This window comes from Perognathus longimembris, chromosome 21 (assembly GCF_023159225.1).
Source record: "Perognathus longimembris pacificus isolate PPM17 chromosome 21, ASM2315922v1, whole genome shotgun sequence".
Classification (NCBI taxonomy): Eukaryota; Metazoa; Chordata; class Mammalia; order Rodentia; family Heteromyidae; genus Perognathus; species Perognathus longimembris.
The window spans coordinates 7,807,276-7,866,592 of NC_063181.1; the positions used below are offsets into that span (position 1 = coordinate 7,807,276).

At 48.4% G+C, this 59,317-nt stretch overlaps 1 protein-coding gene across 4 annotated transcripts; it reads left to right on the forward strand.

Moving 5' to 3' along the window:
- The first annotated feature begins 29,904 nt into the window (after positions 1 to 29,904).
- On the forward strand, positions 29,905 to 59,090 carry Entpd4 (ectonucleoside triphosphate diphosphohydrolase 4). 4 transcript variants are annotated; one of them, XM_048330884.1, is made up of 14 exons: positions 29,910 to 30,058; positions 35,912 to 36,072; positions 36,439 to 36,539; positions 37,641 to 37,838; positions 38,404 to 38,609; positions 41,646 to 41,796; positions 42,191 to 42,294; positions 42,803 to 42,862; positions 43,118 to 43,272; positions 45,124 to 45,290; positions 52,035 to 52,359; positions 53,967 to 54,052; positions 55,623 to 55,784; positions 57,647 to 59,090. In XM_048330884.1, exons 3-14 carry the CDS (start codon positions 36,532 to 36,534, stop codon positions 57,870 to 57,872), a joined length of 1,848 nt encoding a protein of 615 aa, XP_048186841.1. In that variant the 5' UTR covers positions 29,910 to 30,058; positions 35,912 to 36,072; positions 36,439 to 36,531; the 3' UTR covers positions 57,873 to 59,090. The 4 variants fall into 4 exon arrangements, with proteins under 4 accessions (XP_048186839.1, XP_048186842.1, XP_048186841.1 ...); XM_048330882.1 differs by lacking the exon at positions 35,912 to 36,072 and having other exon boundaries at positions 29,905 to 30,058; XM_048330885.1 differs by lacking the exon at positions 35,912 to 36,072 and having other exon boundaries at positions 29,905 to 30,058; positions 43,118 to 43,248.
- The last annotated feature ends 227 nt before the right edge of the window (positions 59,091 to 59,317 follow it).

Genomic DNA, 59,317 nt, shown 5'->3' on the forward strand with positions numbered 1-59,317 from the left:
GGGGCGGGGAGCAGGCGTCCCCAGAGCCCGTGATCCAGCAGCTTGCTTGGTGGTCCCGAGGCAGAGGGGCGACTGGAGACGTCAGCCCGGGAAGCCGTCGGGGGGTCGTGGCGCCCCCAGGACACACCTGGCTACCTGGGTGCCCGCGCCACGCCACGGAGGAGGCGCTTCAGACTCGGGGGTTCCGCTCTGGGAGGCCTTGCTGGGGAGGACCCCACTTATTCACAGGCGTTGCTGGCGCCCCAAACGTACAAGTGCCTCTCCTTGTTTTCCCTAAGAGGTCAAATCTACCCTTCCCCGGTGTGCCCAGGGCACACTAGAAACCAGGATACAGCAACTGGACGGGCACCCCCGTCCCTGGCTCGTTTCCTGTGGGTTTGAACGGTCTCCGGAGACCTGCCGTCCCCGTGGTGCCAAGTGACTGTAAAAACCTTGCAACCTACATCTGCCTGTCTTTGAAAAACGCTGCCCCCCCCCCCCACAACTGGCTACCTGAATTCTACCCCAGATTGCTTTCATATTGGGGGGGAAAGGAAGAGATCAACAGTAAGAGAAGCATCTGTCTGCTTGTGGAATCTCCTTGTCATGTTCCAGGGCTGAGTGGGGAGAGGTTGATCTTCAGCTGGGAGCCTCCCTGCCTTATCTGGAGGAGGCTTCTGGGCAGGAGGGCTGCACAGGGAGATACGCAAGGGTGGAGGAAGACCCGGAGGTCGCTGTGCCTGCCAACGTCCCTTCACGGGATCCTAGGTTGGTCCCAGGGACGTGAGACACAGTGATGAGCTCATCAACAGAGGTCCACAGAGACGACAAGGCTCACGGTACCCCCCGAGGTTTATTGACGGCTAGGGAGCTAGTCCTCTACTTGTGTCCAAAGTGATATTTAAGAAATGTTGGTCAGAAGCCATTGATGCTCATTGTAAAATATAAGCCCCCATCCCGCTTCTGAGGACAAGATACTAAGAGTCTGAGTGATGCTTTGGAGGCTCTTTGCCAGAGTTTTATTCATAGTCATAAATAATGAGAAGCAAGACCAGTGTTCAATCAAAGGAGAATAGCTAAATTATGGCATGAGAATTAGTGAAGCATACGCAGCCATTAAAGACTGTGGTCCTATTACACAATCACATAGGAAGTGATTTGTGTAATGTCAGGTACGAAAGCAAAACAAAGTATACTGTACCCGTTGCCTTTGCAAAAATGTAAATACACACAAGAAAACATGAAATGTGTTTTTTTGCGATGGTGTTAGACATTTGCAGACAACTATTTTGAATTCATACTTTACTACTTATATTAAAAGAATGTTCTGAACTCAGTACCTTGTGCTTGCTGGCCTTCACCATTTGAGCCATGCCCTCAGCCCCTTTTTGCTTCACTTACTTTTCCAATAGGTCTCATTCTTCTTGCCCAGCTAGCCAGGACTGAAATTATCCCAATCACATCTCCCACGTAGCTGTGGTCACAGTCACGAGTCGCCACCTCCAGCTTGCTTGCTGAGATGAGGATCTCAATTACTTTTGGCCTGGGCTGGCCTCAAACATGATCCACCTGACCTCTGCCTCTTAGGTAGCTGAGATTACAGGCAGAAGCTCCTTGCCCAGCCTTAAGTATCCAGTATTTTCCTCCTAGTTCTCTGTAAAGGATAGGTTGGATTGTACTGAAGAACATTTACAGCCACATTTCCCATCTTTCTCACTTCCAAGAGCCTGCCTTTGAATGACACTCTGCCCACAGGGGATGCGTGAGATCTGAAGGCTACCTACCTGCTGCTTTGATGGATCCTGCCTCCTGGGAAGGCCGTAGGCCCTTGGGGCGGAAGCAGTTGGTTAAGACAGTGGCTTCCTTGCTGTGGCGACACTGCAGTCTCGGGGCACTAATTTCAAGGCTATTGAGAGGCTTCCAGGGCGGTGGTGTGGCAGCACTGAGGGTGGGAACCTCCTGAACCCTGTGCTACAGCTTAGTTGCTGATTTGATTTCTCACTTTGGAGGATGTAGCAGAGCTATCTCGTCCCTTCAGAAGCCAAAGGAGTGACCGTGCATGTGAGAGGTATCCTTGGTGGCTCTGCCTGGAGTCTGACCCTTCCGAAAACGTAGTGCTTAGCAGTAGAAGGGCTTGTTGATGAGGATGAGGGGAATGATGACGACAATGACGGCAATAATGATGCAGGAGTCACTCCTGGACATGGAAACCCAGCAACCGTCCCATCTTCCCCCTGTGGGGAAGGCCTGTTGAGGGCAAGGCAGCAGCACCACAGACACCATAGCCCAGTGGTCTAGCCCTACCCAGCACCAAGGGAACAGCTCATTTTTGAAAGTCAGCTCAGGGACCCAGGAGCAGAGGAGAGGCTGCTACGTGGATTCTCTCCCCTGGGGCAGACCGGGAGACCCAGGATGACGAGCTGCTTCTGCCAGAGTCGGACGTAACATTCCTGAGCACTCAAGTCCCCGTGGTATGGCCGGGCCGCTCTGGGCACATGGGAAACCTAACTTGTCGTGGCAGGAGGAAGCTGCAGAGCATGTAGGGTAAAAATAGGTGGCTTTGCCATGGGGCGCCCCTTGTGTTGGCATGCTTCCTTTTCTGTAGACCATGGTCACGGGTACTTAACCACACACAGAGCAAAACATAGGGGGACATCAGTTAAAATAGAACCTCATGGCAAAGTCCTGTTAGGGGAAAAAAAAAGAAAACAAAGTATGGGTGCAGAGGAAAGAGAGCTAAGCTTTATCCACATTTTTAATATCTTCACAACCACTATTTTAAACTTGATATCTGCCCTCCTACCCAGGCAACACAGCCATGCCTAGCCTTCTTCTCCAGAATTTAGCCAGTACTGGATCTCAGCCATGACCCTGCACTCTTCTACCATATGCCAAACGGAGAACCACAGACACGCAGAATAACCACAGCTGGCTTTGTGTATCCTAGGGCACAGGACAGCGTGGGCCCACCATGGTGGGCCGTGCTTGTGTCTTCATTGTTGGGAAGACCCTTAGGGCTTGCTCTAGCACACATCTGGCCCTTTAATTCCAGAGTCCCTTGTTTTACCAAGAACAGTACTATTTCTAAAACCTTATCTGAAACTCATACTCAAGAGACAGAAGAAAATAATGGAAGCAAAAATTAGCCCCAACACTAAGATTTAAACAAAAAGCAAAAAAAGAGAGGAGGAGACCAAATGCTAATGGCTCACACCTGTAATCCTAGCTATTCAGAAGGCTGAGATCTGAGACTGTAGTTCGAAGCCAGACTAGGCAGGGAAGGCTGTGAGACTCTTATCTCCAATTAACCACCAGAAAATGTACATTGCACTGTGGTTCAAAGTGGTAAAGTACTAGCCTTGAGTGAAAAAGCTCAGGGACAACGTCCATACCATGAGTTCAAGTCCTGTGGAAAAAGAAGAAGAAGAAGAAGAAGAAGAAGAAGAAGAAGAAGAAGAAGAGGAGGAGGAGGAGGAGGAGGAGGAGGAGGAGGAGGAGGAGGAGGAGGAGGAGGAGGAGGGGGGGGAGGAGGGAGGAGGGAGGAGGGAGGAGGGAGGAGGGGGGAGGGGGAGGGAGGAGGGAGGAGGGAGGAGGGAGGAGGGACGAGAGCAGGAGAGACAAAGTGGGCAGAAGTGGGCACTTCCCGGGATTCCTTTTGTAGAAGATAGTCCCAGCTACCATCCGCAGGATTGAAGAGAAGCATTGTCCTACTCTACCTCCAAAAACCTTGTCCCTGTTCATGACCCCATTGGTCCAGTCCACTGATAACCGTGCCATGTGACATCAGCCTGCCCTTCTGCTGTGAGGCAGTCCCCTGGCCTCTCCTGGAGATGCCTGCCTCATCTTCTATGACCCGAGGATCCCAATTCCTCTGTCCGCATGGGTGGGTGGGAGACATCTCCCACTGCCCTTGCTGTGGAGCGCCCAGCCCCTGGTAGATGGCCCTGAGCCCAGAGGTGGCCAGAGGAGCTAGTAAGGAGCCCAAGGGCTCAGGACAGGCAGAGCATTGAGTCAGTTCCAGCTGAAGCTTGACTTCCAATGGGCCATCTGTGGACCACCCACCACCTCCACTGACCTCCGTTTCTTTTCCTCCTCACCTACTCCACAAATACCTTTGGTGCCTCTTTCACCTAATAAAAACCTCTCTCCCCTGCCCCACACACCCTGCACTGTTCACTGATTTCTCTCTATCCCGAGGTCCTTGAAAGAATCATTTCCCCTACCTCTCCCCTTCCTCATTTCTTAAATCCTTGAGGGGTGGCTTGTAACTCCTGCCATTGCTCTACAGACACTTTCCCCAGGGTCTCCAAGGACCTCGGTGCCCAGTCAGCCTGTACCGGTCCCTCTGCAATTCCCCCCTCACTTCTGATCCTTCATCCTGCTGGGCTGCTGTCTGCGTGCCTCCTTCCCCTCCACTCTGCAGGAAGTTCCTTTCTTCTCTTCCCTGAGGTCTCTCTTCCACGCCCACATCACAGTCGCAGTTTTGTAGATGGACTGTCCAGTCCTTGGAGATTCCCCCCCCCCCAAATATTCTGCCTTACACGGAACTCAGAGAGCCTGGGCCCCTGTCCTGGAACTACCACAACACACACACACACACACACACACACACACACACACAATCACACACACACGATCACACATAAACTCATATTTAGAGGCCTGCTGCCCACAATTGGGGAGAAACAAGAACAAAAATGACATAAGACTCTTTGCTTTATCATAAATGTTAGCTGGGCATGGTAGCACAAAGCTTTCATTGCAATCCCAAGAGAGGTTGTGGTAGAAAGATTGTGAGTTTAAGTCCAGCTTTAAGACAATCCTTGGAAAGGGAAGGGAAGAGAAAGGAAGGGAAGGGAAGGGAAGGGAAGGGAAAAGAGAGGGAGGGAAGGAAGGAAGGAAGGAAGGAAGGAAGGAAGGAAGGAAGGAAGGAAGGAAGGAAGGAATCGAGAAAGAGAAAACAAGAGAGAGAAAGAAAGATAGGATGTTACTTTTCTTGGAATAATGAAGGGCTACAAAACTGGGAACTTGAATGAGACTCAGAATATGACATCCTTGGAAGTCCAATCTTACAGGCCAGCAAGAAATCTTAAGTAAAACAATTTGCCTAAGGACACAAATGACTGATAGCAAAGGAAGGATTAAAACTTCAGCTGTGTCACTCAAACTCTGTTGCTCTCTCAACATTGGCATAAACTCTGAGGCTGATAAGAGTCCTTTACTGTTGCTATTACTAATATCTTGGATGCCTGCTCGGTAAAAATCAATAGCCATCATTTCCCCACTCTAGCCAAGTTCACCTGACACAGCACATGATGTACATGGCCACATGGGCCGAGTTCCCCGAGGGGTTTCTTGTATGGCATACACATTATTCATCCCAGGGCTGCTGTTCATCTCAGTCCTCAGGCACCCTGGGACTCTATATCCAGTGTCTCAGGTAGACCCCTGAGCTGACATCAGTTTCTGTTTAGGAGAATGGAGATTATGTGGTACAAAAGTCAAAAGCACACACTTTGGAAACAAACCAGGATTGAGCAAATAAATGCTCTCTGCGGAGGAGCGGCCTTGGTGTGAGACTCAGCTCATGGGCGGTTTAAAACACCAACCTTTGTGGTTTTCTGCGTGGGTTTTGTGTGCATTGTGCATGGCATGTCTCCCATCTTTCAGGCAACTCTGGACCTCCACCTCAGCCCCGGCTGGAGGGCAAGTGCAGAGCAGTTGCGCACTCCCAAGTTCAAAGCCGTGCCTGGTGTCACCTCCTGATCTAGCAGGTCTGAGTTATTATGGAGAATGTCTCCATTGAAGGAGAATGGTTACACAAGATAACAAGCACTCCCTTCAGAAGTGGGATGTTTGATTGGGGGGGGGGGTGAAATCCTGTGAGAAATCTCAGAGAATAGCCCTCCCCCTCCCCTTGAGACCCCAGCTGGATCTTGAGGCCACTGTGTTGGTTCTCTGAAGCCCCCAGTTGGAGTCTGCTGGAATGGGCTTAGTGGTACCATTCTCTAAATGAAAGTTCAAGTCACACAGAAAACTGAAGTTGTTTTCTTGTGGTGCTAGGGACTGAACTCAGGACTTCACACTTGCTAGGCGAGTGCTTTACCACTTGAGCTACTCCCCCTATAAACTGTGATGTCCTACTTTTGCTTTATCAAACACAAGAGTCCCTCCTAATAACTATAGATGAATCCCCTTCAATTTAGCCAAAATACAGTTCTTCACAGTGTTTGTCTAAGCAGCAGAATTAAGGGACGTAGTTGCTTATCCCAAGAACTTGGCCTATCCAGGAGTGTTTACCAAAACAGGCAGGGTATTTGGTGAACATAATCAGCATTGCTGGTTTGGTTTTGAAAACTGATCTACCCACTTGCAAAAGAATCTGCCAGCATCTATGGAAGCTGAGCACCATCCAGCAAAAATGACAACTTGGCGCATCAGGAGATGAAAAAAAATGCTCATGGCAGCACAGTAGACCCAAACTTGAAACAATTGAAACATTTATCAGTTGTAAAGTGGATCCATGGTAGGATGTTTTGGCCGTGCAGTTTTCTGCGGTAACAAGATGGCACCCATCTATAGACAACAATAGGGATGCTTGAATGCCAAAAACACCATAAGCAAAGGACACCAAATGCAAAATGGCACACAGCTCATGATTCTTTTAAAATACAGTTCAGAACAGAGCAACTCAACTTGCTAGTGTTCGAATTCTCTACAGAAACATGCTTCCATTGGGTTAGCAGGAAAGCAGAGGGGACCTGTGAGGGTCCCATTGATTTCTGTACTTACTGTAACATACATGAGTCAGCAGAGAACTATGGACATAGAACCATTTGGATGTTTTGGAGGAGAAATAGAATTGACATTTGTTGAATCAACGCAGAGGAAGCTAGGCATGATAGAAAAAGGTGAGCTTTGAAGTCAGACATCCTGATTTGCTGTGGAGAGATGGGGGTGGGAATCATCATCTAAGCCTAGTTCCTCAATTATGAATTAGGCACAGGAATTCTCGAATGCAAGAATTAAAAGAAGTTATAGAAGGTAAGACACCTGATATATGTTAGTGCTGTTATACACATTTTACATATATATATATATATATATGAGCTATAGTGAGCTATACATCATACATACATGTATATGTGAATACATGCCTGTATGTTGAATGCCAATTTCCCCTTCAGCGTTAGGCAAATATCAATCATCACACATACCACCAGCATGGATTGTTCCTGTTGTAGCATGCTTAGGGTCACCTAAAATCTTTCTTGTAATTGGTATTTACTGCTTGGGTTTTTGGAGGGTGTCATTGTTTCTTTTCCTAAGCTGAAAATATTCTCTCTCTCTCTCTCTCTCTCTCTCTCTCTCTCTCTCTCTCTCTCTCTCTTTGCCAGTCCTGGGGCTTGGACTAAGGGCCTGAGCACTGCCCCTGGCTTCTTTTTGTGCTCAAGGCTAGCACTCTACCACTTGAGCTACAGCGCCACTTCTGGCTTTTTCTATATATGTGGTGCTGAGGAATCAAAACCCAGGGCTTCATGCATGCTAGGCAAGCACCCTACCTCTGAGCCACATTCCCAGCCCTGAAAATATTTTTGATGACTAGAAGTACATAAAATCAGGGCATGAGTACGCCTTGCTAGCTAGAATAGACTTCGTGTCAATATGTAAAGCAGCTGTTGGGCCACAGCTATTGTAAGAGTACCAGCAGTCTCTGGCACCAGTAAGCATGGTTTGCTGGAGAAGCTGAGCTGTCCCAGCCTGGGAGTGAGAATATTACAGTGTAGCAAACGGGAAGTGGGGGCGCTTGTCGGGCTTCCCTCTGTCTTTTAATCAGACATCTGTTTCAATGCAGCAGCCCACCCCCTTAGTCCCTGCCTGTCTCCCACACATGGGTAGCTGGGCTCATGCAATTGGTGGCAACTTGTGTAACTCTTGATAACTTTCAAGCACTTTTGTTTATCTTATCTCCTTTACTCCCAAGGATTATGACTAAGGAACAAGATGGAGAACGTCAGCACAAGAGATATTATATGATGGTTGGGTGTGTGTTTATCTGTACCCCAAGAAAGGTGATTAATAGTGACACTATCAGCAGGAAGAGGAAGCGTGACATGGTGTCTGTCCTTGACCAGGTTCAAGTTACCTCTTATTTGTTGGGGCGGGGGGGGGGGGGGAGTGTTGAGATAGGGTCTCTCTCTAGCTTAGACTAGCCTTGAACTAGCAACCCTCCTGCCGCTGCCTCCTGAGTGCTGAGATTACAGGTGTGTGCCCCCGTACTGGGTCTCAACATTCGTTTTGTTTAATTAATTCTTAGAAAGTCATGGAAGGTAGACTGGAACTCTGAGACATAGTGCCTGTGGTGCCTGAGATGAGGGCTGGGAATATGGCCTAGTGGCAAGAGAGCTCGCCTCATATACATGAAGCCCTGGGTTCGATTCCCCAGCACCACATATATAGAAAACGGCCAGAAGTGGCGCTGTGGCTCAAGTGGCAGAGTGCTAGCCTTGAGCAAAAAGAAGCCAGGGACAGTGCTCAGGCCCTGAGTCCAAGCCCCAGGACTGGCAACATCCCTAAGTCTCAGCCATTCACAGGACATCCCTCAAGCAGCGAGCCATCTAGACCACCCAGAAACGAAAACATCACATTCCTATACTCGTGTATGATTGGACTACTTAGGTTTCTTTGTTGTTGTTTTTTCTGCTCCTTGTTGATGGTGTATTTCCACCCAATCAACTGTTCATGTTCTCAGAGAAGATATCCATTACTTTGTTTATTGATACATCTCAGCCTCTCTAAAAGGCCGAATTTTTTTAGCAAATGGATGAGTGAAGAAATGGAAGTCAATTAGGAGCCTCGCTGTTAGGAAAATGGAGGAGAACAGAGAAGGAACAGTCCGGACTTGATTGTCCACAGGCGAGGAACAGAGGAACAGTGAGGGACACAGACCTTCCCATGGGTTTAGAGGTGGGGGCGGGGGGCAGTGAATTTAGGACCTGGTTTACATGGGGCCTGAGCTAGGAGGCAGAGGTTAATGAAAGCACCACTAGATCTAGGAAGTTGGGGCTTTGACTTTTGGCCCACAGTGGATTGTTTACAGCTAGACTTAGGTGAATTGCCCTGCCTGCATATCAAAGCCAGTTCTCAAATACCTGAGGTTTTGCCTGGTGTCTGTATGCGCCTAGGGCAATAGGGTAAGGGTCAATCCTTCACCCACCGTTCCTTATCACCCTAGAATTCTCTAATGCAAAGACTTCACTTGCTTCACTGTAATTGAGGTTTCCTTGTACATAAAAGCTGTATCTTTTAATTACACCTTGCACCTGAATAAACCTTAGCTCTCCGGTCATGGTTTACCAGTCTGACCATTTCACTAGACTGAAAACCACAAGGAGCCCGTAGCTGGTCAGCCTGGCTTGCTGCTGCTATTTCCCAAGCCTCAAAAACAGCACCCTGCTCACAGGATGACACATTTATTGAGTGCCAAACAAATGCTGCTTTGCATACACCCATTCATTTAGTCCTCACAGCAACCCAATAGGGAGGAGCTAGCGGCCAAAGGACAAGAAGAACGGAGGAAGGGATGGATCTTGGATCCAGACCAGGGAAACTGGAGTTCAGAGGGCAAGTTCCAAGATGCTACACTGAATTGCCTCTCTTCCACCAGGCTCTGGTAAAAACATTGCTCACTGCATGAATGACTGAAAGATGGCTGCCAAAAAAGGAACTGCCTCTCTGAGCTACAATAGTGAATTGCCCAGATGTGAGAAGTTGTCATAACAGAGTAGAGTACAGAGAAGCTGAATAGACCGAGTCCTTTTCAAAAAGAAATCCATTGATTGAAGTGAGTCTACTGCCCTAACCCACCATGGCAAATGGGCTGGAATTTATGAAATAGTCAATGGAACTTTCTTTTCCACCCCTCCCTCCCTTCCTACTTTTCCTTCCTTCTTTCTTTCTTTCCTTCCTTCCTTCCTTCCTTCCTTCCTTCCTGCCTTCTTCCTTTCCTCCTCTCTTCCTCCATTTTCTTTCTTGTTTCCTGCCTTCCTTTCTTTTTTCCTCTTTCCTACTTTGTTTCTTCTTCCTTCCCTTTCTTCATCACTGCCTTCCTATCTTTCTTTCCTTTCTCTTCTTGGGAGAGCTGGGGTTTGAACTCAGGGCCTTGCATTTGCTAGGCAGGTGCTACACCACTTGAGCTGGGCTCCCAGCCCTTATTACTTCAGTGATTTTTCTGACGAGGTCTCCTTCTTTGCCCAGGGAAAGCCTCAGACCTCTTCCCACCTGCTTCCCACCTGTTGATTGAGATGGAGGTCTCACTAACTTTTTGGCCTCTTTGGTTTCAAACCTTGATCCTCTAGATCTCTACTTCACAAATAACTTGTTAGGCTTTGAAGGGGTGGTGTGGAAATTCAGCCTCTCTCTTCAAATCTAGTGATTCTTCTGGGGAGTGGACAGGTCTGCTGCTGTGTGTTAGATCTGAGTCACAGGAAAGCTGATTTCAGCTTTTTTCTGGGAAGGAACCAACAAACCTTCAAAACCCGAGGGTCAGTCAATGGGTGAACTGATAAACTAAATGCAGCATATACATCTAATGGAATATTATTTGGCCTTAAAAAGGGAGGAAACTATGACATCGGGTGCAACATGAAAGAATCTTGAAGACATTATACTATGTGAAATAAGGTAGCCATGAAAGGGCAAATGCTATGCAGGTCCATTTATATACAGTACCTATAAGAGTCAAATTCATACACACAAATTACTATGGCTGACAAGGCAGGGAGAGCGGGAACGGGAAGTTGTTATTTAACGCTCAGAGTTTTACTTTGGGATGATGCAATCATTCTAGAAATGGCAGATGGGGATGGTTACACAACAATGTACATCTGCTGCCACTGAATTGTACACTTAAAATAGTTACAATGGTACAACTCGTGTAGTACGCATTTTATCACGAAAATTACAAACTTTCATAACAATTTACCAAACAAGCAGGGGTTGCCCTGGTCTCTCCCAGATGACACACAGTAGCGCTGGAGATGGGGAAATGTAGACACTCCGGAATATACACAGGATCCATCCTGGGTGGTCCTAAAGACCTCTTTCCATTGTTTGAAGTTGGTTTAAAAATAAATAAGTAACTGAAGAACAACGGGAAGCTTTGCCTCTGTCCAAGACAAGAACTGTCTCCAGTGAGCAGCTCCGCGTGAGCCCACCCCCCCCCCCCCAAGTTCCAGCTCTGTCTTTGCTTCATGCTCCCTAGACAGAGGAGTACAGAGCCACCATGGCTGGCTCAGCCTGGTCATCTACAATCAGGTGAGATCTTGCCGGGCGATGGTGGCTGGCAGTCAGGGATGCTGGCATCCAGGAGACGAATCCTTACCAGGACCCCAGTAGGGAAGCAGAAGCCCAGCTAGGTTCAACTTAATTCTGATTAGGAGTCTACTAACAGCTGACTAAAATGTGGGAAGGGCCCTTTGTGGGCACAAGGAGGGGGCCACTGGCCTATCCATCGTGTATTCACACCTAGAGTTAATGGCTCTGTGGGGGCCTCCAGGGTGAGTGCAAACACATTTATCTCCCATGGACTTGTGGGTCCACTCTGGTTGATTAGGGAGGGATGGGTTCAGGCCAGTATCAGAAGCCATCTGTCCTCAGCCTGGAGACATGCCTATGAAGCAAGATGTCCCAGTCAGGGGCCAGGATAAGTTAGGAGGGACCTATCACAGGAACACACTCATCTGAGCCCCTGGGGGGAGAAAGGCCTGTGAAGGACCACAGAGGAACATTTGTTTCTCCAGCATGCTTTGATTGTTCTGTATGGTCAGCCCCATGACTTTGGCTTAAGGGATATTGAGGTGTAGCTGGGGGCTGGCTGTCCACAGGCAATGGACAGGACCTGTCCATGCTTCATTCACTAGCAGGCATTCTATCCACAGCATCAGCTCCATCTCGACGAGTTAGAATCAGACAAGGTAGTGTTGAAATAAAGCGGGGCTGCATAAGACTCCCTGGACACTAAAAACATAGATTCCCAGATACACAAGAAGGAAGAAAACGGCTTGAGACTCTCATCAGGATCTAGATAGAAAGAATCCAGGAACCAGCTTTTACAACTCGCCTCACCAATGACCTGTAACCCTCCCCCCCCCCACACCTATGGTAATTGGAAAGCTTATAAGTTGAAGGCCTAGACATGGGAGGAGGAGTATAGAAATGGACTTCTATGGAGGGACAAAGGGCAAACGAATGCAACAGTGGTACTCACTAGACACAATGTTGAAAATGAGGATGTAACTTGTGGGTGGGGATAGGAGGGAGCAAGAGAAGGGATGACATTGTCCAAAAAGAAATGCACTCTTCGCCTGATGTGTGGCCCCTCTATACACCATTATAACCACATTTAAAAATACAAAACATTGAAATGGAAAAACAAAGAAAAATAAACAGACTTCCATTTCTACATCTATCGAATGAGAGACACAGAGGCTGGGGCTTGTAAACCTAGCTACTTACTATGGAGGCCGAAACTAGGGAAAGTGTAGTTTTGAGGCACACCTCTACAAAAAGTGCGGGAGTCCACGTCTCAACCAATAGTTGGGTACACAAATGGCACGTGCAGGCCGTCCAAGCTGTGCAGGAAGCATAAAATAGGAGTAAGACCACAGTCCAGGCATGGGCCTGAGGAAAAAGCGAGACTCTATTTCAAAATAACCAGGTAGGAAGAAGACCTAAAGGTATGAATGACTCTGCAGAAAAAGACCTGCTTAGCAAGTGAGGCCCTGAGGCAAACTCCAGTATGGGAGGGAGGGAGGGAGGGAGGGAGGGAGGAAGGGAGGGAGGGAGGGAGGGAGGGAGAGAGGAGGGAAGAAAAGAGAGAGAGAGAGAGAGAGAGAGAGAGAGAGAGAGAGAGAGAGAGAGAGAGAGAGAGAAACTCTTTTCAGGCGTCAAGCGCCCTACCAAAGTTGTGGGTGTTACAAATCTCCTGGTACAATAGCCAGCCCCAGACTGAGCTGTGACCCTAAAAAAGGATCCATTGAACTGATAGGATTCCTTATTTGGGATTAGGTCTTTGAAGAGAGACAAAGCTATACACTCCAGTCCCACACAATCCCTGGCCACCCCCACCATGTTCCCCCCCCAGTCTTTAATTCTGCCTCAAGCACTAGTTACAGCATTTCCTCTTGTGTAGGTATGGAGTTCAAGCAAAGTGAAGGGGGGAGCCCTATTCATTGACAGGACACCAAGGTGCAGAGAGATGGGGAAGGTCAGACGGGCCAGTCACTTCTTGCTGGCTCTGTCTGAGCCTCCCTGCTCACCTTGTCTGCAGAGCCAACAATGCTGACTCAGAGGAAGTGAGGTGCCGGGCACAGCCCAAGCCTGGGGGCAGCCATCTTTTCTTTGGTATGTTGCTCTGAGTTTCTGCGGGAGGTCCAAGTCCTAGGAGCCTTGGCACCGGGCCCTGACCGCTTCAGAATGTGGGCCGCCTTCTGAAAGGAATCTGGAACTTTCACCCTTTGTGCTGCCAATAGATCTGGTTGCCACCACTTCCCCTCTCCCCACCCCACATCCAAGGAGCCCCAACTTCCTCAACTGAGGCTTGGAAGTCCCTTGGGACCCTGCTCCCCTCTCAGTTACTGTCCCTTGGGAGGCACCAAATCTCACAGCAAGTCAGACCTACCACCAGTGTAACGGCTGTCCACCCGAACTGCCCTGCCCCGTCATTCGGTGACAAAAGCCCTGTGCCACTGGCAAAACCGCTGACACTGTGTAGCAAGAAGCGAAGCTGTTCTTTCCTTTCAGCCTTTTCACATCCCACACTGGAAGGCAGTGAAATCCCGAAAGCAGGAAAAGGAAAGGAGGGAAGAAGGGAGGGAAGGAGGGAGGGAAGGAAAGAAAGAAGGAAAGAAGGGGGTGGGAGGGAAAGGAAGGAAGGAAGGAGGAGGGGAAGAGTGGAAAGGGGAGGGGAACAGAGAGGGGAAAGACACTCCCATTGTTCTGCATGGGTTAGATTCTATGGAAATAGGAGACTGTGTGAATGTCACTTTAAAAAGCAATGTAAATGATTTTGCAAAAACTTCCTGGAGAGAGACTGGGCTGTTAAGATGCCTGAAGTGTATTCCCGGAGGCAGTGGTTTATAAAAGGAGCCAGGTTGATGTAAGAACCACCTTAAAAACTGATGAAAGGCTTCATTTGGTTTGTAAAGGCAGAAGCATGCATGCTGGAGGAAAACCCCAAAAGATAGACTCTGGAGTAGCAAGAACTTTCTAATAATGACTGTGTAACAGTGGACCATGCCAACCTGGTAGTTCCTGTGACTCCCATCGTCCAGCGACATTCCTGACATGTACTTTCTGATGTCCACCCAGCACAAAGGCTGTGATTAAGTGATGCATGGCTGTGTTTAAGCTTGAAAAGAATCCCGTGAAAGAGTGAGTCAAGGATTCCTAGGGTAGGGGCCATCAAAGGCTGGACAGCCACATGAACCACTCTGCGGTAGGACACCTGCCCCAGGCAAGAAGTGACCCCCCAGGCAAGACTCGCTCATTCTATGAGTCTGTGTCATGCAGATTCTTGACGCCATAATGAGACAAAGTGATATAATAAAATATGTCAGAGCCTTCTTACAAACATTTACATTTTTTCCCTAAAAAAGTAAACAGAGGAAATGAATGAGAATCACTAAAATTTTCCTAGGTTCCTTTTGCATGTGCTTGTTCTCTCAGTATTTTTTTTTGATAAACATTATTTTACTGATCAGATGCCCATAGGCATTGTGCCTTTGTGTTCTTCTTCTAAGAGTGTCCTCACTGTCTCACTGTGTGTGAATGCCTAGAGGCCTATGTAATTCATCATATCCTGGTACACTTCAGATGGAGCTTCTGCATATGAGAGAAAACATGAGCCATTTGTCTCTCTGAGCTTGGCTTACTTCACTTAACATGATTTGCTCTAGGTCCATCCATTTCCCTGCCATTCTTTTGGATAGCTGTGTACAATTCCATTGTGTATCTGTACCACATTTCTTTTGATGGACTCATCTATTGTAGGGCTGATTCTATGACTTGGCTATTGTGACTAGTGCAGCAAGGAACATGGATGTGCAAGTGTACGCCTCCTGGTTTTGTATCCCGTCTTCTTTATCTCTACCCATACATCGTGTTACCCCCCTCCCTCGCCTGTCAGCCTTTCTAATAGAGGGTCTGCGCATGCTCAGGTGGCAGGAGGCTTTGCCACACACCGGAGGAGTTTGATGACTGGCTGTTTTTGGTGATTGGAACAAAACCTAAATGACATCTGCTCTGATGTGTGTCTTCTCCTACTTTTTTTTTTCTCCTCTCCAACCCGAGCAGAAAAAAAAAAAAGTTTTCAGAATGATTCTGGAGAAATGAACAAGCACAATGTTACTAATATTAAAAGAAGAAGAAAAAGGAGGAGGAGGATATAAAGAAGAAAAAAAAAGAAATAATGAAGACTTTCCTTACTAGCAATGACCCATGCCATAATTATAATAATTACAATAATTAACACAATGGTAGTGAAAGAGGGTACAGCAATTTAAAAAGAAGGAAGAAATAGATTCAATTTGGTATTTAAAGTCCCACTTAAAATCAGGAAGATGTGACATTGTCCAAAAGGTATGTACTCATTACCTGACTTGTGCAACTGTAACTGCTCTGTTCATCACCTTTATAGTAGCAATAAAAAAAAGTTAAAAAGAAAGGCTAGCTACTCAGGAGGCTGAGATCTGAGGATCACAGTTCAAAGCCAGCCAGGGCAAGAAAGTCCATGAGAACCATCTAAAAACCAAAAGTGGAGCTGTCCTCAAAGTGGTAGAGCACTACCCTTGAGCAAAAAAGTCCTTAGTTCAATGCCTATGAACAAAAAAATAAAAAACAAGACAAAAGTAAAAAAAAAAATACTGGGCAGAGTATCTATACAATGTAGCATGTTGCTAGATCAGAAAGGAGGGAAAAGAACATTTGCTAATACAAAAATAGTTGACCTAAAATCACATAAAAGAGGAAAATTATAGAAAAGTGTACAAAGTATATGAATCCATAGTACTGTGCTGTTTTTGTTTTTTCTTTTAGTGCAGGATACTTATTTAAAAAGACCAGAAATGGACTGGGAATGTGGATTAGTGGTAGAGTGCTTGCCTAGCATGTATGAATCCCTGGGTTCAATTCCTCAATACCACATAAACAGAAAAAGCTGGAAGTGGCATTGTGGTAGAGTGCTAGCCTTGAACAAAAAAAGCTCAGAGGCAGTGCCCAGACCCTGAGTTCAAGCCCCAGAACTGGCAAAAAAAAAAAAGACCAGAAAGACATAATACATCAAAATACTAACAATTATTATATCTCCATGGCACAATGTTCTTTTTTCCTTCCTTGTGTTGTATATCCTAAACGTTACATAATGAACATGTATTACCTGAACAAGGGAAGCTTTGCTTAAAAATGGAAACAGCTGTACACATAGGACACATGAAAAATAGCAATGTGAAAGGGGCAAAATGTGGTTTCGTTTTTCCTTTTTGTATATTTTTCAGGATTCTCTAAAGTTCCTATTCTGAGAGCTGGAAACTCTTTTCTACAAAAGTGGTTCCGATAGAGAAAGTGAGGCAGGGCAGATGGACAGGAAGGCTCTCTGGCTTCAGATGCACACCCCTGCCTGCCACACATAGGTGTCCATTATTGCCAAAGATACCCACCTTCCTCCCACCTTCCTCTCCTCGCTGACCAAAGGCCAGCAGGGAGAAGCCCAGGAGGAAGGAGAAGCGGGCCCCGGGGCCCCAGTTTGATGGGTTTGATGGCGGGGAATCTCAGTCCCTGTGAGGCTTCCCAGGCAATCTGTGGGGTTGGAGGGCAGCCAGCTGCTGTGGAGGACAAACATCTGGGCTGCTCCAGGTTGTGGTACATCAGCATCTGGGCCCCCACCCTCCTCCCAGGCCAGCTGTTAGGCAGAGTGAGCCCTAGAGATGAATCCACAGTGATGGGGGACCAAGCAGACCAGACCTCTAGGGCTTTCCTGATGGACTCCTTGACAAAGTGTACCTGCAACAAAATAAAAAGCACCAGGAAGGTGCTTTCTCAGTAAAGCACTTGGATTTGATGGGTAACAGGAGGTGGACCGCAGGGCTAGTGGGAAGGGTAGTGAGCTGTCATGGCCAAGAGTCCCTGCTTTCCCCCACCTATATCTGTAGGATTCTTAACATGGTGTCTTCCCCAGCCAATGCCCCTCTTAGCAAGAAGCAGATGGGACCAAGAGCATGAGAAGTGGCCCCTGCTCCCGGAAGGCAAGCTCCCCAGTGGCCTTGCCTTGAGGCACAGGTTAGGCCTTGCTCGTTAGGATCCAGTTGTTAACTATTACTCACTGCTGCCTGGTCTATTACAGCGAAGAAGCAGCGCTTGGCTCAGTGATGTCCCTCTCGAGGCCGGGTAAAGGTCAGGTGCCTCGCCCTGCCCCTATGTATGGGAAGCTTGGGTGCAGGGAGCTCTGTATGACAGTCACCCAGGGTCAGCCCTTCCCTAGGCCCCCAGGTCCCGGACCCATGGACTGACCCCAGGGTAAAATGGGCTTTGTGGATCCTTTTCCTTCCCAGGTAGAATGGAACTCAAGAATACACCAATGGCTTCTCACCATTCAAGTGTTCCTGGCCGTCCTCTCTAGCACGGTGGTGTGTTTGGAGGTAGTCGGTCACTGGCCTGGACAAGGGCAGTCTCCACTCCGATTTCAAGGCAAGTCTGTGGAAGGAGCACCGAATATACGTGCTCCCAATCTCCTAGGCTTCCCCCCTGGCAGTTCTTGAAACCCCACCATGTCTTCCCCTTGCTGTTTCCCATAGTCCTCACAAAGGCAAACAACAGGCTAAGGCTTGGCCTCAGAGCCACAGCACCTGTCAACACAGATGAGGTGACAGATTCAGAATCGAATGATATCGTACAGTCCATGAATGCACTCATTTCGAATTAGCGCCACACCCTGAGAGCAGTTCATCCATTCACTCCGGGCTGGGCTGGGAATAGGTGCACCCTGCTGTCCTCTGCCTGGGAGAGAGCCATCACCCTGAACACACTTGGGTGTTTGGGGGTACCTTAATGTCAATCGAGAAGTAGCCCCGGGGCCTTTGCCACTACTTCTGGCAGCACCGGCCTCAGGGCTCCCCTGAGGACCATGTGTAGGAGGGAAGACAACTACCAGGGCATCCAAGCTACCCAGGCAGGGCCCCCTGCTAGCCTCCCATGCCGCACCTGCCCGGTGCAAAGACGCAACTCAAAACGCACGGTTTTCTCCTCCTCGCTGAGGTCCCCGTTTTCCTCTTTTCCAACTCCAGGTCCTTGTTATTCCATGAAAGGCAGTCATGCTTTACATTCTACATTTCATGTTTTATGGTGACACCAACAGAGCAGTCCCGTGCGTGGGCAGCTCTCGGGGGAATGGTGTGGTGGTTAATATTCCTGTCTCACTTTGGGACACCAACAGAACGGGACAATCCTGTTACTTAGGAAAACACAGTGGACAGTGCTGGGGTGGTGGCTACTTTGGAAAGCAGGTGAGTCACTACCTAGTGATTCCCAGGACTTCACCCAGGGGATTTTTGTATCACATTGTTGAGACCCATGCTTATTTGACTATAATCTAGGCAGTCAGCATTACAAACAGCAATGTGTCTCATCAGTAGTCATTTTGACGAGGTAATATATGTAATCCATACTAGTGGAAAAACAACTGCTCAAAAACATTCAAGAAGCTGGGCACTGGTGGCTCACACCTGTAGTCCTAGCTGCTCAGGAAGCTGAGATCTGAGGGTAGTGGTTCAAAGCCAGCTTAGGCTGGAAGGTCCATGAGTTAATGATCTCCAGTTAACCACCAGAAAATGGGAAGTGGAGCCATGGCTCAAAGTGGTAGAGCGCTAGCCTTGAGCAGAAGAGCTCAGGGACAGCGCCCACACCCCGAGTTCAAGCCCCACAACCGAAAAAAGAAAATTCAAGAAATATGTAAAGGCTGGAACTCACACGCTAGCTCCTTCTGGGAGAATTATGAATGAAACACGAGTCTGCTTTCCATTTATGGCTCTAGACCTCCTTTCCTGGAGGAGAGACAGGAAGTCTTTCTTCCATCAACAGTGCGCACACTCCCATCTCTCAGGCCGGGAGGGAAACGGGTGCGTCTACGCCCCAGCCACAGGAAGTCACGAGGGCCGGCTGGGCAAGCGGCCTCCAGTCCCAAATCTCTTGAGCTGACACTGTAGTGACTCAAATGCCAGCTTTGGACATTGCAGTGACTCAAACGCCATTTTCTGTTTAGGAGAACACTGGTTTTTGGCTAACATGACTCATTTGGAACCTTACCGTTCTCAGAAAGCCCCTCAGTAACTTAGAAGCAAGAGGACCCAAGGCAAGCCGTGAAACCCAGGCCACGGTGCCCTGAGATACAAAAGGATTCGATGAGGCTGAGCCCCACGGGACTCCTTGGTGGGTATTGGAGCCTTATTCTTAGTAACAAAACAATTTTCTTCTGAGGGTCAAGGCTTAGTTTTCTTTCCTGACTTCCCATTGGCTGCTTTCTGAGACCATCCTAAACCCTGGGTGGCCTCAGTTTTCCTACCTTCCTATGAAGTGCAAGGCACACCATCGATCCCAAACAAGTTACAGGGAGGATGTCAAGAGGGATGGAGGCTTTGAAGCAGACCTAGTGGGCAGCTTGGGGGTGGACGGATGCTCTGGGCAGTCGCTGACCAGCTGGGAGACCTTAGGGGGGGAAAAAAAGAAATTACTTTTCTAGGCCTCCATGCTTTCCAACTATAAGATAGGGGCACCAGTGGCTCAGGCCTGCAATCCTGGCTACTCCAGAGGCTGGGATCTCAGTTCTGAGCCAGCCTGGGCAGACAGATCCATGAGATTTCGCTATCTCCAATTCATCAGCACACACACACACACAAAAAGCCAGAAGTCCAAGTGAGGCTCAAGTGGTGGGGTGCCAGCCTTGAGAGGAAAAAAAACTAGGCGAGAGCATGGCCCAAAAAACCAACACCAACTGCCAAAAGACGGGGCAAGGGGAGAAACAATGGTTGCATAGTGGTCAGGTGTAGTAAAGCACAAAAGCTCTGGACCTGGGCTGCGGCCCTGAGGAGAATCACAGGGAGTTCTGATGGGGAAGGAAGGAAGGGAGGGAGGGAGGGAGGGAGGGAGGAAGGAAGGAGGGAAGGAAGGAAGGAAGGAAGGAAGGAAGGAAGGAAGGAAGGAAGGAAGGAAGGAAGGAAGGAAGGAAGGAAGGGAGGATTTTTCACAAGGCCTTGCTCCATATACCGGAAATTAAGTGTACACCCCTCTCATCCCCAAGGCAACAGAGGCAGCCACACCCATCCCTGAGCAGCAGGTGGTCACCCTAGAGAACTCTCAGGTAGGAGGCCGTTACCCACGGGCCTGTAGCCCTGACACTCCTGGGTCACATGCCCCCGACACCCACTGAGGCGGCCCGGAAGCCGCCCCCTCCACTGTACGGAGCCCATGATGGGCTACCAGCCCAAGCACGATGCTCCATGCTTGGGGATGATCCAGAGGCCCACCAAGGTTCAGCTGGGCCTGGAGATAAGAGGACAGGCCAGCAGCTGGATGGGCCGCTCTCCAGGGTGGAGCCTGGGCAGGCTTCTGAGTTGAGGGATGTGGACAAAGCAGTGCTCAGTGTTCCATTCTCAACCCTGCAAGAAAACAATGGCGGAGAGAAAGCTCAGGTGCAAGATACTCTGAGGAAATCTCTCCTGCAAGCTCCCACACCTAGGTGCTCACGTCTAGGTTACCTCAGCTGACAGGCACCGGGTGGCACGAGGTTCTCGCCACGCCTGAAGCGGGTGTCTGTCCGGTATTGAGCCTGTGAATTCCCCTGCTTGCCTCTGCAGAAGGGTGAGCTGGTTATGAAGCAGGGGCCATCACCTGACAAGAGGCCTCTGTCCTCTGAAGGGAGACTGAGGCAAGATGGAGGCTCCTGGCAGGAAGGAAGTTGGCTCTGAGTTCCACTTCTACCACTGGCTTGTGCAAGCTGTAGCTTTTCTCTGGGCCTCTACTTCCTCATCTAGGAAATAGGAACAGGAGTCTTGCTGTGGCTCAAGGGAGAGGTGGGAGTGGACGGGCATTGAGTGGACGGCCTGCTGTCCACACGGGAACTTGTCAGCGCCCCCGCCCTCCTGTCAGGGCCTCCGCCTTTCGGGGACTTGAGGAGTTGGCACTAAAGTTCTTACTCTCCTGGCAGACACCAAACCTTTTCCCTGAGCCAGTGCAGGCTGGCTGAAACAAGTCAGGAAGTCTCTGGAAAGATGGAAGCATGGAAGGTTGAGTCCTATTCCAGCCACGGGGCACGGAGACCATTCGGAGGGGCTGAGCTCCTTCTGGGGGTGCCCTCTTCTCACACGATGGCCTGAACCCTGCAGGATTCTCTGGATGAAGGGCGCGGCAGGGCGGTGACTCCGCAGGTCCAGGGGCAGTCACGCTGACGGCTGGTGAAGGCAGCCTCGGGTCCCCCCGGCAAGTCCTGAGGGGTGAGGTGGGGGCAGATGGGGGCATTTTCCCTTCAGCTGGTGTGAGGCAGGTTATGGCTGCTGCTGGCTTCTTCTGCCTTGTGGCTCCCGAGGGTGTCCTCAGCTTAGGATATCTCTGAGGATGGCTGCCCCAGGACTCGAGCGTGCACTTCCCAGGGTGCCAGGCCGCACAACCGCTTTCCACAACTGCACCGCACACAGCCTGGCTCCCAGGCCAGGCCTTGCATCTCCTACGCGTAGACCCCAGGGGGAGCTTGAGGGTCTCCGCCTCAGCTGACCTTGACCCAGTGCATCCTTCTTCCCCGTGATGCTCTAAGAGCCAACGCTCCAACCCCAGGGCCCAGCCCCTCCCCACCCAAGGGCTCTCCACCTGGCAGGACCGGATAATACACAATTTCACAGAGTCCCCCACCACGGGACAGACCATATAACCACCTTAGGGTTGCCTGCCAACTCCACGAGACTCTGTGAGATGCTGTGGGTAGACAGAGGCCCGTTATGTACCTTCCATCCACCAGCGGACATCTACACAGATAGTGACGAACACACGGAGCACTCTGAAACTCCGTATCATGCTTGTGCCTTGGGCACTTAGGATTTTTAATCTACGTCGTTTGTTTCACTCATTTCAATGTCATGTGATGAGGTGACAAAAAAGCTAAGGGGTGCGTGTGTTCACACACTATATAGGTATACACACATACACTCAAACTACTGTCCCTCATCTCCAGGTGTTGCGGGAAGAGAGAAGGGAAATGGTGGAAGGAGTAAAACCCACAGCTGGTTCAGTCACGAACTGGCACCTACAGAAGGAGGCGATGGGATGGGATGGCGGCTCAGGGCGTGCGCTGAACGTGCACACTCAACTCACAACAAGACAGTGCAGGCCAAGAACTCAACGCTGCCCTTCGCGAGCCACGGGATCATGAGCGGATCGCTTCATCGCTGCATCCCAGCTTCCTCCTCCAGAAAATGCGGCCGAGTCACCCTCTCGTGGGGAAGGCGAGGAGAAGGCTCGCCGCAATGCCCTATCTGCCAGGGAACTCGCACGCTATGCACACCCGGCAGTTTTGTCAGAAGTGCCATAGACAAACTTGAACAGGTGATGTTGGTTTCCAGCTGGGGCGGAATGAGCCGATGGAAGCCCCCTCCTCAGCAATCTGGGTTCTCAGGGAACTCTAGGAGAGACCTTGATCCCCACCCCCCCCCCGCCATCTTGAACTGGACTTTCAGGGACCATGGTGCATCTGCCTCAGAATGAGCATGGTCCATCTGATGAGGGGTGGCCCGGGTTTAGGGGGCCCCTGCTGGGGGGGGTGGAACCCTGGGACCCTTGTTTATCAGTTCTGTCTCCACCCAACCCTGGGAGGCTGGCCAGAGAGATAGGCTCACTCATGATCTTCCCTGCACCCCACCCCACGGAGCGAGCAAGTACTTGGTATTTTCAAATGATTGTATACTTGTTCCTGTTTGCGCAAACAACCTATGGTTATACTTGGGAAGTACTGAACAATACCAGTAACATTTTTCTAATCACTCTCTCATCATTCAAAACAACCACCCTTCTGTAGTCGAGATTTTTTTTTTTTGCACTCATGGGATCTACCACTTGAGCCACTGCACCAGCTCTTTCTGTGTTGTCTAACCTTTACGTAGTCTTGCTTTGTGCCAGGGCCAGCCTGGACTTCAATCATCGTGTTTGTGCTTCTCCGTGTGGCTTGGATGACAGGTGTGAGCCACCATGCGCAGCCATTGGTGGAGATGAAGCTTGCGAACCTTTGCCCCTCAGGCTAGATTTGAACTGCAACCCCACAATCACCCTCTCCCAAGCAACCAGATTACAGGTTTCGAGTCACCATGCCCAGTCTATTCTAATGAATCATGATGATTCTAATGATTCTAATAAATCATTTTTATGTGTCCAAAATAGCACAGAATATAATTTCGTCCTATGTTGTGTTTTCTTACGCCACAATAACTTTATAAGCTTGCTTGGTTAACACACACTTCCTGGGCACAATTTTAAGAGTCTGCTTTGGATTTTGACTTGCTTCTGTGTTCACTTATCATTCCTACATCGCTAGACTGCTTCTAAATCCACATCCTTATTGGTGAGATCACACTGACACCTTAACGTAACCGCCTATTAGTTAATCTCCAAAACAGAATCCATATAAAAGGCATACACATTGGTAATATTAATATATATGTAGTTTAATACTGTATCAGACCTCTCAAAGTGCTTTCCAGTTTTCTTCCTGTGGTGTTTGTAGCACAGTCTCATTGTAGAAATGCTCAAACATAAAAATGGAAATGAGATAATAACTCCTATGCCTACCACCCTGAGCACCAAGGGAAGACTCTTGATCATGCCGCCATCTACTGGTACACGGTGGCATAGCAGGAAGGCCGCCCGGGGTAAACCCCTCTCCTTTTCAGCTGCAGGCTGACAGGTGGACAGACAGAGGTGGTGGGGTGATTTGAAGGAAGTAGAGGAAGCGTGGGGAGGAAAAAATGAATATGTGAGAGCCGCCAGTGGCAACCTGAAGAACTGACCTCCGGAAAGCGGTCGGGAAGTCAATCTGCGCAGCTCCGGGGCTGACTGACGGGCAGGAGTGAAAACTGATGGAAGACCTGGGATTAATAATGACTCTGAGAACTGTCAGACGCAGACCTGAGCCTGAAACTGCTACACAAGTGGCCATCACGACCTCAGTTTACACTCAAGCAGGAATGACTAGTTTCCTTTTAAAAAGAAGAGGCTTTCGCCCAGAAAACAAGAGCGAAAGCTCAAGCTCAAGGCAGCCTTGCCCTTCTGCCTATAAGCAGACACACCACATTCATTCCAGTGGAGAACCTTTTCCTTTCGGAGGTCTCTAGAAACCAAAGGCCTGCACTTACTCCGTGACTGAACCCAGAGAATAGAGCAAATGCCTCCTGGTTTAGATCCTCCTGGTTTAGATGAAATAAAGCCTACAAGGGTGGGCAGCTGCATCTTTTCTGGTAGAACTCTGGGTTTCCCTGCCCAGACTTGAGACAGGTCCAGCGCTTAGAATCAACCCAAGGATTGAATGGAGGCAGCACTGGCCCTGGCCCTGCAGCAGGGTGTAGAGGTAGGAGCTCGGTTGCCCTCTAGTGGTGCATGGCAAACCTCACTGTAGGGCTCAGACAGAAGTTGAAGGGCCCAGGTGCAGTAGGGTTGTAGCCAGTCTTGAATCCCAAACCCAGAGCCCAGCAAAGCATCCACAAGAAATCTGTTTTGAGCTCAGAGGCATGTCTCCATGCTCCCACCTTGCGGGCTTTCAGGAGAGAATCAGAAATACCGCTCTTTGCTCTCTGTGTTTCCATTCATATTAGTCACAAGTGAAAAAGACGGGAAAACAAAATCAGCTCATCAAGTCTTGCAGCTACAGCAACGCGCACGCGCGCACACACACGTTGGCAGGATCATTCATCGCAGAGCTTCTCCAGGGGGCAATAAGCCACAGGCAAAATCCAGCTGCCTAGGGAGTCAAACTCATGAGCACCACCAAGAGAGAAAACACTGCCCTTCCCTGCCCATGGAGCCTCAGAAACCAAAGCATCCTTTGCAAACTCGGGAGGTTCAAGGCCTCCCCTTCCCTCCCCTCTCTCTCTGTCTTTCCCTGATGTCGTGACATGTCGCATCTCCACCTTCTAACCAGGGCAGGCGGCTGTGTGGAACTTGAACCTGACTGGGAAGGGAGGTGAGCTGCTCTGATGGCCCACGGTTTGCAGGCCAGGCTACAGGGCCGGGGTGATGGAGAATCTCTTTGGCAGAGAATGTCTCCCCTGTGCCCACCCTGAAACCACAGATGCTATCAAACGGTGTGTGTCCTATGGTTTCCCCTAAGAATACATACCTATGATAGTGTTTAATTTACAAATGAAGTACACTGAGGAACTGCCATGGCCAATCACTGCACAGACCAATTGGAACAGTAGGCTGCAACAAACTTCCCAGAACCACTGCTCTTGTATTTGGGGGTGGGGGTGGGGGAAAGGGCTTTATTAAATAAGATAAGGGCTACTTGAACAAGCAGTTCAATACCAGTACGGAGGATCTGACACCCAACGTGGCTTGTATGTGTCTCAGGTGGGTAAGGTATACAGCGTGGATACACCGGGCACACCCTGAGTGAGATTGGAACGGTGTAAGATGTTACCACACTGCTCAGGGAGGTGTGCAATGTAAAACTTAGGAGTTATTTATTTCTGGAATTTTCCATTTGATGTTTTGAGACTGCGGTTGACCATAGAAAGCAAAATTTTGGCTAAAAGTGTACAGGAAACAGGACTGGCTTGTTCTTGACTCACACTATTTATTCATTGTGTGAGTGAGTAATGCTATTGTTCAATAAATGCAACTGTTTGTGTTTCTTTTATAAAAGTGTATTTCTTTTTAAAAAAATACACTTTTACTGGGCACTGGTGGCTCATACCTGTAATCTTAGCTATTCAGGAGTCTGAGATCTGAGGATCATGGTTTGAAGCCAGCCCAGACAGAAAAGCCTGTGAGACTCTTATCTCCAATTAACAGCCAAATAGAAGTTAGCTGTGCTTCAAGTTATACAGAGCTTGCCTTGAAAAACAACAACAAAAAGCCCAAGGACAGTGTCCAGGTCCTGAGTTCAAGCTCTAGGACTAACACTAAATAAACAAATGAATCATTCATTCATTCATTCATTTCCATGATAGGTTTTCTGGAAGCTAGAGTAATCCCCCCCCCCCCCACACCTGTAACTTTTTCTGACTAAAAGGCCCTTGTGGATTAAGGTTAAAGACCTGGGTTGTGGAGATTATCTTGATAGGCCCGAGGGTCCACTGGTCCTCTAGAGAACCTTTTCAAGCACTGATGGGAGAGAGAGATTTGACTGCTATTGGCTACAACGCTGGAGGAAAGAGACCACACAAGGATGTAAAAGGCCCCTAGAAGCTGGAAATGGAAAGCAAACCAAATCTCCAGAAAAGAACATAGTCCTGCTGCGGCTTTGCCACACAGACCATTCTCTACAAAACTGTAAGACTGCAAAGTGCAGGTAGGTGTGAGGCAGTGAGTTTGGGACAGCTTGATAGAGACTCGGTGAGGGCGATACGGTCCTCCTCTAGGCTTGTGATCACAGGCTTCCAATGGTCATCCAAGAGGAATCGTCTGGACCAGGGCTGCCTCTCAGATGCGGCTTTCAGGACCTGAGAGAAGAGGAACCGTTTCTGCTAATAACCTATTCCATTACTTAGACACCAAAAAATCTACTTCCTTCCACTTAATGGGCTGGGTTGTTAGAGCTCCTGGCCTCCTGGAGCGTCTTTTAGGCTCCTCTAGTTAGGGGCTTTGGGAGATGCTTCTGTGTGCCTCATGGTTAACCTGGACATGTTCTAGGGACAGATGCACAAAAATGTTCCTCAGACAGAACACGCATCACATCCTCTCTCCTGAGGAGTATTCATTGCCAGGCACCTGTGGCTCACACCTGTCATCCTAGCTACACAGGAGGCTGAGATCTGAGGATCATGGTTCAAAGCCAGCCCAAACAGTAAAGACTATGAGACTCTTGTCTCTGGTGTAAACACCAAAAAGCCAGAAGTAGAGCTATGGTTCAAGTGGTAGAGTGCTAGCCTTGAGCACAAAAAGCTCAGGGACAGTGTCCAGGCCCCGAATTCAAGCCCCAGGACTGGCGTGCGCGAGAGCACACTCTCTCTCTCTCTCTCTCTCTCTCTCTCTCTCCTTACTGCAGTAATCCTTGGAAATTTATCCTAAGGAATAAAGTCCAAAGAAGTGAAACTAAATTATGCAAGAAAGTCTTTATGATCATTTTGCCTGTAACAGTAAATGCAACATAAACAACAAAGAAAATAGTCAACATTCCAATCCAAGGAAACCCTTATATGATTCCAGGTGGTTATGGACGCATTAAAAAGTTACAATTCCTTGCATCATAAAGCCACAGAGAAATCTTACTATGCTAAATGAAGCTAGCACAGGCACCTAGATCTGTCCCATGCCCTGGACGTGTAGATTAAGCTGATGATAAACATGTAAAGTGATCTCAGGTGGCAGGTGAGGTGCCAATAAAGTTACTTTGTGGGGGCATTGAAAAGATTCTATTTAGCCTTCTTACATTACCTTTCCTCTTTTAGTCATTGAGAGGGAGCAGGAAGAATGCAAATCTCTCGTCCCCATCAGAGTAGAGCAGAGTGCAGGAAGCACAGTCTGCAGGGATTGTTTAGACACACAACAAACAACAGCCCTGCGGTCAGCAGGCCAGCCTCTTCTCCAGCAGGGGGCAGGAAGCCAGCTGTCCCCCGGGTCACTCCCAGGTGGGCTCAGCTTTGAGAGGCCACATTCCGCCCCAATGGACACCCTCTGGGTATCTGGGAAACTTTCACCCAATTCATCATGGCCCTGAGAGACAGCCACACCTGTCTCTACCCATCTCTCCAGCTGCCAAGATCACTATGAAGGCAGATGGCTCACATTCTTTCACATGTTTTGTTTTGTTTTTTCCTTTTGCCAGTTCTGGGGCTTGAACTCAGGGCCTGGGCACTGTCCCTGAGCTGCTTCCTCCTCCTCCTCCTCCTCCTCCTCCTCCTCCTCCTCCTCCTCCTCCTCCTCCTTTTCCTCCTGCTCCTCCTCCTTCTTCCCACTCTTAGGGCTTGAACTTGGGTCCTGAACTTTGTCCCTGAGCCTCTCTGTGTTCAAGGCTAGCACTCTACCATTTGAGCCACAGCACCACTTCCAGCTTTTTCTGTTTATGGGATACCGAGGAATCGAAACCCAGGGCTTCCTGCATGCTAGGCAAGCATTCTACCACTAGGCCACATTCCCGGCCCCCCCTTCATGGTTTTTATGCTATTGTGTGTGTGGCAGTTGTTACATGTGTTGGCCTCAGTTTCCCCTCTGCAACTTCTAAAGACTGCAACCGCAGTGCTAGGCCAAGGAAGAGGAAGCCTGAATTAGGCACAGCCCTGAGCGTTCATAATCTGAAGACACTTTGGTGATGGTACAAACACCGGGGACATTTATGACAAAGAACCTACTAGGTGAATGACAAAAAAAAAAAAAAAGGCTCATTAGTAGTGAACATAAACTGTCCAGAGAATGTGGGTAGAGTTTCTTCCAAGTCCAGCCAATGAAGTAGCCCGCTCTTGCCCTCCATCACCTGCCCTCCAGCCGCTGTCCTCCCTTCATACACACTTCTCTGAGGTCCACGACTGCTGCCCACCCCTCGTGGCATCTGCCTTAAAGGGTAGAACTATAATCCCAGTTCCATCCAAGTGTGTTCTACTCGATACACTGAGTGTGAGAGAGGTAGAGCTTGTGGCTCAAGTGGTAGAGCACCAGCCCTCACTGACAAGGCTAAGGGAGGGCACCCAGGCCCTTGAGTTCAAATCCCAGTACACACACACACACACACACACACACACACACACACACACACTTTTTTCAAGGTTCTGGCCCCGTCTGACTGGTCACTTTGTATCTGTACTCTTGACACGAGATTGCTAAGGTTTCCTCAAATTCTCAAGTACACAGCTTTACACCTTCAAGGTGCAAAGGCGAAGGAGGGGCGAGGGCCTTGAGCTAAGTAAGGGTAGCCCCGGGGTCCCTCTCAGGGGCTGTGCCCATCAACCTTCATGCTGCTTCTAACCGTTGCTTGTCGAGGGGAGGGGTGGAATGGGGCACGCTACTGCAGACAGACGACCTCGTAGTCGACGCCACGGCTGCACATGTTGCAGAACGTATTGTCTATAGACCATCCCGTGCTATACGCAACATTGAGGGCGCCATCTGTGAAACGGGGAGCAGTGCCTGGCAAGCTGGGGTGGGGGGGGAAATGTCCTGTCGCGCAACAACGCTTCATCTCCGTTGGATTTGCAGAATTATTTTGCATAATCCTCAGGCGCTCCAGGCAAAAGTAAACTGCGACACCCTCTCCCCCGCCCCCCCAGTCAGTCGGGTTGACCACCAGACAGGTTAGGGCGGACAGGAGCCGCGAGGCCCCGCCCTGCACGCCCTGCAGCCGCCGGAGGGCGGCGGAGACGGCCCAGCACCAGGTGCCAATCACGCGGCTGGCCCCGCCCCACGCCGGGGCGCCCTCGGCGCGCGCGCGCCCCCGTCCCCGGCGCGCGCGCCCCGTCTCCAGCGCTCGCTCCGGCGACGCGGGCTGTGACGCCACGCCGGTAGCGCCCTCGGCGCGCGCGCTCCCGTCCCCGGCGCGCGCGCCCCGTCTCCAGCGCTCGCTCCGGCAACGCGGGCTGTGACGCCACGCCGGTAGCGCCCTCGGCGCGCGCGCTCCCGCCCTCGGCGCGCGCACCCCGTCTCCAGCGCTCGCTCCGGCGACGCGGGCTGTGACGCCACGCCGGTAGCGCCGCGCGCGCGGCGAGGCGCCCGGAAAGGAGCGGAGCTTCGGGGAAGCGGGTTCACCGCTGCCGCCGCCGCCGCCGCCGCCTCCGCGCTCGGTGGCCTCGATGCCCGCTCGCTCGCGGCCCTCCGCTCTCGGGAGCCCCGGCCTGCCGTGCGGGTGAGGCCCACGAGGGGAGGGCGGGCGGCGGGAGCGGCCGGCGGCGGCGGCTGGGACGGTTGGAGCGCGGGGGCCCGCGGAGGGCCGGGCCGGGCCTGGACGCGCGCTGGGCCCGGGAGCCCGGTCCTCCGCCCGCGGCCGCCCCGGATGCGGTCTCCCGTCGCGAGAGCGGGAGCCGGGCCGGGAAAGGGGGGCTGCTGTTCCCCCTGACCCCCGCACCCACTCACTCCGGCCTGACCGGCGCCGCCGGTGGGAAGTTTCACGTCCGACTTCCCCCTGGGAAAGCGGGGGTCCACTGGGCCGCCACGGCCTGCCGGGGGGCGGGGGGCGCCGACACCCCCATCTCCTCCCCCAGTTAGGTGCGGGGAGCATTTGTCACTGGGAAACAGCATCAGCTGCGTTACAATTCTGGACCTTTGCATGCCAGTAGGTAAACCAGAGGTTACTAAAAAGAACCCTAAATTACAGACGCACGTCCCAGACCGACTGTAACATTAGTCTTCATTGTGTTCTGCTTGCGTGTGATGAAAAATACCTAATTGCCCGGTCCCGCCTGATCCTAGGTCCTATGATCTTAGCTGCATCCTTCCTATTCTCTGCCTTCGCTTACCTTCGGTTATCTTATCTTGGCACATTGGAAGAATTATTCTAATTTTCGTACCAGAGCTTTCCATCAGGATACCGATTTGTTGCATCTGGAATGCACGGCTTATATTCTTGTAGCCCCAATAGGGTGTGCAAGTTCAACGCTTGACTTGTAGGAAGAAGGGAGAAAAATTAGAAGTTGATTGAATGATTTATAGTCTCTGAATGTTTGTTCAGCATATTTATTTAAAATAGACTACACGTGAATAAAAAGGTTCAGAGTATGGGAAGCCCAGAGAATACATATATAATACACACATATATAACTAGTATATATAATATATAACTGGTATATAGACATATCCCTGTGGTCTTAAAATAAGTGTAATGTTGTGAGCAGGATATTAGAAAAAAGTGACATTAGTAAAAAGCCAAAGGCACATAACTTGCATAGGAAAGAAGAGAACTTTGCTCCGTTCACCAGAACAGAGAGATGTTATCTGAGACAGGCAAGAACAATCTGGTGGAGGTTTTCCCATAGCACACACACTTTGGTGTGGTTTCCAGAAGGTTCTTGTACTGGGCATATTTCAAAAGGAATACTTTTAAAGGTGTTACAAAGTGTGGGCACCCATGGCTCATACCTGTTAATCCTAGCTACTCAGGAAGCTGAGATCTGAGGATTAAGATTTGAAGCCAGCCCAGGCAGGAAAGTCCATGATATTCATTTCCAGTTAAGCACCAAAAAGCTAGAAATGGAGCTATGTCTCAACTGGTAGAACACTAGACTTGAGAAAGAAATAGTAAGGGGAAGTGCCCAGACCCTGAGTTCAAGCCCCAGTTCCCCACTCTACCCCACACCCTTCACCACCACCCCCCACACAAAAGTATTCACAGTGAAAGCAGAAGTGGCCAGCCACAGACTCTGTCTTAAGTGATGAAAGCTTCAATGTTGTCCTAGAGGGTGTGTTTGAGGACCAGCTGACAGTACTTAATGAACAATGGAGTGCGGGCCCCAGGAGAAGTGAGAACCAAAGCTGAGCCTTGGTCACCTTGTCACTGGGGTGACCCCTTGTACTCTTACTCCCACTCCTGAGAGTTTGGAAGGCTGTAGTGTTTGTGTTAAAGGATTGTGACTCCCGGTCTTGTACTAATTGAGTTTAAGGTGACAGGATTTACTAAAGCTCAAGATGCTGAACTAGAAGTTGAAGCATGTCATTTGCAGGGGAAGCCCTACGCAGGGCAAGTGTGACCAGAGAAAGGTCACTGCAAAAAGGGACAGGATTTTTGCAAATGAGTAATGGGAAAAGATTGATTAGGACCAGTTGGTATACATATATTGGAGGAAAGATAGATCATAAGTGCAGCTACACACATTCTCCTTTAAATGGAGAGTAATTCAAATTGTTGTGCTGTGTCTTTTACCGTAGCTGAGTCATGATGCCAGTTCGCCCTCAGACAGCTATCTTCTAGACAGCCTCATTCACGGTTAGTTCCCTGCAGTCCTTTGATTCTTTTTTTGGAGCATCCTTCATGTCACCTTCCCTGATTCAGAAGTCTGTCCCTTTCCCCACAGCTTACCTGTGTATGATTATGTCCAAGCGCTCTGTATGGTTATTTATTGGTTGTCAGCTTGATTGGGTTGTGAAGCATCTAGGAGATTAAGTACAACTCAGGAGGAAGGGCATTTCCAAAAAGGAATGGTGGTGGGGGGAGACCTGAGAATGGGTGACAAAGGACAAGCATCATTATATCTCTCCTCTCTGTTCCCCTCCTTTCCTCCTCCCTCCCCTCTTTCTTTCACTCTCCCGTTCTTCCTCTCTGCCTCCCACCCTCTCTACTGAAACCTCTAAACCACCTTTCATCCCTGAACTAGTCCTTCCTGGATGCAACATCTAAGTCAAGTTCTGTCGTGCCTGAATTACATCAGAAAAGTCGTTTTCCTTTGCAATTCCTTTGTATTGGTTTCTCACCGAAACAGAGACATTGACCCATAGCCAGAGGGGCCTTACGTCACTCAAGGATGTTTCAGGAGAACCTCACCAGCTAAAATCTCAGAGTCCACGCATCTCTCTGGTGGTGGGTCAATGTAGTTTAGGACTTTGAAAGTGTGGTAGCTGTGTTTGTGTTTGCCTGCCAAGGCTCTGGTGCCATGATTCTTAGCCGCAAGCACAACTGGAGTTTACATTGTAAGATCAGATGACCATATCATTGCTGCTGGCAAGAATAAGCCATACAGTTTGTGCTGAATAAAATTAATCACTTCAACAGTTTATGAACTTGTCTTTCTGCCTTTAGATACAAGTTGTTTTTTCTTGAGAAAAAACAAAAACGAATGTATTTACACCTTTTGTCCGACTTTACATATCTCAAAAGAAAAAAGTTCTAAGACAAGCACCAGCAGGAAAGTTTGTTAAGTATGCTTTGCTTGTTCTATACTTCATCTTTGAAGTGTATCTTCCTTTCTTGCCCAACCGAAGTCTGTCTCCTCCTTCTAGGACCCTCTCCCTTGACAGGAGCCTTCACCTTCACTGAGCTATCTCTAGTCCTCTTGACCATTTATTTCCTAGGTATTCATATTTTTTCTGTGCCAGTCTGTAGACTCCTTGGTACTGGTACTTCAGTTTGTTAGTCCTTCTCTTGTGTTCATCATATCGATCATTGAATCATTAAAGGTTTCCCCCCTAGGACCAGTTGGTCTTTAATGGTAGCTTTAAAATGTTAGTGAAACTTGCTTTTCTCTGGTGCCTAGTTCAACTACCACTTAATTATCATTGATTCTGTAATGTGCTCAGATTGGAATTCCTGTGTCATGAGTTCTTAAGATAGGTTTTCTGGATACTGGAAACTAGTGATATCATCAGTGAAAAGTAGTTTGTTAAAAGGCAGTTTTGTAGTTTGTTCTGATGAAATTAATATGTGCCCTTTGAAAAACATAGGTAAGCCTAGGGAAGAGTAAAGATGGCCATCAATCTGGTCACAACTTAGAAATAAGCATTGTTTGCATTTTCTCTGTAAGTACAATGTAATGTATTTACTTTATATATGGTGGACAGCTTTCCATGTTAATAAATACCGATCTGCCTCATCATCTTTGATAGTTACATTGCACCCATTGTATAAATTTACCCTAATTTTCCCCATGCTCACAGTGAACAGTAAGTTTGTTTGCCTGCTTGCCTGCTTGCTTGCTTGTAGTGGAAGTGATTGAATCCAGGGCCTTGCGCATGCTAGGCAGGCACGCCACGCCTGAGCTACGTCCCAGGCCTGTAGTGGACATTAGTAGTGATGGTTTGTTCTTGTGCATAGTGCTGTGAAGAACATCCTGTACATTGTACATATTTCAGTGAGGTCTACCCTGCTGCTTCCTGAGGGTGGCCTGTGGGAATGTGGTGGGTAGAATGGAGGATGCACGCATTTAAAATACCCGTGTATGTTCCCCAGCTGCCCCTTGAAGGTCAGTACCATTTAGACTTACAACAGTGCTTGACAAAACAGTTATTTCTCACTTGTCCGGCAGGCACTGGTCACTAGGGAAAAGAGTGACAGGCAGCCCCTGCCCTTGTAATGAGAAGGTCAACCCCAAGTGCAATGCCACAGCCCAGTGCAGGGGGGGTGGGGCTACCCTAGAGAAGGGTGCTTCTGTCCTGAGAGGTGAAGAGACCTCAGAAGGGACGTCGTACAAATGCCAAGGAGCAGACTTGAAGCATTTCCAGGTCATGTTTAGTGGGAGGGCGGCCGGATGGACAGGGACTTGCTCAGTGCTGTCCCAAGAGCTGTGACGTCGCCATCTCCCCCTGCAGTGGCAAGTGCAGCAGCTGTGTGTGCTGTTGAGCACTTGGAATGAGGTGAGTTGCTTTAAATAGCCACCCACGGCAAGGGGCTGCCACACAGGACTGGACTGGGTCCTGAGGAGCTGCTTGCGCATCCTGTGGAGTTAGGACCCTGCCCCTCAGTGAGGGAACGCCTGCAGGTGGGAGCCCTTCTTGGCACTTGACCTTTTTGCATCCCAGGGCTCTGAACCTTGCCACTTTGCTAGGCCTTTTCCTAGAGTCTGTGATCATAGGAGTGCCGTGGTGAAACAAGCAGACCTAAGTCTGGCCCCTGCGGAGCACACATTCCTTCAGAGTGCACACACACGTGCGCACACATGCACACACGTGTGCAAGCACCTATCCTACTGGAGGCAGCGTGAGAATGTGGGACACACACTAGAATCCCACTCTTCCTCTTAAGCTGCATGATCTTTCACAAGATACTTAGCCTTTCTGTCTCATCTACTAGGCTGTAAGGACTATAAGTGTTTGCAATACGTATAAGCAATTGTAAGTACTTAATAAAGAGAGGAAGAAGGTAAGTCCTGGGAAGGAGCTGGATGGAAGGGAACATTGGCAATTATTGATCCCCAAGAAGGTAACATTTGAGTAAAGACCTGAGGAGGTGAAAAGGTGAGCTGGGCAGATGACTTTCAAGCAGAGGGAGCAGCGTGTGCCCGGGTTGTGGCTGGCAGGCGTGTCCTTCGATGCAGCTGGAACGCAGCAGAAAGGGGGGAGCAGAGCACGGGCCAGACCTGCAGGACCGAGTGCAGGAGTAACGTGACCAGATCCTGTGGAGAGTGGGGCAGGCACAGCAGCTGCAGAGCGAGAATCTCTTCCCAATGCTGCTGGGAAAGCCTTTGAGTGAGACTTGAGAGCACAGAGAACATCTGTGTCAGAGCCTCCAGATGGCCATAAAGAAAGGGAGTCAGCAGGTTGGCTGCACACATCTGTAATCCTAGCTGCTCAGGAGGCTGCGACCTCGAGGTCTTCGTTCACAGACAGCCGAGCAGAAAAGTCCACGGGACTTTGAAGCAACAAAATGCCAGACTAGAGGTGTAGTTCAAGTGATAGAGTGCTTGCTATGCACTAGAAAGCAAGGCAATTACAGGTGGCCCCAAGTTCAAGCCCTGGCACCGGCACACAGAGGAGTGGGGGGTGGGGAGATTTGAGGTGCGCTGATGTTACAGGGAGTGTGTGTGAGAAGTGGATGTGGGAGGGCGACTCCAGGCTGTGACTTGCCCGGTGGGGTAGAATCACACTGACACTACAGGGGGACACGCAGGTTGAGGGAGAGAGTGGAGACGGCTGCGCCAGTGAAATGGTTTCCATGGTCTGCGGTATCCAGATGGAGATCACCTCATAGGGGATGAAAACTGCCTGTCTTACATAGCTCAGAGGAGCCGGGTGGAGATATGCTTTGATAAATCCGTTATGTTGATAATTTCAACAGGATGAGGCTGACCAAGAACAGTGATTAAGTCAGAAGAGAAGGGACTCTAGACAGAACCCTCGGAAGCAGAATTGACAGATAACCAGGATACTCGGGATCCTGGCGTTTCAGCAGCTGAGGAGCAGACCAGAGCTGATGGAAGTCCTGACAGGCCTGAAGAGGTAAAACGGTACTCCAACCAAGAAATAGCTCGTGGCTCTAGCAGCTCAGGAGGAGGCCGGGACTAGGAGAAGAGAACAGAAAGGGACTAGACCGACAGCTGACTAGGGGCGAAGCACTTTGTGGTGCTATAAACCTAAAAGCAGAATCTAATGGATGGGCACTTCACATTCCCATTCAGTTAAACTCTACCCACCTCCCACATCCCAGATTTTAACAGTACCGTACAGTATTTAGGACCTGTGCTGTCCTGGTAGAATTATGTCCAGGCCCAACAATCTCAGCACGGGGGTTGCGTATCCCATGGCATGTGGCTGGATTTAGGCACTTGGATTGGGCCTTGTTTGATTTCCTTATTCCTGAAACAGGCACGCCCTGACTCCATGAAGACCTCAGCACTGTTTGTGTCACTGTGAAAAGCCCTGTGTCCCGCAGCGCTGCCCGGCCCCTGGCCTTTCGGTATGGGGAGGTGAGTGGTGGGTCTCGTCACTGGAGCTCCATGCAGTCCGCTGAGGTTCGGGCGCAGCCAAGACCTGCCTCTTGCCTGAAAGGGGTTTCTGTTGGCACCGGATCCCTGTCTGTAGGCTCCGAGGTGCCTAGGACCCCATGGAGATGAGAATTGAGTGGGAGATGTGTTTCACTGGGTTAGCAGCACACCTGCCCTCAGGGAGCTACTCCCGTCCATGAAACACTTTTAAAAGCAAAAGATAGAAGAATTAGCTGGGCTCTGGTGCTCACACCTGTAATCCTAGCTACTCAGAAGGGTGAGATCTGAGGATTGTGGTTCAAAGCCAGCCCAGGCAGGAAAGTTTGTGGCACTCTCATCTCCAATTACATACCAGAAAACAGGAAGTGGTGCTGTGACTCCAAGTAGTAAAGCACTAGCCTTGAGCAGAAGAGCTCAGGACAAGGCCCACACCCCAAGCAGGGGTAGGTAGGACTACAGGCATGAGCCACCAGCACCAGGCCTATGCGACTCTCATCTCCAAGGAAGCACACGCACACACACAAAAAACAAGCAGAGCTGTGACTAAATTGGTAGAGCACTAGCCTTGTGCAGGAAATGCTCAGGGACAGCCTCAGGCTCTGGGTTCGGGCCCCAGGAGCAGCGAACACACTCTCTCTCTCTCTCTCTCTCTCTCTCTCTCTCTCTCTCTCTCTCTCTCTCTCTCTCTTCCAAAGCTGTTTACCTATGAACGGATGGTGTTGTCCCCACTGGGCTGCTGCTGTTTGCAGGCCTGGCTTACAGCATGCATTTCTATATTCTCAGTCTTCCTTTAATTTTATTTTCTTTAAATGGGAATAAATTATGGGTTTATACATTTATCTGATTATACTTACAAGCCGTCTGTAATTCTTTCTGGAACAGAACAATCTAAATAATGCTCCTAAGGAAAGAGGAAACTGTAGGCATGTCCCTGTCATGGTCTGATCATCATTCCTATTGTTTTAGAATGTGTTCTGTACAGAATTGCATGGAACATGCTGGTGTAGAGATAGCAGCCATCAGGGAAGTAGGTCTCTTTGAAGCACATTGCTTTAAAACATGTTGTGTTTGTTTTAATTTCAGGATCAGCATCTCCTGTCTTTTTCCTGCCTCTTGGCATTTTAGCATCTCTCCACTGGGCTGTCCTCGAATTCTGAATACCAACTTACGCCAAATCATTGTCATTAGTGTTCTGGCTGCTGCTGTCTCCCTTTTATACTTCTCTGTTGTCATAATCCGAAATAAGTATGGGCGTTTCTCCAGAGACAAGAAATTTCAAAGGTGAGAGATCAAACGTGTTTTCTGTGCTTTGTCTTCATGTGGTGAGAAGGGCCTGAGCACTCTGAGGGAGTTCCTCTTTATCCAGTCACCTCCAGAAAATAGTGCTGTAACTAGTGGTCAGGCGCCCAAGAAATGCACATGGGAGGGACACAAAGGAAATTTCAGACCATGATGGCATTGTCATTTTATAACAGTCTAACTTCAAAACGATTGAAGTTAGATCAGAACATAAGGGAAACGCGGCCGTAGCAACTAAATGCAGCTGTAAATGGCTAACTGCTGAGCAGCTAGCCCATAGTGTAAGAAGAGGCCCTGGGCCGATCACTTCAGCATCATAAGCTCCTCCTGCCACAATACTGTAAACAGATTTTTGAGTTAGCATTTGTAGTTCGGAGAGTTTGCTCATGTGAACGTCTGCATGTAGTAAGGACTGTGCACCTGACTCAGAGGGAATGCCTTAGCGATGGCCCTGCGTGGTAGAGAGGCCATCGGCGTAGTGGGGGTGGGAGAGGAACGTCTTCTCTGTTAAGTGAAGGGTGATGTTTTGTTTGTTTTTCTAAACAAGGTACTTGGCCCGAGTCACAGATGTGGAGGCCACAGACACCAATAATCCCAATGTGAACTATGGGATTGTGGTAGACTGCGGCAGCAGCGGGTCGCGGGTGTTTGTCTATTGCTGGCCAAGGCATAATGGCAACCCTCACGATCTGCTGGATATCAGACAGATGCGGGATAAAAACCGGAAGCCAGTGGTGATGAAAATCAAGCCAGGTATGGAGATGAGAACTGTCCAGTGGCTCGCAACCAGGTTCTGGCTTTGGTGCCCGGCGGGGTCTTCCACTACTGCAGTGGCCTTCCCTTTCTCTCCATACCTCCTTTCGCCTCTTCAGAGCTCCCGCCGGGACCTGGCTCGCCTCCTTGTTTCGCTTTGCTTTCTTGCCCGTTTTGTATGGCGTGATGGATGCCTTGTTAAATCGCCCGGGGTATGGTGGGGTTTTCTCCTGAGGCAATCGCGGTGTCTCACTCACTGAGTCTGCTCACATGCCTACTGGTTAAGAGGTTGTTTTCCCTACTTGTAGCCACTAATACAAGGAATTTTCATATAATTCAAAACCTAGTCTTTTAACGTGTGTGTGTGTGTGTGCGTGCATGTGTACACAGCACACCAGTTCTGAGGCCTGAACTCAGGGCCTGATCACTGTCCCTATGCTTTTTTGCTCAAGGCTAGCACTCTACCACTTGAGCCCCAGCTCCGCTTCGGCTGTTTTGATGTGTACTTGGAGATAAAGAGTCTTGTAGACGTTCCTGCCCAAGCTGGCTTCAGAACAGTGATCTTTAGATCTCAGCCTCTTTTGTAGTTAGGATTATAGGTGTGCGCCCTGGTTCCCAGCTTCTCTAGCACTTTAATATATTTGTGATTTTGAAAATCATTGCCCATATGTATTTCAAATCGTCTAGGTGATACAAGTAGGACTTCAAAAGCCAATATAATGTCCAGTTTTTTCAAGATACTATCATTACTAAGCCAATATGGTTTGTAAAGATTAAAGCTTGACTTTCCCTTTGGGTAATTTACAGGGCAGTCTTCAGCTGTTTTCATTGTCACCATTTATGTAGGTAATCACACCCTGTCAGGATCCCTTCTTAGTGGAAGATACCAGGTACCTCCAAATGAGATTGCAGGCCTTAGTAGCCATTGACTTGAAACAGTAGCCTACAGACTTTTATTATAGAGCTAAGCACTTTTATGTCATCTTACAAATATGTTGATTGAACAACAAAACATTAAATCCAAACTCTCTAAGGAGTTTATCTTTTAGAATGTTAGAGAAACACCAAGAAATGATCAATGTTTAAGGCAATGGAAATCCCAGTGACTCGTTTGATCATTACATGTCGTGCATAGTGTGGAATCACCAAGACCCACCTCTAAATGTGGACAAATTCTACATGCCTTGCAAAAAAAAATTAAAGCAGACATCGATAAGAAATCATATCATAGCTTATTATCCTCCATTTTAGGAGTACAAGTAGTATCAGTTATATTTTCTTTCCTTATATTTTCTCTAAGACTTAGTGAATGACTTCAGTTTTCCTGCCATTTAAATTTTTATATATGCTCTCTCTAGAAACATTTTCAGAGTTAAAGTAATATTGGAAAAAGAGTTCACAGAAGAGTAACAAGTAACACTTGACAAAACCCTCTGTTTCCCCTGCCTTCCTTTACACAGCAGGTTCCACAGTGACTAAACACCGCTCCTGGAGTAGGTTGAGAACTTTATGCCGGGGAGTTGCCCTTTTGTCGTGAAAGGCAGCTATGCCATCCCTGGGTAAATGCTAACGTCAGGCTGCCCGTGGCCCCTCACTCTGTGCCAGTAACCTCCTAATGCCACCTCTGTCACCTGGCATGGCCTTCACATGCAGTACACAACAGGCTCTGGAAATTTCCTTAATAGATTTCCATTACTTTAAATCCTTGTGTCTACTGAAGTTGTATGTGGACTCCAAAGACTTCTCTTTTAATCTGTTTTCTGCTGATTCCTTTCACAAGTCATTTTTCTGAGACTGCAGTTTCCTAATCTACGAAGTCAGATTTTTGAGGGGCTTCTAAAGTCCCTCTCCTTTTTAATATTATAGGCTTAATGACAACTGTATATAGTTGTTCACTTATGTACTCAATTAGAAAATGTTCACTGAGCACCTGTTTGCCAGGCACCGGTAGGTGCTGGGCATATAGATTTGAACAAGGCATAGTGTGTGACCTTGAGAGGCTGCCATTGTAATGAGACAAGTAAGTAAGTAGGTGATCCTGACATAGTATGCTGACTGTATGACTAACAGTGGGGAGAGCAGAGAATGTTAGGAGAGCTCCTCTCTGTTGGGGTTCTGCTGGGGGAACTTCAATGGAGGATGGAGCTGAATGAACATTCAAGAGTTAATCAAGGAAACAGGTGGGGGAAGAGAAGGCAGAGGACCTATGTCCAGAGTCAAGTGTGTTATAGAAATGTTAGTTCTGCATTACCGAAGGCCAGTAGAAGGAGGTAGGGAGATGAGGCTGGATATAAAGGTGTGCTGGCTGTACTCTTTTAATCTTTGTGTAGAAGAGGACAAGAAGGAGCTGCAGAGGATTTGAAATGGGAAAGCATCCTAATGGTAGAGAAACCGTGGAGAGCAGTCAAGACCAGAGGGTGGGTGGGGGTATGTTTCTCAAGGCCAGCAGAGGGCAGCAGCATACAAAGAGAGGAAGAGAAGTCAAGCACAGAGGAACCAAAGAGATGGCATCAGTGGAAACCACTGATGCAGTAGGGCACAGGAATGGGGTTTTGTCCAGGATACTGGCCTGGGTGCGTAAGTAGGTAGTAACAAGCCACAAGAGCAGGTTTGCAGTGGACGTGTTCTAGGCTCAGACTAGGATGTGTTGGGTCTGGGGTGGCTGTGTGGATACACAGTGGCCATGCGCAGTGTGCTGAGCTGAAGGTTGGGGGCTACAAGTAAGACTTGGTGGCCTGTGGCATGTTGAAGGTTCTGGTAGCAGTGGGGTGCATGAGCTTGTCTGAGTTGGGGGCACAGTTCTTGAGGATAGGTTGAGCTCTTGGGTAGGGCACACAGTAGGGGCCTAGCCAGGTCCGTGCCCTTTGGTGATGCAAAAGAGGGCCTACAAATGAGCCCTTTTGTAGCACAGTTGGAGAAATCTGTGAGAGCAGAGGACTGTGGAAGCGAAGAGAACATAGAGTACAACCTGAGATCCTCCCTGATGGCTGTGTGAGCTGAGGCTCGGCTGCTAACTGGAATGTCCTGTTTCTCCAGGCATCTCGGAGTTTGCTACCTCCCCAGAGAAAGTCAGCGATTACATTTCCCCACTTTTGAACTTTGCTGCCGAGCATGTGCCGCGAGCCAAACACAAAGAGACGCCCCTCTACATTCTCTGCACCGCTGGAATGAGAGTCCTCCCTGAAAGGTGAGCCTCCCCTCCTCCGGTCTTCTTCCTCCCCTCGCTCCTCATCCGCATCAAGAGCAAGACCGTCAAAATTCTTTCCTCAAACCTGAACTCAAACCCACCAACTACCCTTTAGTCTACTTGTTTATGTCTATAAAAAAGTTATCATTTAAAAACTGATCCATCTTATTATTTATCTTTGTTGTTGCAGTTGTACATCATTGCTTGTTCATTTTGAAAAACGATTCCTAAAATAAACCATCTTTCCAGTGAACTGATTTGGTTTTAAAATTGTTGGATGCACGATATACCAGATCCATGGTTTTGGTTTAGTTTTGGTTTTGGATTTTTCTCTTCAGAGCAGAACACCTGAGCTGTAACATTTTGGTATGTGGGTTTTGGGGTTACCTTGCAGCCAGCAGAAGGCCATCCTGGAAGACCTCCTGACGGACATCCCCGTGCACTTTGACTTCCTGTTCTCTGACTCCCATGCCGAGGTCATCTCAGGGAAGCAAGAAGGTTGGTATCCCGGCCCTCAACTTAGAATTTGTGAGCCTCCGCCTGTCAGTCCTCCCCATCTTCCCCAGTGTGTCACACGACTCAGTAGCTTAAAATTGGGGATATCACAGCCTTGGAATATTATTTTTAAATGCCTCAGCTTCCTGTATGCTTGGTCTTTATGTCCTGACCTTAAATCCATTTTTTTTAAATCCACTTGCTATGAAAACAGACCAAAAAATTCTATTAGGGAGCTATTTTAGGGAGACGAGGATGGCAAGTATGATGGGGGGGTGGAAATTGATGGGAATATACTATAAACATCTGTGGAGATGTATCAGTGAAATCCCCTTGCATAATTAATATTACCAATTTTTAAAATTAAACTCTAAAAAGGAAATCTCCGTTTGTCATTACCATGTTCTAATGATAGACAAGTTTTGAGCTCCTTATCTCAATGAGAAGGCTTTTGTATGATAATTGCTGAGGTATTGGAACCTCTGAATTATTCTTATTTTGACGCCTGTAGGTGTATATGCTTGGATCGGCATCAACTTCGTCCTGGGACGATTCGAGCACATCGAGGAGGGTAAGTGTCATGTTTCCTGCTAGTGTGTCTCATGGGGAAGTTTAGTTTTTCTGTTTAAGCCAGAGGCTGAGAAAGGAGCTAAGTTCTGTGGTGCTGCTGAGAACAAGGGAGTAGGGCGACACCTGTTGTCCTCTAACCCTGTTCAACCTGACCCTCATTGGGAGGAAAAGATGGGTTTGTCTCATGGACAAGTCCGCTGGAAGTCAGCGGATGCCCACCGCTGCCAGTGCCCAGCGGCCCCCATGTTCTTTCCAGACGACGAGGCCGTGGTGGAAGTTAACGTTCCCGGGAGCGAGAGCAGCGAGGCCATCCTCCGGAAGAGGACCGCGGGTATTCTCGACATGGGAGGCGTGTCCACTCAGATAGCATACGAAGTCCCCAAAACTGTAAGCTTTGCCTCCTCACAGCAGGTTATTATCTGTACAAATTGCTTTCCTTTTGGTTTGGTTTTCATTTAACGTGTCTCCATCCGTTTCTGTTTTGTTTCCTGAGTCTGACTCGTCTGTAGATTGTTTGCTGAGGTTCACCTTCTCAGCCCAGGAGGAGGAGGCAGGCGGAGGAGGCAGGCCTCGGCCAAGCCATGGCATGGGTGCACTGAGTCCAGCTGGTTTGTTTACTGAACATAGAGTTTCTCTTTGATATACGTGTCAGTCACATGCTTGAGGTTTATATTTTCAGTCACTTTCTTAACAGGCTTTTAAAAACTTAAGTCAGTAGCAGCAGCTTTATAAAGCTTGTAATTGAAGAAATCCTTTTTTCTTTTTTTTTAAAGGCTCAGTGCCTTTGAACTTTCCTGGAAAGGTTATCTTTACTATCCACAGCTCTGAGCACACAGCTCCCTCCGTCTTTCCCCCGTGTCATGGCCTGTGGTCCTCAGCAGGCTGGGCCTTGGACAGGGACACCAGATGATGTCCCTGTGTGTCCCTGGACAGACACGTGTCCCTCAGCACTGTGTGTGTCCATCTGCAGGTATACCCCAAAGCCTGGTCTCCTGCAGTGCCCCCAGAAGCTAGGGCTGGGCAGGCCTGGGTGGCAGCCTCACTCTGATCCTCATGGTGGTGTGACCTTATGCAGGTCACTGAACTGTGCATACCAGCTGCTTTGTTTTACCTGTAAATGTGGGTTTCATCAAGCCCCCGGTAGGATGGTTGTAACACTTAAATGAGATGCTGCATAGAACATATTTATTGCACCACCAGGCACCTGGTATATACTCAGGAATACTTTCATGTCTTCATGAAGCTTCTTGGGAAACAATGTCTTAAATTCAAGTATTAGAATCTGTGGTCCCATTTTACATTCCAGATCCGCCTCTAGAAACTACTCGTGTTTTTTTCCCTCAATATAAAGTGACAAGTGCACGAAAGGAACTTTAAGAAAAACAAAAAAATGAATAACAAAATCCCCCCTATATAACTAATGTAAGCAAATGAAAAAAATTCCCATGGACTCAGAATAACAAAAATTGTCAGCATTTTGGTAGATTTCTTTCTTTTTTCCTATTTATAGTTTTTGAAAATATAGCTGTTGTGATCTTATTGTTTATATGATTTTCTAACTGCAAAAGCATGTTTCTCTATAAACAATTGGTTACTATAATTAACATCACATTTCCTTGATATTGTATATACAGATGACATCCATTTTTTTTCTATCATAAAATTGCGTAGGATTCCATAGATAGATTTATCTGGGTAAAAAGATAGAACCTATATTGCTAACTTCCTTTTTCATTTCATTTTTTTTTTTTTTTTTTTTTTTTTTGCCAGTCCTGGGCCTTGGACTCAGGGCCTGAGCACTGTCCCTGGCTTCTTTTTGCTCAGGGCTAGCACTCTGCCACTTGAGCCACAGCGCCACTTCTGGCCATTTTCTGTATATGTGGTGCTGGGGAATTTAACCCAGGGCTTCATGTATATGAGGCAAGCACTCTTGCCACTAGGCCATATCCCCAGCCCTGACTTCCTTTTTCAGAAAGTCTTAACAGCACCACAGATGTACAATGTATTGGATATTCTCTAGGTCAGAACTGTTGTACTGAATTTTGAAGGAGGCCTAGGAAGATGAAGAGAACTTTGTGTTGATCTTAGATGAACTCATCTTCGATCCTTTTTTTTTTTTTTAAGTTACTTTTTGTGTGTGTGGTGGTGCTGGGGGTTGAATCCAGAACCTGTACATGCTGGGCATGCACTCAGCCTCTGAGCCGCACCCCCAGCCCCAATGTTGCTTTAAAATATTAAAATTTGTCATCCTTATGTCTGCAGGAGGAAGTAGCTAAAAACTTACTAGCTGAATTTAATTTGGGATGTGATGTTCACCAAACGGAGCACGTGTACCGAGTCTATGTGGCCACGTTTCTTGGGTTTGGTGGCAATGCTGCTCGACAGAGATATGAAGACAGAATATTTGCCAGCACAGTTCAGAAGAACAGGTAAAGTGCCTTTCAGGAAGACGCTTGCAAACCCAAGTCTCTCCTTATCAAAGTCACATCCAAGCCAATCTAAAAACGCCTATCAGTTCTAATAGATTCTTCCAGTGTTTTTGAGGAAAGGAACAGGGGACCCTCGGTCCTGCTACCAGTCCTGTGACCTACCAGACTCCATCTCTCTCTGTCCCCAGCTCTTAGACTTGCCGCTCACCTGATGAGTGGAAACTTGACCCAGCAGGCTACAGATTCGTGCTGAGCCCTGGGTGATGCTGTTCCTGATTGCAGAGGCCTTGGAGAACATAGAGACATAGAGATCTAAATAGATATAGAGATCTAAATGCACATTCATAATGTCAAAACTATCACCTCAGCCAGTCAGTACTTCCTATGTGATAGACAGAATTGAACCAACTACCATTGAGCTACTTACCTCATCGTAAGAGGTCTCTTTAGGGGCCAAAAGAAGAATGAAGAGAAAAATAACGATGTTTGAAGGAGGCAATGTGAAGAAAGTGACCTCTGACTATGCCCTAAGGGATAGCCCTGGAGGTGTGGAGGAGGAGCTGTGCTCATCCTCCAGAGGACTGCCTGGGGATGGTGGGTAGCACTGGGTGAAGCCACGTGGAGAGGGACTAATCAAGGGCAAGGAACGATCTTTTTTTTTTTAAATAATTTATTTATTAACTAAACAAAAATTTTTGACAAGGTGTTATGCACAAGGGGTACAGTTGCATAGTAGGGCAGTATGTACATTTCTTGTGATATCTTACACCCGGTCTTTCTTTCCCTTCCCTAGGTCAGGTAGACATATATACAATACACAATGTACCAAGAACATATACAGTAGCCACGTGGCCTACGCCAAAGAAAATTCACCTAGGACTTTAAATGTAATGTCGACAGTAGACAATATGTCAACAATAGTCTTATATGAACGTACATACATAGCTTTTGGGCTATTGTGATCCACTGAGAGGTCTATTTTTGACCTTTATATGTTGAGTAGTTGGTTTTAGTTACATAATGTAGGGTCACTGACCCAATCCTGTGGGAAATACCATTTGACAAGAAGTTTTTGGTTTTGCAGACCTGATCTCTACTGTCTCCCCCTCCCCCCTCCTTAACAGTCATATATCAAGGAGATCATGCCCCTTTGTTTTCTATGTTCTAGGCTTGTCTCTCTCAACATTATTTGTTCAAGGTCTGACCATTTCCCTGCAAATAACAATATTTCACCATTTCTAATAGCTGTGTAGTATTCCATTGTGTATAGGTACCATATTTTTTGATCCATTCATCTGTGGAGGGGCATCTGGGTTGTTTCCATATTTTGGCTATTGTGAATTGTGCAGCGATAAACATGAAAGTGCAAATCTCTTTTTGATATCTTGGGACCTGTTGTTCAGGATAGATGCCTAGGAGTGGTATGACTGGGTCATAGGGTAGGTCTATGTTGAGCTTTTTGAGAAACCTCCATACTGTTCTCCAAAGTGGTTGTACTAATTTGCACTCCCACCAACAATGGAGAAGGGTTCCTCTTTCCTTGCACCCCCTCCAGCATTTGTTGTTGCCTGAGTTCAGAGTATAGGTCATTCTAACTGGAGTGAGGTGGTATCTCAGGGTTGTTTTTATTTGCATTTCCTTTATTGCCAGGGATGTTGAACATTTCCTCATATGTTTCTTTGCCATTTTTATCTCTTGTGAAGTCTCTCTTTAGCTCCTTTGCCCATTTCCTAATTGGTTTACTGGGCTTGGAGGGGCTTAGTTTTTTGAGTTCTCTGTAGATGACAGATATTAGGCCTTTGTCTGTTACTGTGCTGGTAAAGATCCTTTCCCATATGGTTGGCTGTCTTTCTAGTTTGGTGGCTATGTCCTTAGCTGTGCAGAAACTTTTTAATTTGTAGTAGTCCCATTTGTTGAGTCTCTCCCCTAACTGTTGTACCCCTCGGACTCTATTCAGGAAGTTCCTTCCTATGCCTATAAGTTCTAGCATCTTTCCTACAATGTCCTTCAGTAGTTTCAGGATTCAAGTCTGATGTTGAGGTCCTTGATCTATTTTGAGTTGCTCTTGGTGCATGGTGATAGTCTTGGGTCTACTTTGAGTTTTCTGCATATGTCTGCCCAGTTTTCCCAGCACCAGTAATTGAAGAGGCTCTGTTTATTCCATTGTATGTCTTTAGCTCCTTTGTCAAATATCAGCTGACTATAAGAGTGCGGTTTTATTTCTGGATCTTCAGTTCTAATCCATTGGTCTTCAGGTCTGTTTTTATACCAATACCAGGCTGTTTTTGTTATGGTGGCTCTATAGTAGAGCTTGAAGTCTGGTATTGTGATACTTCCCGCACTGCTTTTTTTGCCTAGAATTGCTTTGGCTATTCTAGCTCTTTTGCTGTTCCATATGAATTTATGGTTTGCTTTCTCTGTTTCAGTGAAGAATGTAGCTGGGATTTTGATGGGGATTTCATTGAATTTGTATAACAATTTGGGCAATATGGCCATTTTCACTATATTGATTCTGCCTACCCATGAGCATGGGAGGTCTTTCCATCTCCTTGTGTCTTCTTTGATTTCCCTTATTAGATTTTTATAATTCTCATTAAATAGGTTCATCACGTCTTTGGTTAGGTTGATCCCTAGGTACTTTATTCTTTTTTTGGCTACTGTAAAAGGAATTATTTCCATAATTTCCTTTTCTGCTTGTATATTGTACAGAAAAGCTGCTGACTTTTGTGGATTGATTTTGTATCCTGCTACTTTGCCAAAATGGTTTATTAGGTGTAGGAGTTTGGGGACTGAGTTTTTTGGGTCCTTCAGATGTAAGATCATGTCATCTGCAAATAGGGATAGCTTGATTTCTTCCTTGCCGATGTGGATCCCTTTGATGTCCTCCTCTTGTCTTATTGCTATGGCTAGTGATTCCAGCACTATGTTGAACAGAAGTGGGGAGAGTGGGCATCCTCGTCTTGTTCCTGAGTTTAGGGGGAATGATTTTAGTTTCTCCCCATTTAATACGATATTAGCAGTTGGTCTGTTGTATATGGCTTTTATTGTTTGGAGGAATGTTCCATCTATTCCTGTTCTCTCCAGAGCTTTTAATAGGTATGGATGTTGTATTTTGTCAAAGGCTTTTTTGGGCATCGACTGAGATAACAATGTGATTCTTGATTTTAGTTCTGTTGATGTGGTGAATTATATTGATTGATTTACGGATGTTGAACCATCCTTGTGACTGTGGGATGAAGCCTACTTGGTCATGATGTATAATTTTCTTGATCAGTTTCTGGATCCTGTTAGCTAATATTTTATTGAGGAGCTTTGTGTCTGTGTTCATTAGTGATATTGGTCTGTAGTTCTCTTTGTTTGTTGGGTCTTTGCCTGGTTTGGGGATGAGTATAATATTAGCTTCGTAGAATGAGTTTGGGATTTCTCCCTCTGTTTCTATTTTGTGGAAGAGTTTGAGGAGTATTGGTATTAGCTCCTCACTGAAGGTTTTATAGAATTCATTGGTGAGTCCATCTGGGCCTGGGCTTTTCTTTGTTGGGAGGCTCTTGATTACCCCCTGTGTCTCGCTGTAAGTTATTGGTTTATTTAGTTGATTTATTTCTTCTTGGTTCAGTTTGGGCAGTTTATACTTCTCTAAGAATTGATCCATTTCTGTAAAATTATTGTTTTTTAGTGAGTAGAGGTTCTGGAAATAGTTCCTTATGATTGTTTGAATATCGTGTGTATTTGTTGTAATTTTTCTGGTGGAGTCCCTGATTTTATATATATGAGTCTCTTCTCTTCTTTTTTTGTAATTGTAAGTCTTGCGAGAGGTCTGTCAATTTTATTTATTTTCTCAAAGAACCAGCTTTTAGTCTTATTTATTTGTTGAATGGTCTTTCTATTTTCAATCAGATTTATCTCTTCTTTAATCTTTGTGATCTCTCTCCTCCTAGTCATTTTAGATTGGATCATTTCTTGTTTCTCCAGTTGTTTTAGTTCATCGTGAGGTTATTTACCTGCTCTGCTTCCATTCTTTTAATGTGAGTGCTGAGGGCAATGATCTTGCCCCTCAGTACTGCCTTAGCTGTGTCCCATAGGTTTCTTTGTGATGTATTTTTATTGTCATTGTGGCTTATGAGTTCATTAATTTCATCCTTAATTTTGTCTGTGGCCCAAGTGTTAGATAACAGTGAGGGGTTTAGCCTCCAAGAATGTGTATAGCCTCTGTGGTAACCGTTGTTATTGGGGGTTACCTTTATTCCACTCTGGTTAGATATAATACATGGGATGACGTCAATACTTTTGTATTTGCTGAGGTTCTTTGTGTGGGCTATGACATGGTCTATTTTGGAGTATGATCCATGGGCTGCTGAGAAGAAGGTGTATTGGGTCTCTGTAGGGTGGAAGATTCTGTACAGATCTGTCAGATCCATTTGGGATATGGTGTTACTTAGGTCCTCAGCTCCCTTGCTAATCCTCTGGGTGTTGGATCTGTCTTTTGGAGAGAGTGGGGTATTAAAGTCACCCACTATGATTGTGTTTGGGTCTATCTTGTTCTGTAGTTCTGTGAGAATTTGCTTGACATATGTAGGGCCTCTTTTGTTCGGTGAGTATACATTTATCACCGTGATTTCTTGATTCTGGATTTTTCCTTGTATTAAAATGTTGTGTCCTTCTTTGTCTTTTTGAGTTGATTTTAATGAGAAGTCCAGCTTGTGTGAGATCAGGATGGCTACTCCTGCCGTTTTGGTAGGTGTGTTTGCTTGGAAGATCTTGCTCCATCTTTTTATTCGGAGCCTGTTTTTATCCCTTGCTGTAAGATGGGTCTCTTGTAGACAACAGATGGCAACTTTTTGTTTGCGGATCCACTCTGCCAGTCTGCTCCTCTTTATCAGAGAGTTTATACCGTTTATATTCAAAGAGATCAAGGATAAGAGGGTTTTTTCCCCTTCCATTTTCCTGTTAGGCTGTTTTTCCTCTCTTTTTTTTCTTGTCTTTAGTGAGCTGCTCTTTCTGTTGGGCTCTGGCTATTGTAGTTTCTTTCTGTTTCTGTCTGTGTGTCCTGTATGATTTCTGTTGGGTGGGTTTCCCTCTTAGAATTCGCTGTAAGGCTGGTTTTTTATTCACATACTCCTTTAGATCCTCTTTGCCATGGAAAGATCTGGTTTTTCCCTTGAATATGAACTTTAGCTTCGCTGGATATTTTATTCTGGGTTGGCAGTTGTTGGCCTGTAGGACTTGGATGGTGTTCTTCCACTCTCTTCGTGCGTGGTAGGTTTGTGTGGAGAGGTCTGCTGTTATTCGGATCCTTTTCCCATTGTAATAAATTTCTTTCTTCGCTTTGGCTGCATTCAAAATTTGCTCTTTATTCTTGAGATCTGTAGTCTTGATTATTATGTGCCTGGGCAAGGATTTTCTAGGGTCTGGTCTGCCAGGCGTCCTATAGGCTTCGGTTACCTGGGTGAGGTCCCTTGTGAGATTGGGGAAGTTTTCTGCAATCACTTTATTGAAAATATGTTGAAGCCCTCTGCTCTGGTATTCGGCTCCTTCTTCTATTCCAGTTATGCGCAGATTATATCTCTTGTCTTTGTCCACTAGCTGCAAGGAACGATCTTGATGCCAGAGTTAGCTTAGTAGTTGTATAGAATTTTAAAGCTGTCAAGGTGGTTCATGCCTGTAATCCCAGCACTTGGAAGCCTAAGGCAAGATGGTCGAGCATTTGAAAACAGCCTGGACTACACGGTAAAATTCTCTCTCCAGAAACCAACTAAACACAGAAACAACAAAAAGGACACCATTTTAGCAGTATAACTTTAAAATGAGTTGGTGTGAAATCGTAGTGTACAAAACTTGTAAAACAAAGCAGCATTCTGTCAGCTTAAATATATAGCAGCAAGAGATGGCATTCAGGCGGATTGAGGTTCAGAAGCAACCTGGGCAAAATGTTAGCAAGAGCCCCATTCTTTTTTTTTTTGGCCAGTCCTGGGCCTTGGACTCAGGGCCTGAGCACTGTCCCTGGCTTCTTCCCACTCAAGGCTAACACTCTGCCACTTGAGCCACAGCGCCGCTTCTGGACGTTTTCTGTATATGTGGTGCTGGGGAATCGAACCTAGGGCCTCGTGTATCTGAGGCAGGCACTCTTGCCACTAGGCTATATCCCCAGCCCAAGAGCCCCATTCTTAACAAAAAAAGATGGTGTAGTGGCCCATACCTGTCACCCCAACTACATGAGAGGCGCGAAGAGGTGCATCAAGGTTCCAGGCCAGCTCTTGGCAAAAAATACAAGACCCTACCTAAAAAGTACAGCAAATGGCCCTGAATTCAGACGTTCCACAAAGCATATAGCAATTATTTGTTTGAGTACACACATAGGAACAGAAAAGCTACTTGAATGATTTACATGTGGACACAACAGGAGTATAGAAGGGAACCAAGTGTTAGACTAGAAGTGCAGCTCAAATAGTAGAGCTTTAAACTAGCAAGTTCAAGGCCCTAAGCTCAAACCACTGTACTGCCAAAAAAAAAAGCAGACAGTTTTCCTGGACGTGGACGGCAGGGTCTGGGGCCTGTGAGAGCTTCCGCGAGTCTGCAGGAAGGATTGGGTGCCAGGTCTCTGAACTTCCTTCAGAGCCCTTTGTGTAGCACAGGTGCAGACCTATGGAGTCTGTTCCACAGAGCGTGTTAGGAAAAATGCTAGCTTGTAGCTACTTGTCAAAAACAGTGCGACTAGATCTCATGCGAGAATGGCTCTCTGTGCCACAGGCTCCTGAGTAAACAGACTGGCCTGGCTCGCGACGCCCCGTACCTGGACCCATGCCTGCCCCTGGACATTAAAGATGAGATCCAGCAAAATGGACAGACCTTGTACCTGCGGGGAACGGGAGACTTTGACCTGTGTCGAGAAGCCCTCCAGCCATTCATGAACAAAACCAATGAGACACAGACGACCCTCAACGGCGTCTATCAGCCTCCCATTCACTTCCAAAACAGTGAATTCTATGGCTTCTCTGAGTTCTACTATTGCACCGAGGATGTGTTGCGGATGGGGGGAGACTACAATGCTGCTAAGTTCACTAAAGCTGCCAAGGTAACCTGCCAGGCATCCTCTGCCCACTTCCCCAGTGTGGACGGTGGGGTCCTGCTCCCATGGGTTGGGGGCAGGGAAATAGTCACAGGAGAAGTAAAGGATCAGTCCACCACTCCAGTAACTCAGCTGGTCGCCAGGAACCTCTGAGGCTTTTCTCCTGCCAGCCTTCTCCTCTAGCTGCCAGGACACTTCTGTCCTCTGCCCCTGACCCCTGGCCCCTGCCCAGGTTCCAGGTTCTGTTCGTGTTGGGCCATGTTGGTTGATGGCCCCACCAGTTGTCCAGTGCCCTCGCCGCAGTCCAGGAGCAGGGACTTTGCTCTTACGGGTTCTCGTTTTGTTTTGTTGGGTAGTGCTGGGGATGGAACCCAAGCCTTCGTATATACCAGGCAAGAACCCGGCCTCTGAGCTCCTCCCCAGCTCCCTGGGTTTTTGCCTTGTTCCACATTTCTTCCTCCCTGTATCTGACTGCCATTACCTTCGTGCAGGCCTCTGCGGGTCACCAGCACGATTGCATTGGCCACCCAGTTGGTCTTCTGTCAGATCCTCTCCCTAGCATTCATGGCCCATGATCTCCCGCGGTGTGTGGGAAGCACGTACCGTCACCTGACTGCTGTGCAGTCTGGTGCTCCTGGGATGAAGCCCTTGTGCCTCGTCTCCCCCCACCCCAGCCCTGCTTCTCTCCTGTCAGGTCAGGTGGCAGCTCCTCCCCTCACTGAGGCCTCCCCCATGGGTTTTTTTGGGTTTTTTTTGGCAGTCCTGGGGCTTGTGCTCAGGGCCTGAGCACTGTCCCTGGCTTCTTTTTGCTCAAGGCTAGCACTCTGCCACTTCTGGCCATTTTCTGTATATGTGGTGCCGGGGAATCAAACCCAGGGTTTCATGTATATGAGGCAAACACCCTTGCCACTAGGCCATATCCCCAGCCCAGCCCCCATGGGTTCTTGTCTGCTGTTTCCTCCGGTTGACCCCTCAGCAAGGCTGAGCGCACCAGCTCTCTCAACCGCCATTTCCCCGTCCTAGGAAGAGGTTAGGCGAGTGGCTGGGTTGGGAGGGTGAGCTGTACTCAAAAGCAGCACCCAGTGCCCCAGTGCTCAGTGAGCACCAGCTCTTAACGTCACTGCAGGTGACTTGGGACAAGGGAGCACCCTTTGCCCTCTGTCATCGCCATTGTCTCCCGGTACGCTGCTCAGAGTCTGCCCCAGAGTGCAGTGTGGTCATGGTGGGAGAACTAAGCACATTTGAAGAGACTGGCTGGGGGCAGTGAAAGTCTGCCAGGAAAAGGAACGGGTATTGCATGTGCCAAAGAACAAATATTCCCAAGCACCCCCAGGTCTTGACTTTCCACTACACCCGTGTGTCTGCTAATTGGAAGGGTATGCCAGTTAGAATATGGGTTTGATAAACTTTTGGTGGGGGGGACTCATTCTGAGGCTTGAACTCAGGGCCTGGGTGCTGTCCCTGAGCTTCTTTTGCTCAAGGCTAGTGCTCTCCCACTTGAGCCACAGCACCACTTCCGGCTTTTTCTATTCATGTAGTACTAAGGAATGGAGCCCAAGGCTTTTTAAAAAATGACTTTACCAATGAGTTCTTTGGGGTGAAATTGCTTTCAGGACTATTGTGCAACGAAGTGGTCGATCTTGCAGGAGCGCTTTGACCGCGGGCTGTACGCCTCTCACGCCGACCTCCACCGGCTGAAGTAAGTTCCAGACCACCCACCCCCAGATGCTTTGAGGCAAGCATCTGTTCATCTTGGCCCAAGACCGTGTTTCATCTCCTTCAGTCACTTTCCCTTCTTGTTAACACTTAGCTCTTTTCAAATGGGACAAGTACTTCTGTTCCCATATAGCCTGTGAGACCTTGGCTCAGTTTTGCTATTCTTTCCCCTGACATTCCTTGATGCATAGCTGTGTGGGATCTCTCTCTTTCGACTTCCCCTCGCTTGGGGGGGAAGGGGCTTGTCCGCCCCTTCCTGGGTGGTCCATGATCGCTCACGAGGGAGCGATGGCCACGGGTAGCCTCGGTGGCGTGTGGTCGCAGGGTGCCCCAAAGCCGCCAAGAACAACACGGACACATGGGCACCTGGAGAAAGCCTCTAGGGCTTCTGTCTATTCAAATGAGGAACCTCCCAGATATACCCTAAAGGCGGGCACAAGACAGGGGCCCCTGATTGGTCCCAAGGAGCTGTCCCTTAAGTGATGTCAGACTTCCTTCTCTTCCAGTTAAAGACAGGAAGGGGAGGGACAGGCTGAGGTCAGCTGTGGCCCCTTGAAGGTGCAGCTGACCCCAACATAGCTGTTGCTTGCGTAATTAAGTCCTGCACAGACTCCAGAATCGGGTCCGCTGCTACCTCTGTGCCGTACGTATTCCTTGTCCTGTCAGCCGCCTCCGTTCCTCCCTGCGCCTCTAGAACCGGGGCCCTCACCCAGCTTGGCCTTGGTGGAGAGCTGTTGTTGGTCTCCAAACATTCCTTTCACTCGCTCACTTCTGTACAGCAGCCATATCGTATCGCTCATGGCTGCATTAGCTTAATTTGCACAGTGCTTGCTTGCCAAAAGCAGGCCTCTTGAATGAACATTTAGGATCAGAGAATATCAGAGCTGGAAAAGACTTTCCTGCTTTCTCATTTTGTAGTAAATCATGTCCAAAGAAGTTGGAACGTGCTCAGTATTTACTCAGTAAATAAATGATGGGCTATCTAAGCAGTGGCAGGAAGAATCTGCCATGGTAAGGCATTAAATTATACTGAGACCAAATTGCATGAGCTAGTTGATTTTTGTTCAACAGTACTAGGTTGAACTTGGGACCTTACACTTGCTCGGCAGGTACTCTACCTCTTCAACTATGTCTCAAGCCCTTTTTGCTTGAACTGTTTCTCTGAATAGGTTCTCATGTTTATGTCTAGACTGACCTGGACCACACTCTTCTTACTTACACTTCCCTCCCATGTAGATGGATTGACAGGCCACATATAGCTTTTATTGGTTGAGATGGCATTTCCTGAATTTTTGCCCTGTGGTCTCAAAACTACGATCCTCCTGATCTCCTGCTCCAAAATTACTAGACTTACAGGAATAAGCCACCAACCAGGTGGGCTAATTGAATTTGGCAGGTGCACTGTGCTGTGTTGTGGGACAGGGCCTAGAGCCACGAAGATCAGCTGGAAACACATCCACTTGGCTGCGCAGAGAGCCAGCTTGCCTCCGCATGTGCACGCCGCCTGTGCCAAGGGCATCCACCTGACTCCTGTTTATGCTTGGCACTTGCAGGTATCAGTGCTTCAAATCCGCCTGGATGTTTGAGGTGTTCCACAGAGGGTTTTCCTTTCCCGTCAACTACAGAAGCCTCAAGACCGCCTTGCAGGTGTACGACAAGGAAGTGCAGTGGACCCTGGGGGCCATCCTTTACAGGACTCGCTTCTTGCCCCTGAGGTAGGCTGCTCTGGGGCACAGAGAACCACAGGAGGTGTCTGCGGTGCGGGGCCGTGGTGGCTGTGCTTTCCGGGTGTTTGGGGTGTTGCTGCCAGAGCGGTCTGTGGGCAGGGTGTGAAGGCAGGAAGCCGTCACTCGGGTCTCCCCATCCTACAGCACACAGCACCTTTGTGCTGTGCCCCACTGTTTGGTTCTCCACTGTCCACTCCCCAACTGCTGCAAAACCGTTAAATGGGAGGCAGTTGGCCTTTCTGACCTTGGACGCCTTCTCACTCCTGTTGCATAGGATTGTGGAGGAACCCATCATTTTGAAATACATATATCAAACTTACAAGAAGCTTGCATGAGAGAGGACACATGGCCTTTATGAATACTAAATAGCAAGGCCTTTCCAATGTCTGACCGATTGTCTCTGTCATTTCAGTGTAGTGCTGAAAGGTTAGGACATCAGCACCATAATGGGTTTCCAGCAGTTACACAGTCACAGCTGCTTCTAATCTATTTGTTATCCACTTACATGATTAAAGGAAAGCCTAAGTTTTAGTTAAAGACTAGTATTTTCCCCATTCAAGCTTATAGATCTGGCTCAGGTCACCCCTGCTAAGCACCCTGATAAATGAAGTACTAGCCCTACCCCACCATTTACCTGAGCATGCTGCACCAGTGCTTTCTGTTGGGCCCACTGCAGAGATTGTACCGTGCAGATATCTCCACAAACGTGTGGCCACGTATTGTGTTGGTTTCACACCGACTTCCATGCACAGGTGAGACCCTCACAGTTGTAAATTTCTTCAGTGCTATTACTCAGATTGCATTGCTGCAAACTAGAGGTGACGCGGGCCCTACGTTGATACTGCTGCCGGCAGTTTCCGAGGGAAGGAAAGTGGGTGCAGCAACCAGGTTCTAAGCTCAGTCTGAAGAACTGTGCTCACACCAGTGTTCACACTAGCACTCACATATGAGCTCATTCCAGAGTTCACACCAGCGCTCACCAGTGTTCACGCTCACACCAGTGTTCACATTCACCAGCACTCATCAGCTCTCACCCCGTGTTCATGCTCACCAGTGTGCACACTTACACCAGCGTGCACACTCACACCAGCGTTCACATTCACCAGCACTCATCAGCTCTCACCCCGTGTTCATGCTCACCAGTGTGCACACTTACACCAGCGTGCACACACACCAGCGTTCATTCACCAGCACTCATCAGCTCTCACCCTGTGTTCATGCTCACCAGTGTGCACACTTACACCAGCGTGCACACTCACACCAGCACTCATCAGCTCTCACCCCGTGTTCATGCTCACCAGTGTGCACACTTACACCAGCGTGCACACTCACACCAGCACTCATCAGCTCTCACCCCGTGTTCATGCTCACCAGTGTGCACACTCACACCAGCGTGCACACTCACACCAGCGTGCACACTCACCAGCACTCATCAGCTCTCACCCCGTGTTCATGCTCACCAGTGTGCACACTTACACCAGCGTGCACACTCACACCAGCGTGCACATTCACCAGCACTCATCAGCTCTCACCCCGTGTTCATGCTCACCAGTGTGCACACTCACACCAGCGTGCACACTCACACCAGCACTCATCAGCTCTCACCCCGTGTTCATGCTCACCAGTGTGCACACTTACACCAGCGTGCACACTCACCAGCACTCATCAGCTCTCACCCCGTGTTCATGCTTACCAGTGTGCACACTCACACCAGCGTGCACATTCACCAGCACTCATCAGCTCTCATACCAGCACCTGCTTCAGTGTTCACACACCAACGCTCACACCAGCGCCAACCCCTCGCCATCTCACCGTCCTCCTTCTTTGTGGTTTTGTCTCTGTGCGGGCAGGGACATCCAGCAGGAGAGTTTCCGGGCCAGCCACGCGCACTGGCGGGGCGTCTCCTTTGTCTACAACCACTACCTGTTCTCGGGCTGCTTCCTCGTGGTCCTGCTGTCCATCCTCCTCTACCTGCTGCGGCTCCAGCGCATCCACCGGCGGGCTCCGCGCGGCGGCTCGGCGGCCCTCTGGCTGGAGGAGGGCCTGTCCTCCCCGAAGGGCCCCGGCCCTCTGTGAGCCGCTCGCCGCTCCAACAGGACTGCCTGCGCCAAAAGCCATCGTTGCCTCAGGGTTTCACCTCGACATGCTCCCCTATTTTGTTTCTCCCTCTCCTTTTTGTGACAACAACACCCACCGTGTTTAAGCCCTGCTCTCTGGCAGTGCAGTGTTCTGCGGTTAGGAATTCAGCTTTAAACGGAGGAGTGGGGAAAGGGAAATTCACTGGACTCTTGCTGCATAGGAGATTCTCAAAAAAATTAGTAAAGTTGTGTTTTATTCTATGGTATGTTTGCCACAAATGCACTTTGTGTGGGACAAGTGGAAAAGATACTTTCCTTCCTGTGAGGGATTCCTTGTTCAGAACCAAAACGCAAATACTGTCTCGAAAGCTCAACCCCAGGAGAAGGACGCTTCGTTTTTATTTATTGCTCGGGTGTCACTTTATGTGTTTTCTTTGCAGATGCAAACATTCAAAATCATTCATAGCCAAAACAGGTCACCGTGGTCACCGGGAGGCCAGGAGGTGTGCGAGACGTGAGCTCTGGGCGTGAGCTGGGCGCGTGAGGGGTGCAGGGGCCGCGGGCCCGCGTGGCAGGACGGACCCGCGTCCTCTGCTTGTGGCTGTCGCTCACCTGCCCGCGGGAAGTCGCTGTCCCCATCAGATGTGTGGCAGGAAGACCCTTTGGTTTTGAAAAACTTGGAAAACCCGTGGCTTCCTCGCCGGCGCTCGTGGCAGGCCCGTCGCACAGGAGCACAACTCTCCCGCACGAGCTGCGCGTCTCCTCCAGCCCCGAGTCCGCGTCGCCCCCACTCCCTTAGGGAACGCGGAAGGTCATGGAGAGGCCGTGTCTGGGAGCCCCTGGGCATCACCCGACCGGTGGTCACCGTCACTGCCGTACTCAGCGCCAGCTCTGGCAGCTCCGGCAGTGGTGTGGCAAGTCCACACCAAGAGAGGAGCCGGAAGTTAGCACACCCAAAGAAGCCGGGTTTGGAAGAAAATAAATTTGACATTTTAAGCAAAAGCCTAAAACAGACAACGAATTGGTATGTCTGAAATTGGTTTTCTTGTTTATTTTTTTTAAATCTTAACAATTCTTAGACGTTTTACAGGTTTTTGGTGGGAGTACATGTATGTGTACACACGTTTCCTCACTCTGCAGCAGTTAAAGTCACGCAGCTGATAGTGAACTTTGAGAAGCATTAGCTATGAATTAGAAAATCATTGCTTAAAGAATTAGGAAAAAAGCTATGACATACTGCATGCTGATGACCTCAAAGACCCCAAACTTATGAAAGAAGTGCAAATTCTCTTATTCTCCTCAGAGTGAAGATTCTAGCAATGAAACAATCATAGGTGGCCCACGTGTTAGAGGAGCTGGTGGTGGTGCGGTTAACACGCAGAGCGCCCAGCACCGGGATGAGTGTGCTGTGAACCTCCAGCCACTCGCATCCAGCCGCACACC

What these genes read in the sequence shown, in the direction of transcription:
- Entpd4 (XM_048330882.1), top strand. An exon ending in ATTCGAGCACATCGAGGAGG is followed by an intron (nt 42,863 to 43,117) that starts GTAAGTGTCATG and finishes TGTTCTTTCCAG; the next exon opens with ACGACGAGGCCGTGGTGGAA. An exon ending in ACTCGCTTCTTGCCCCTGAG is followed by an intron (nt 55,785 to 57,646) that starts GTAGGCTGCTCT and finishes CTGTGCGGGCAG; the next exon opens with GGACATCCAGCAGGAGAGTT.